This window comes from Nicotiana tabacum, chromosome 15 (assembly GCF_000715075.1).
Source record: "Nicotiana tabacum cultivar K326 chromosome 15, ASM71507v2, whole genome shotgun sequence".
NCBI classification, from domain to species: domain Eukaryota; kingdom Viridiplantae; phylum Streptophyta; class Magnoliopsida; order Solanales; family Solanaceae; genus Nicotiana; species Nicotiana tabacum.
Window position 1 is genome coordinate 33,391,351 of NC_134094.1, and position 70,273 is coordinate 33,461,623.

Genomic DNA, 70,273 nt, shown 5'->3' on the forward strand with positions numbered 1-70,273 from the left:
AAGTTCTCGAAGTGTGAGTTATGGTTGGACTGAGTTCCATTCTTGGACAATGTTGTATCTAGTGATGGTATCAAGGTTGACCCTAAGAATATTGAAATAATTCAAAATTGACCTAGACCTACTTCAACTTCAGAGATTCAGAGTTTCTTGGGGTTTCTAGGATACTATTGATGCTTTGTTGAGGGATTTGTATCTATTGAAACTCCATTGACCAAGTTCACTCAGAAACGTGCTCCTTTTAAGTGGTCTAATGAGTGCAGAGAGGGATATCGGAAGCTCAAGATTGCTTTGACCATGTCTCCAGTGTTATTGTTGCCCACAGGTTCGAGGCCTTATAGTGAGTATTATGATTCTTCGCGCATTGCGCTTGGTGCATTTTTGATACAGGATAGTAGGGTAATGGCCTACGTATGTCAGAAGTTGAAGACCCATGAGAAGAACTATTTTGTTCATTATTTGGACTTAGTAACTATTGTGCATGCTCTCCAGATTTGGAGGCACTACTCATATGGTGTGTTATGTGAGGTCTACACTGATCATTGAAGTCTCCAACATTTGTTCAAGTAGAAGGATTTGAATTTGAGGTAGCAAAGGTAGTTGGAGTTATTGAAAGAATATGATATCCCTATCTTGTATCATCTAGGTAAGGAAAATATGACAGTTGATGGCTTTAGTAGAAAAGCAGAGAGTATAGGTAGTTTGGCATTTATTCCAGCTGAGGAGAGACCATTGTCTATGGTTTGTTCAGACATTGGCTAACGATACTTGAGATTGGACATTTTTGAGCCGAGTAGAGTTCTTGCTTGTGTTGTGGTGCAGTCATCTTTGTTGAAGCACGTCAAGGCTCTCTAGTTTGATGATCATAATTTGTGGTGTTGAATGACATGGTGCGGTGAGGTGGCATGAAGAAGGTAGTGATTAGAGATAATGGTGTTATGTGGATTCAAGGTCGAATTTGTGTTTCGGATATTGATGGTTTGAGGGATTTGATTCTCCATGAGGCTCATAGTTTGCGGAATTCCATTCATTCAGGTGTCATGAAGATGTACCGTGACTTGAAGCAACATTACCGGTATCAAAGGATAAAGAAGGACATTATTGGGAATGTTTCATGGTGTTTGACTTGCCAACATGTGAAGTATGAATATCAAAAACTAGGTGGTCTGACTTAGAGGTTGGCTATACCGGAGTGGAAGTGGAGCACATTACTATGGACTCTGTGGTAGGACTACCACGAACTTTGAAGAAGTCTGATGTTGTATGGGTTATTGTGGATAGACTGACCAAGTATGCGCATTTTATTCTGGTGATGACTTCTTATGCTTAAGAGAAATTAGCTCAGATTTACATAAGATATATTGTTCATTTGCATGGTGTGCCCATTTCTACATCTATAACCATGACACTCAGTTCACATCGCACTTTTAGAGAGGTGTTTAGCGAGAGTTGGGCACACATATGGAGTTGAGCACTGTATTTCACCCACAGACGAATTGTCGGTCCGAGCAGAGCATTCAGATCTTTGTAGATATGTTGAGGGCATGTGTTATTGATTTCGGAGGCCATTGGAATCAGTTTCTACCATTGGTAGAGTTTGCCTATAACAACAACTATCAATCCGGCATTCAAATGGTGTTGTATGAGGCTTTATATGGTAGGTTGTGCCATTCTCTTATTGGCTAGTTTGAGCCTGTGAGGCTAGGATGTTAGGTACATGTATAGTTCGCGATTTCTTAGATAAGGTAATGTTGATTAGCATCTTCAGACAGTGCAGAGTAGGCAAAAGCGTTGTACGGACAAGAAGGTCAGTTATGTGGCTTTTATGAAGGGAAAAAAACTACTTTTGAAAGTTTTTCCTATGAAGGGTATGATGAGATTTGGGAAGAAGGATCAGTTGAGCCCTAGGTTCATTGGATCATTTGCGATCTTAGAGAAAGTTGGGGAGGTGGCATACATGCTTCCTTTGCTACCCAGTCTATCTAGAGTTCATTTGATAATTCACGCTTCGATGCTTAAAATATCATGAAGATAAGTCGCATGTTATGAACTTTAGCACGGTGCAACTTGATTAAGATTTGACTTATAAAGAAGCGCCAGTAGCAATTGTAGATGGGAAGGTTCGAAAGTTAAAATCTAAGGATATTTCTTCTGTGAAAGTGCTTTGGAAAGGGCATCCAACTAAGGAAGCAACTTGAGAGTCCAAGTTTGATATGAGGAGTACATATCCACATCTCATTACTAGTTTAGGTACATTTCTATGTCTTTTCGAGGATGAACGTTTCTTTTAGAGGTGACGAATGCAACGACCAGATAGGTTGTATTGAGTTATAGCTTTGCATTTCGTGATTTGAGGTATCAAGTAACTTCATTTGATGTATTATGATGTGTGCATGGTTTGTTTTGATTTTCAAAAATTTTGGTTGTGTTTTGGAAGAGAAGTTCAAATCCTATAGCCTTTAATATTTTTGGAGTTGACCACGATATATATTCTTGGTAAATGGCCTCAAATCGGTATTTTTGACAATCCTTGTAGTTTCGTATGATGATTTTTGACTTGTACGCATGTTTGATTTGGGCCCCCAGTGAACCGAGGCCATTTTAGCGCTTATAGCCAAAAGTTGAAATTGAATTCACAAAATTTGAATCCTTGAGTTTTGATGCTTGATTTTTGATGTTTTTGTGATGTTTTAAGCCCACGAGCGAGTTCGTGTAAGGTTTGTATACTTGATGGATATTTGGAATGGGGCCTGAAGGACTCGGGTGAGCTTCAAATATGTTTCAGATTGATTTGATGAGTTTGTCATTGCTGATGTTATAGTCATCACAATTATGATGACCAACTCTCAAATATGAGGTTCGTATTTACAAATGCTGAATCGTATTTGCGAGGTTCGGGGAGGGAATGCCAGTTTTATAATTGCGAAGATGATATTGCAATAGCAACTTTAGTGGATAGGGGACTCCTTCACATTTGCAACCACTGGTTTGCATTTGAAAGCTGTGCAATTGCGAACAATAGTTCTCAATTGTGATATCTGTAGCTGAGTAAAAAGGGGGGGGGATTTCGAGACTACTCCATTTTATTCCATATTTTAGACCTGACTTCGTTAGGAGGTGATTTTTTAGAGGATTTTCTTCCAAATTTAAAGGTTTAACTTTGTTTTGATTAATTTTCCTTATTTCCCATAGTTTTATACCCTTAACTAGGATTTTAAGGAGTAGAAATAATGGGAACTGGTTGTGGATATTGAGCAGCAGGTGACTATTAAAATGTACCATCAGGACATTGGCCAACACATTATGATCACCTTTGTGTATGCCAAATGTTGATCACTTGAGAGATAGGAATTGTGGGATAATTTGTACTATCTTGCAAGTTATATAGAGTTGCCTTGGCTGGTAGGTGGAGATTTCAATGTAGTAATTCATGAAGATGAGAAAATTGGTGGCCTAACAGTGCATCCTCCAGAGTATGAAGTCCTTGCCTTTTGTGTTAATTCAAGTAGACTATTTGATCTAGGGTACATGGGGAGTCCTTTCACTTGGTTGAATGGAAGACCTAATGTTGAGTGTAGTTTTACAAGATTGGACAGGATCGTTGTAAACTTACCATTTCAGAATCTATACCCTACAATTGAAGTGGAGCATCTAATAAGAACATGATTTGATCATGCACATTTGCTCATGAACTGTGGAAAGGAGGCTGCAAACTTTGTCAAGCCATTTAGTTTCCTAAACTTCTGGACCAAACATGGGACTTTCAGGAAGGTGGTGAGATAGAATTGGAATGTGGATTTCATTGGTGATCCTTTCCTCATGTTCAAACGCAGCTTGAAGAAGGTGAAGATTGCATTATTCAAGTAGAGTAAAGACATATATGGTGAAATATTCAAGTAGCTTGCAATCAGGTAAGATATAGTAAAGGTGAAAGAAATGATGTTGAGGAGGAGCTAACAATTGAAAATAGAATTGTTCTTCAAAAGGCCCAAGCAAAATTGAAAAACTACCTGAGCACTGAGGAACAATATTGGAAGAAAAAGGCGGGGATGACATTGTTTGCTAAGTGTGATAGAAACACTAGTTTTTTTCATAATCATGTGAATGGAAAGAGGAAGAAACTTCAAGTGAAAAGGATCTAGAATGGAGATGGGTACTGGATTGAAGATCATGATCAAATGGCTAATGTTATGGAGTTCTATAAGAAGCAGTTCACAAGAGAGGAAGATCCAACATATTTCACATTACTGGACAATTTCCTTACAATGGTTACCATGGAGCAGAATTTTGAGTTGTGTAGATACCCTACTCTAAAGGAGGTAAATTGAGTAAATTGAGCAGTTTTTGAACTTAGTAGGGAGAGTGCGAGTGGTCCTGATGGATTTACTGGCACGTTTTACCAAGAATGCTGGGAGATCATATACAATGACATACACAACATAGTCCTTCAATGATATGGTGGAGCATCACCGCCTAAGTCCATCACATATACCAATTTGGTATTGCAACCGAAGAAGTCAATGGTGCAAAAACTCTCAGACTTGAAACCTATAAGTTTGAGCAAATTCATCAACAAAGGTGATGTCTAGGGTTCTATATGAGAGATTGGAGAATTTTCCGCCTTCATTTATCTCTCCTAATCAATCTGGATTTGTAAAAGGCATGAGCATATTTTAAAACATCCTTCTCACACAGGAGATAATCACTGATATTAGGTTGAGAGGCAAACCTTCTAATGTAGTGATTAAGCTAAACATGGCCAAGATCTATGATAGGGTCTATTGGAAATATTTGTTACATGTACTAAGGAAGATGGAGTTTGCTGAGTATTTTAATAATATGGTGTGCAACCTACTATCAAACAATTGGTATTTAGTCTTGGTGAATGGCCAGTCTTCATTTTTGTTCCAGTCTATAAGGGGTGCGAAGCAAGGAGATCCACTCTCTTCTGCCTTGTTCATCCTATCAGTTGAGGTGCTATCTAGGTACTTGAACAAACTGTTTGAGGTCAAATCTTTTGTGGAGTTGAGATGCCTAAGTGAACTGATCCTTTGAACCATCTTGCATATGATGATTATACCATCATCTTTGCCTCAACTCATCCTGATTCATTGAAGTGATGACGGTACTGGGAAACTATGAGAAGATATTAGGATAGTTGATCAATAAGTCTAAGACTTCCTTCTATATGCATGTCAATGTATCTTCCGCTATGTTCCAATCAGTTGGTGATGCTACAGTTTTTGCTAGAAGGGAGTTTGATTTCACTTAATTAAGGTGTCCTATCTTCTACAGTAGAAGAAAGGAATATTATGTTGATCTTATCAAGAAGGTGAAAGATAAGCTACACTAATGGAAAAGGAAAATTGCTATCATATGGAGGAAAGACAACATTTATTACAAGTGTGTTGCAAGCATGACAGTGCACCTATTATCAATTCTTGATCCACCAGACAACATACTTGAATACTTGCATAAGCTTTTTGCAACATTCGTTTGGATCACAAAGGAGGAAGGCATGAGTAGGCGTTGGTCATCATGGCAGAATTTATGTCTTCCTAAGGAAGAAGGTGGATTAGGTTTCAAATCTTTACATGATGTGTCTAAGGCTTTATTTGCCAAGCTATGGTGGAGATTTTGGACCACAAAATTATTGTGGTCCAATTACATGTGGAATAAGTACTGCAAGAAAGAGCTACCAACAATTGTGCAATTTAGAGAGGGATCACATGTGTGGAGGCAAATATTAAGTGCAAGGCAAGATGTGGAACATGAAATATGGTAGGAATTGAAAAGAGGCTAAACAAATGTGTTGCATGAAAATTAAATAGGTTTAGGGGCTTTGTGTCACATAGTACCTCTAGAGTATCACATAGTACCTCTAAAGTTTCACATTGATGAAAGCTTTCAAGAAGTGGCAGAATTGAGGCAAGGTGATGAATGGAATGAGTAGCTGGCATATCAAAGCTTTACTAAGGATATTTTTGTTCATATTAAACAACATGTACACTTTGAAGGGAGTGAAGAGTAGTGGGATAGGCCTTGGTGGATGGAAACCCTAATCCGGAATTCAAAAATATGTGGATTAAAGGTTTTCCATTTAAAATATCCTTTTTCCTTTGGAGATTATGGAAGTTCAAATTTCCCACTAATGATCTGTGGAGAAGGAATGGCTATTTACATCTATTCAGGTATTGGTTTTTCAACAACCACAAGATGAGTCCATTGATCACTTGTGCTTGACTAGTTCTACTGCTTCTAGGGCTTGGAGGGCATTCTTTAGTGAAGCATGGATTAATGTATAGTTGGTTCAGGTGCACCAATTTATTAGGGCATGATGGAATGCTAAATGTTGTCCAAAATTGAAGCCATTATATCAGGCAGTTCCAGCCATTCTCACATGGAAATTGTGGAGGAGGAGAAATACTATTAGGAATGGAGGGACAATATCATTTAATAGGTTAGTTCATGAGGTCAAAAACACACTACACAATTTGGAAAAGGTGAGGTACTCTTGGATTTCTCATATACCATTCTTGTTGGCTGGACATGATCAAGTATTCTGAAGGCTATAAACCAGTTCTTGTCACTAGAAGAGTAACTTGGCAATTTCATTATGATGGATGTATAAGTGCAATACATATTGTGCTTCTAGAGGAAATCCAGGCCCTAGTTCATGTGGCTTTTGGGTGAGAAATAGTATAGGGGACTCGGTGTTTGCAGAGGCAATGGATATAGGGGAAACTACTAACATAGTAGCTGAGACAAAGGCAATAGTTGAAAGGTTGGCATACTGTGTGGATCGTGAACCACATCCTCTCATATTAGAGACAAATACATTGGTGATGAAGAAGATTATTGAAGGGGAATGGGATTCTCCTGGGTGGATTGTGGTAGAAGTGAAGATGATTAAGGAGATGAGGATCAATTCAACGTGATATTTCAACATGTGTTAAGGGAGGAAAATGTAGTGGCAAACGTTTTAGCTAACCTTGTGTTTTATTTTGTAGGTACACTCACTTTTAATTCATTCTATGAATTACCTAGTGCAGGAAGAAGATTGATAAACATGGACAAAGCTCAAACACCTAACCTTAGGGTTAGGGTAGTTAAGATTGATGTTGTCTGCTTGTGGTTCATATTATCTTTGTATATATGTTCATATATTGTCAATATATTTTCCAATGGTATTAATATGGTTTCATACTCAATTTGGAGATGGAATGGCAATATAATGGATCCTACAAGGCAAGCAGGCTTCTGAAGATATTACTGACAAATTGTAAAAGGGATCAAATTGCAGTAATTGTTAAATTGCTTGTTCTTGTTGTTTTGTGTTTGGTCATGTAATTTTCTAGAGTATTAGCATGATCACATGCTCATCTAGAGATGGCATCGTAGTTGGTATGTACAACAAGCATATGATCTTGTTGAAAGCTATTTCTAGCAATCTATGGTTCATGAAGAACCGTTGACTACTTGGAGATTTTGGAGTACTCTAAGGCCATATTCTTTCAATATCATGAAGAGGATTCACACATGGTACATGCTAAAATTTGCAAACATAATGTTGATGATCAATTGCTCTACAAATACGTTTACTTGAGAGCTGTTGAAGATTGTGTTAGTTGTTGGAGGTTCACATTTTGCTTGTCCATTGGAATGCAAAATTTAGCGCCTGGTGAGAGCTTTAGAGGTGCTATTGTGAGTTCTTGCTCTTGGCTTGTGGATTCACACATTATAGTTCTTTGGAAGCTTATTCATTTATGCTATGTAATAGTTAGCATATTTTAGCTAGTTGTAGTAGTACCTCTTTTAATTTTGGTTTGGGGAAAGTTATAAACATTGGATGCTATATGTATATTATAGCAACTAGGCAACCTGTCTAGTAGTATATTTGCTAACAAAAAAAGAGTAGAAATATAGTTTTAGTGTAACAACCCAGCCTGTCATTTTGTATATTTGATCCATATTTTCCCTTTTGAAGCTTTTAGTATGTGTATTTTTTGCTATTTGACTTGTGGAGATGGTTGTCTTTGTTTGGGGAAGGGTTTGGATTGAATTGTAATACCTTGTTCCTACACAAAAAGAGTAGAAATATAGTTTTAGTGTAACGACTTAGTCAGTTATTTTGTATATTTAAGCCATGTTTCCTTTTTTGAAGCTTTTAGTATGTGTATTTATTGCTATTTGACTTGTGAAGATGGTTGGTTTTGTTTGGGGAAGATTTTGGATTGAATTGGAATACCTAGTTCCTAAATTGGAAGCTTAAATTGTGAGAGTTGACCAAAATTTTGATTTTTGTGAATATGACCTCCAGAATGGTATTTTTATGGTTCCAATAGGCTCGTATGTTGATTTTAGACTTAGGCATATGCTCGGAATTGAATTCGGATGTTCCTAGAATGATTTGGCTCTTTTTGCCAAAACTTGACAATTTGAAGGTTTAGGAATTTCATATGTTTAGCCATAGGTTGACTCTATGGCTATCGAGTTCAGAATATTATTCTAGGACTTGAAATAGGTCTGTTTTATCATTTAGAACTTGTGCGAAAAGTTTGGTGATATTCTGAGTTTGTTTGATAGGAATCAGACACTTGGTTGTGAATGTTGAAGTTCTTGAGTTTCATAGCTTGCATCAAGCTATTGGGTGTTTGATTCATGATTTTATACATTATTTGGATAATCCGAGCATACGAGCAAATTCTTATGAGGTTTATGTGCTTGTGTGGATGGTTGGTGTGGGGCCCGAGGGGCTCGGGTGAGTTTCGAGATGATTCCAGAGTGTTTTGATCTTTCCTTTAGGTTTTCTGGTGCTGCAGACCTTCGCAAATAGAATTTGCGATGGACACATTTGTGGTGGTTTCATCGCATTTGCAATTGAGGGCTACCTGAGGGAGACCTTGCAATTGCGAAGAAACTGGTCGCGTTTGCGACAGTAAAGAGGCAATTGGGACTTCGCATTTGCGAAATGGTCATGGCATTTTGGATGGTGGATGGGGCAGTGGGTATTTGCAATTGTAAAGTTTTTGGTCACAATTGAGACATCCGTTGGGCTTGGCAGCCTTCATTTTTGCGATCCATTGTTCGCATTTGCGAACCTCTAGTCGCAAATACGTCATCTGCAACTTATTTTTCAGCTGGTTATTTCTGGACTAAGTCTTATTTTATCACATTTTGAGCCTTAAACTTGGGGGCAAGCGATTATTGAAGGAGATTTTCACATATAGCTATTGGGTATGTGATTTTTACTTAATTTTGATAATATAACTTGATTTCTTATGGATTATTACACCAAAATCATGAAATTTGAAAGGACGTTTTGGGAAAATTTGACTAGGTTTCGAAAAATAAAATTGGGGATTTGAGAGTTGATCTGGACTCGATTTTGAAAATAATCATATATTTGGCCTCATGGTGTTATGGGTAGTCGAGATCTACCCCTCGACTCGAGTTATGACTGGGCGCGCTTGGAGTTGACTTTTGTTGACTTTTCAGAAATTGGGTAAAGATTGGGCCTTTATTGTTTCGAATTGATTCTTTTAGCATTGTTTGATATTATTGAGTCGTTTGTAATAGACTTGAGCTGGACAAAGGTGAATTTTAAAGGGAATAAATTTGTGGAGTATTGAATTGGCTTGTTTGAGGTAAATATCTTGCCTAACCTTGTGTGGAGGAATACCTCTTAGGATTTGGCATTAATTGCCTATTTGTGTTATGTGAAAAGCGATGTGTACATGAGGTGACAATCATGTACAAAAATTCTATGTGTGACTTGTGACCGGTTTAGACATTAGGCTATTGATATGCTTCAATTTGGGGATGTATTCTATATGAAACATGCTTAAATGCTTTGTGGATACGTGATCGTCATCATTGCAATTGTATTAGTCGTAGCAATGCTTTATATATTATACACCCCTCCGTATTTTTACTATTTTCATGTCATTGTGCACTTTGTTGATAAACTATGAGCTTTAGCCTTTGATGAGGTTTGGTATTATTGTTTTTGTGATGATTGTGGCTCATGTGGACATTTTGAGAGGATTGATTGGGAGTGTTAGCATGAGGTCTTTGTCGTGTGATTTCATCTATTGTTGTGCATGTGGGGGGAAAAATAAGGGTGGCATTTTCTCGGGTTGCCCACGTGGCGAAATAAAGGTAGTGATATATGCATGTGGTGAAATAAGGGAGGTATTGCATTGTTATGTGCACATGTGGAAACATAAGGGTGGCATTGTTGATGATGTTATGTGATATTTTGGGGTGTATTTCTTAATGTTGTTTAGGTGTTGAAATAGGGTTGATATTTTGATCGCATACTTATTTCTTAAACGTTTATGTATTGTATTTTTATGAATTATTAGTTAAATTTGATATGCTATCACATGCCCTACTCTATTTGATGTTTGTTAACAAAGATGGGTTTTTTATATTGAGTTGTTATCACACGCTCTACGGGGTTTTTGATATTGTCTCCATTCTATTTTCTTTTGATATATAGCACATGTTATTTGACTAGTGTGTATCACATGACTTGAACCCAGTCACTACTTTACCGAGGTTAGTCTTGATACTTATTGGGTATCGACTGTGGTTTACTCATAATACATTTCTCTATATTGTTTTGTATTGATCCGGGTACTTCTGATCGGGCAGATCACTAGGGAGGCATGCTTGTGCTTATTGGAGACCTCAAGTTATCCCTATTGTTCTATTCGCATGTCTCGGAGTCACCCTCTTTATTTTATTTCTACTATTTATGTATTTTAAACAATATTGTACTCTTCGAGAGTTGATATGTATTTCATTTAGAGCATATGATTCAGTACTACTTGGTTTTGGGAAGTTGATTATTGTATCCGCGTTTGAAAGTATTATGATATTTCGCAGTTTTTGTTAATTTGAAGTTGTTATATCTTGATAGACAATAATATGTTATAGGCTTACCTAATCTTAGAGAATAGGTGCCATCACAACCCCTATGTGGGATTTGTGTCGTGACATTTAGGTAGTAACATAATATATGATTTTTTGGAGATTTAGACCTCAACTTGAGGTCAGATCTCGAAATAAATACCATATTTGAACTCGGGGATGAATAGATAATCAGAATTTGATCTTGATTTAGGATTTTGACCAAGTGGGGCCGGGTGGGCTTTTTATTGACTTTTTCAATTATGTTAAAAATAAAATGTTTTTCGTATTATGAGGGTTTCTTAAGCTTGTTTTGACTTTTTTGAGTATTATTTGACTAGATTCGAGTTGTTTGGAAGCCTGTTCTTAGGGGAAAGCAGTATTGGAAAGTTGATTTGTTCGGGAAAAATGTGTCATGTTTAACCTTGATTTGAGGAAAATATATTGTACTTGGTTTTATGTGCTACGTGCTAAATGTATTGGGGACGGCGTATATGCATAGTGATGAGTGCATACGTGTTTGTTATAGTTTAAACATGTTGGTAGAATTAGCCTTATTCGTGTCATATTTGCTTCATGTATTATTTCTCATATGCTTTAAATAGTTTGCCAAATTACCTTTTTATTTACATACACGCTAACAACTATATTTAAATTTTGTTGAGATACTTGGGTGTTATGGTTCCTGAGATGTTGACTCGCTTATTATTGCAAAGTTATGATTATTTTCTCACATGGTGTATTAATCTTAACCACTCTATTTAATACTATTTACGTTTATTACCTTGCTTGGTACTGATTTACACATGCTTGGTGAGGACGCGTTATTATGCACGACGAGTGTTTTTGTACTTCAAGGATGAGTGGTTATACATGGCAGCTATTTTCGTGCCGTGAGGATGAGAGATATGGCACATCGGATGTTTTCGTGCGGTGAGAATGTGATATATGCACGTCGGGTGTTTCCATTCTATTTGATATAATATCGTTTACACATTCCTTCATTTATGTGGTTGGACTCGGCTATTTAGTGTCGTGGTTATCATTTTATTCTTTTGGATTTGAGTTGTGGAGGTAGGTTTGGTTGTGATAGTTGAGAAAACATGATGGTTAATACCTTTAGGTGATCATTTTACTATTTTTTGTATTTACTATTATTATTTATCTTACTATTTATCTTGTTATTTCTTTGTCGTTCTCATGCTTATTACTGCACATGTTTAATAAAGTAGGCGTCTTGTCATAGCCTTGTCACCACCTTGTCGAGATAAGGCTCGACACCTACTAGTATATTTGATAGGTTATACTCATACTACACTTCTTCTCTTCTTGTGCAGATTTTGGTGTTGGTCATAGCAGTATTCTGAGGGGAGACTAGCTTGGACTACCTTGAATCCTTGCGAACACACTTTAATTTTGTCCGAGTCTGATAGCTCCAACACCTAGCTCTGCACAAAAATATGCAGAAGTATAGTATGAGTACACCAAGGTCGGTACCCAGTAAGTGTCAAGACTAACCTCAGTGGAGTAGAGACGAGGTACAGTCAAGACACTCACTAGTCTAATAACTTGTGCAATATAATATACAAAATAATAGGAAATAAATAACAATAAGAGAAACATAAAACAACCAGTGATATGCACAGCAAGACAACAAGAACACCATAAATATCGCTCAACAAATAATAAATACAAGTACACCCAATTAAATCAAGTTCTTCAAATAAATGTCTTTCACATATAATTCTTCCAAATAATTCTCTTTCAAATATAATTTTCTCAAATAATTATCTTTCAAATATAATTCTTTCAATGAATCTCTTCAAATATAATTTTCTCAAATAAATACCTTTCAAATACAATTATTTTATATAATACTTTATAAATAAAAATTCTTCCAAATAAATATTTTGTATATAATTCTTTCAAATTAAAAAGTCACCATGTGATACCTCATTTCATAATCATAAAATATACGGGTCTCAACCCAATTTCATATTTTTCGTAAACACAGGTCTCATCCCATTTTTTATATTTTTACGGCACTTCGTGCCCATAATTAAATCATCATATTTCCCTGGCACCTCGTGCCCTCATTTCATATCACAACTGCACCGACAATTCACGTGCCGAATATTATTATCATTTACTCACAGCACCTCGTGCCCACATTTTATATCACAACTGCACGGACAATTCACGTGCCAATATCCTTATTATTTACTCACGGCACCCTGTGCCCACATTTCATATCACAACTGCACGGCCAATTCACGTGCCAATATCCTCATTATTTACTCACGGCACCCCGTGTCCACATTTTATTTTATAATCTGCCTGAAAATAGCCAGAGGCACTCAATTTTAACATAAATCAAATTGTTATCAATTTACCAACAATAAGACAAATTGCACAAGGTATATAAATAAACACAAGAAAATCACAACATCACATGAAAATCATCAACACCACAACTCCACATCATCATATATCGTCCCTGACAATAGAAACCCGTATCTCTCCTATAGCCGCCCTTATCACTCCTATAATAGTCTCCCTTATGCCTCTGCCCTGACAATATCAATAGCCACCCTTATCACTCCTATTGCCACCCTTATCGCTCCTATAGCAATCCTTATCGCTCCGTCCAGACAATATTGCAACAAACACAACAACAGTGAAATGCCACCCTTATACCCACATAATATCAACGATGAAATGCCACCCTTATATCCTCAAAATAATAACTCACGCAACACAACAATTTACATGGAAAATTATCATGGCAATATAACAAAAATCAATTCATATCACAATTTGCCAATGGCCACAACCAAAACGCCAAAGATACAACCAAATCAATTTATTTCACAATAAATAGCCGAAGACTCCACACAATGTGTATAACACCTAAAACAATCAGCAGAGATAAAAATTACTCAGCATAAAATAAAGCCTTCATTTAATTAATTATTTGCAGAGGAAAAATCCATAATGAAATTAAATTTCAAGAATTATCAAACCAACAAATTCACGAAATTACATAAATAATCAAGTAACAATCACATCAAATTGTCATATAACAACAAATTCAACAACAAGAATTTAGGCATCGCAAATAGATGATTTAATAAATGCCAACAATTATCCAATTTACTACACAATAATGCCTAAGACTTTAATCCAATAAAATTTACACATATAAGCCCGAGTACGTATTCGTCACCTCGCGTACACGGCTTTTCACATTTCACAAATGGCACATAAGACTCGATGCCTAAGGGGTAATTCCCCCACTCGAAGTTAAGCAAGACACTTACTTTTTTGAAGTTATGCCGATATTCCAAAATCGTCTTCTTGCTTGAATTGACCTCCGGGCCGCTCAAATCTCTCCAAATTAATTGTATAACTTCATTAATATTCAACGTGGGGCCCGCCCCTCGGAACCCGATATAATTTTCATGAAATCTGAATACCCATTCTGATACGAGTTCAACCATACAAATTTTATCAAATTCCGATAAAAACTCGACCTCCAAATCTTAAATTTTTCGTTTTTGGAAGATTTTACAAAAATCTTGATTTCCTCAATTTAAATCCGAATTAAATGATGAATATAACCATATGTTCATGAAATATAATTACTTTAGGATATTCAACACTTTCTCAAGTCAAAGTCTTGAAGAACTCCTCTAAAATCGCCCAAAACCCGAGCTCCAAAATCTCAATTGAAAATGGCGAAATGACCATGTTTGGTCCTTAAAGGTTTCTGCCCAGTTTCGCACCTGCGGACAAGTTGCCGCATCTGCGGAGTTGCTTTTGCAAGTCAAAACGCGCTTCAGCGGAAGTGCACTGCCCAATCGACCATCGCATCTGTGGAAGCATTTCCGCTTCTGCGAGAATCGCTTCTGCGATGCCACATGCGCATCTGCGATGCCCTTCCGCTTCTGTGATGCCCTTCCGCTTCTGCGCCTTCTCTGCCTGCTTTTGCGGTCACGCAGGTGCGGGATAATTTTTGCACCTATGACCACTGCCCAGGCCTTTTCCTTTCTCTTCTGCGACCTTAGCCTTGCAACTGTGATGGTGCATCTACGATCGATTTCATCGCAAAAGCGATAACACCAGTGGCAGATTTCCAGCAGTTCCTTCAAGTCCAAAAATCAATCTGCTAACCTTCCGAAAGCCACCCGAGGTCGGGACTTTAACAAGATAGACGAACATGTCCCAAAATACAATACGAACTTAGTCGAGGCTTCAAACCACGTCAAACAACACTGAAATTATAAATCACGCATCGAATCGAATTATAAGTTTTCAAATCTTCCAACTTCTATATTTTGCGTCGAAACATATCAAATCAATCCGGAATGACTTCAAATTTTGCACACAAGTCATAAATGACATAATGAAGCTATTCAAATTTCCGTAATCAAAATCCGACCTCATTATCAAAAATTCCACCTTCACTCAGACTTTCCAAAATCTTCTATTTTCCAACTTTTGCCAAAATGCGTCGAATTGTCCAACGAACTTCCAAATCCAAATCCGGACATACGCCGATGTCTGAAATCACCATACGAAGATATTGACATCATCAAAATTCTATTCCGAGGTCGTTTGCTTAAAAGTCAACTCTCTGGTCAACTCTTTCCATTTAAGCTTCAAAATGAGAATTTCTCTTTCAATTAAATTCTAAATCTTCCAAAAATCCAACTCGACCACACCCGTGGGTCATAATACATAATACGAAGTTGCTCGAGACTTTAAGTCACTGAACGAGGCGTTAATTCTTAAAACGATAAGTCGGGTCGTTACAACAGACCTTACCTCTACCTTGTGAGGATAGAGAGGTTGTTTCCAATAGACCCTCGGCTCAGGAAAGCATAAGCACCACATTAATGAAAATATAGATAAGAAGGAACAATACTAAAAACCATATAAAAGCAGAATAAAAACAACAAGATAGTGAGGTGATCAACAATGAAAGAAAACAATGGTTAGTCATAAAAATCTACTACCAACAGCAAAGTGAGTATGCATGCTAATACTGGTGTTATGAACACTCTATACTACCTACTCTACTACCCTAATCCTCGACTTCCACACCTTCCTATCAAGGGTCATGTCCTCGTCCAGCTGAAGTTGCGCCATGTCTTGCCTAATCACCTCTCCCCATCTCTACCTCTCCGTAGGCCCTCCACTGTCAACCTCTAACACCTCATCAGATGACCAAACCACCTAAGTCGCACTTCCCGCATCTTGTCCTCAATAGGGGCCACACCCACCTTGTCGTGAATAACCTCATTTCTGATCTTATCTAACCTGGTGTGCCCGCACATCCATCTCAACATCCTCATCTCTACTACCTTCATCTTCTGGACATGAGTGATCTTAACTGGCCAACACTCAGCCCCATACAACATCTTTAGTCTGACCACCACTCTGTAGAACTTACCCTTAAGTTTCGGTGGAACCTTCTTGTCACACAAAATACCATAAATGAGTCTCCATTTCATCCATTCCTCCCCAATACGATGTGTGACATCTTCATCAATCTCCCCACCCCAGGAATAATAAACGCAAGGTACTTAAAATATCTTCTCCTAGGGATGACCTGCTAGTCCAGCCTCACCTCCCCTTCCCCTCCTTGAGTCTCGCCACTAAACTTACACTCAAAGTATTTTGTCTTGGTCCTGCTCAACTTGAAACCTTTAGATTTTAGGGTCTGCCTCCATTCATGTAAAAGCGTGTAAAATATGAAATAAATGGTGAGAGAGTACAAAAATACTACTAATGTACAACCAGTAGGAACTCCCAAAACCCGGTATCACAAGTGCATGAGCATCTACTAAGTAGTACAATAATAATATGACAACCGTCTAGAATACAAGTTAGACGAAGGAAATATATAACTTTGATGGAGACTTTGTATGCTGCGGATCGTAACAAGGAAATACAGCTCACCATAAAGTCCCCGCAAAAACCGCGCCTCTGCACCCAGATGACCACCAGAAACATATATATATACATGCACAAAAAGTGCAACATGTGTAGCATGAGTACATAAATCAACGAGTACCCAGTAAGTATCTAGCCTAACCCTAGAGAAGTAGTGGCGAGGGGTCGATATCAACACTTACTAGTGGTCCAATAAGATAGATACAGTAGAAGTAAATAGAGGTGAGGCTGAGTAAACAAACAAAATAAACAAGTATAAATACGTGGTACAATCCTCCTAGTATGTACAATCCTTAACAATAAACTCAAGCTCTCAATTGGCAGTTACCTCCATCAACCGGAGCATATGTATATAATGGACCTTACCAGATAAGTCATCATAGTTCAAATCAAGAAACCTCACAAATACACTGGCTTTTTGTCAAATATTACGCACGATTTTATAAGAGTGTTATTATAGAAATGCCAAGGCATACTGCCCGATCCCATCATACTGTGTGCACTATCGAGGGTCGAACGGCACGAATGATAGATACATCTATCATATTGCCGAGGCGAACTACCCGCTCCCATGAGAGTGTGATACATAATCCTACCAAGGCGAACAACTCGATCCCATTATAATGTGTACATTGTCGAGGGTCGAACGACATGAACCAAAGATATATCTATCATACTACTGAGGCGAATGACCCGATCCCATTATAATAAGAATCTTTAACAGGTCCTTGACCCCACTCACGAATAAACGTGTGAAGTATAAATTTTGAGGAAACCCTTTCGAGGAAAACTCATAGCATGGGACAAATTCGTAAGAGGCGTACAATTATTCCGAAACTAATCATGAAGCCCATCAAATCTCAACAATAGCAAGTCTATCACTCTACGCAAGTCTAGTCTCAAGTCGTAACATAAAATAAATAAATTTAATAGGCAAGGGGCAACTCACACATTACAGTTATAGCATGGCGGGAACCCAAGTCTACTCGGACATAGCATGAATCTAGCTACGTACGGACTCTCATCACCTCACGTGTACGTATCCCCTGCAACAAGTAGCATATATCAAATACATCACCTAGGGGTAGTTTCCCCCTCACAGAGTTAGACAGGAGACATACCTTGCTACAAAGTTCCATAGTCGGCTCCAACGCCACTCTAACACCTCAAACCGATGCCCGTCTCTCCAATACTAGTGAAACAATGTGCAAATCCATAAATATATACTTTATTACTCATAATTAATCAATTTATAATAATTACCAACTCCGCTCGAAAATCGATAAAGTAAACCCTCGGGCCCATGTGCCCGAATTCCGAATATTTTAGAAAATAAACATTACCCATAACATTACGAACTCAAATATATAATTTATTCCTCATTCCATGTCCAGTTTCGTGGTAAAAATCCAAAAATACCAATTTTCTAGGTTTCTCTTAAAATACAACAATTTCCATAATTTTTCATGTATTTACAAGCCCAAATTCATATATTTAACTCCCAACTTGTAGAAATTACTTACCTCATGTTTCTCGATGAAAAATCCGTCAAAGTCGCTCCTTAACTTCAGCCAACCCAAGAGAAAATAAGAGAAATGAGAGCTAGGTCTTGATTAAGAAGCACCACTGCCCAGCGATCATCGCACCTGCAGTCACTTGACCTCTTCTGCGGTTCCGCAAGTGTGGCCAGAAACTCTGCTTTTGCGGTTCCCTTCAGGCCCCTCCACCTCCGCATCTGCGGGAATGCTTTCACACCTGCGCCCGATACCCCGCTTCTGCGGAACTGCCTCCCCTTTCCCCATTTCACTTATGCGTCCAACAGCCCGCACTTGCGGGCCCGCAGGTGTGGTGGATTTTCTCGTGCATGCGAAGCCAGCCATCCTCACTCCCCCTCCGCTTCTGTGACCCTTTTGGTTGCTTCTACGAGCTCGCACCTGCGGCCTTTTCCACGCAGGTGCGATTGCACCAGATCTCAGTTGCCTCAGCAATTCTCCCAAGTCCAAACTCGATCCGTTTTCATTCTGATTTGCACCAAGGGCCCCCGGGATCCCGTCCAAATATACCAACACATCCCAAAACATGATACCTACTTAGTCAAAGCCTCGAATCATGTAAAACAACATCAAAATTATAAATCGATGGCCAAAACTGTTCTTTCAACTTCCCAACCTTTAAACTTTGCCGAACGCGTCTGAATTACATTTAAGCATCTGTGAATGACACCAAACTTTACTTACAAGTCACAAATCACGATACGAACCTATTCCAAGGCTCGAAACTCCAAACTGACATCGATAACATCAAAATCAACTTCAAACCAAACTTATGAAATTCTAGAACTTCCAAAATGCCAACTTCCCATAACAGGTGCGGACATGCGCCCGAACCACCCGATACTCAACCTGAATACATGCCCAAGTCCAAAATCATCATACGAATCTATTGGAACCTTCAAATCTTGATTCCGAGGTCGTTTACTCAAAGGTCAAACCTTAGTCAATTCTTCCAACTTAAAGCTTTCGAATTTAGAATTTTCCATCTGAATCAACTCTGAACTTCCCGAAATTTGATTCCGACTACGCGTACGAGTCATAATACCTAAAGTGAAACTACTCAAGGCCTCAAACCACTGAACGATGCGCTAGAGCTCAGAAATATCGGTCGGGTCATTATAGGTGTCATCAAAACTCCTTGGTAAGAATTTTTGGGTCATGACATCATCATATAATTCCAAGCCGTGCTCAACATATCCTTTAATATCATACGATTTGTAAATATATTTCAATAAAAAAGAGAATAAAAGGATAAACACGTCTAATGAAAGATTTAAAAATATATATATTAGGATGAATCTTGCAGTTATATTTCTAAATTGGTGTATATCTTAGTAGTGTTGGTAATTGATAAGCAGATTTGTAAAAATGTATTTACTTTCCTATAATTTAATAACAATTTAATAGAACACCAATGCTAGAAAACTAATTATTTTTTCATTGGAAAATAAATAATCTTCAAAAATCACATATAATTACCATTGCACCGACAAGAGAGTATCCATCTTCACAATGACAGAAACCAAATTAAAGAAGGCTTATTAGTTGTCTTTTGAGTAAAATGGAATGTTTTGTGAATTTCTGCTTTTGATATGTATTTCTGGGAAAACAATTCTACATGTTCTTTGTCACGCCCCACACCTGGGGAGGTGTGGTTGGCACCCGGTGCTATACTCGGCCTGAGCGTACCTAGCTGAAACTGTGAACTCTGGAGGGGTAACCCTCAACTTGCCAACAAGGCCTACCTGCAGATTAACAATACCAATCAAGGCCGGTGAGGCTATATTCGAAATCATCTGCAAATAACGTTCCTCTCATTTGAGGGGTAAATACACCTAAAATTTCATATACCTAATCGTGCGGGCTGACGCCGCCGCCATGAATGTCTCCAACCAGCAATACCAATCTGAACATATATACTGGGCCGGAAAGGCCACAATACTGATATACCAAATATACAAGACTCATCTAAAAGCATGTACAGGGCCTCGACCTACAAATGGACTCCAAGGTCTAGACCCGGTAACTTCGAGGAAGTAGAGATTACCAACCAAGCCGATGTTTGATTTTGTCTAATGGGAAGGTTTATCCAGCTGTCTATGAGGACCTGCAGGCATGAAATATGGCGTCCCCCACAAAAGAGACATCAGTACGAAATAATGTACCGAGTATGTAAGGCAACAAAATAACTGAAAGCTGAAACTGAACTGATAATATAATAACTGAAAGTAACTGGGAGTCAAATATAATCTGAGGATATGCTTACCTACTGATAGTGACTCAACTTTCTCAATATAGTAAGTAAACTAGTTTTCCGGCCCTATATGGCTTGGTACATGTAACTGCTCTGCCGTAGTAGGCTCGCTCAAAGGCGCTTGGCCATACTACGCTCTGTATCTCGGTCATTCTGGGCTCGCTCATAGGTGCTCGGTCATAGTAGGCTCAGTATGTAACTTACCATCTAATTAGAGGTTGCCCAATAGGGGCCTGCCTACCGATTATAGCTTGATGGTGGTGAAAATACTGTAATACTGCCTAATAGGGGCATGCCCACCGATTATAGATTCTTGGGTGTAAGAGTATTATATATATATATATATATATATATATATATATATATATATATATATATATATATATATATATACACCCTCTAGCTCTCTTGACTGGAAGAAGATAATACTTAACTAAATATAAAGTCTCGATTAGGAAGAATATTGTAGCTTATGAGACTAGGATAATGTACATAAGTTCAGGAATACGAACTTCTCTTTATGTCTCGTTATCAAATGCATGTAGTTACAGGATCATGCCAAAATAATGGAAAGCTTTAGTCTTAACATACCTTAACCCCATTGAGTCCTTAATACCTTCCAAGCTACTCTTCAAACAACTCAACTCAATCTACCATAGGATAAGGAGATTCAAAATACGTGCTGAGTAAAGGCTAAGTTCGTAACTTAAGCTAGAAGCTCATTTACATAAATTCTGGTACCATCTCCCCTGTAACTTATTATCGACTTCTAATAAAACTAAGATTATTGATTGTAAGAAACTAATGGAAATCTATTGACTAAGTAGCAACGATTGGATATCAAGGTAAGAAGTAAGAGTTGTGACAAGATATGTGATCAATTATTATTTCGAGTAACTATGTGTTAAGTTCACTCTTAACTTCTATTGACTCTTTCGATTTCAACAGATGATTAGGCCACCTTAGGGATTCAAATTTTTCTTCCGAATGAATGAGAGTTCCCTTAATCAACCTAAGAATGGGTCCTATGAACATATGCACAAATACAGTGAATGAATGATCTTTCGAAGAATGCCTCTCAACTATTCTTCTAAACTGGGTTAATTTATAACTCTCTAAGCCCTTTCGATTGCCTATGATAGGCGCAAAATCAACCCAAACAATATGGCACAATGCAAATTACAACAGGACTTCTCTTTCGATTAAAGTAAAACCACAATTAGCCCTGCAATTCGATAAATAATTCATTCAATGATTTCGGGCAATTAACAGAGAGTAAAACCCAAAACAATAATCAAATCACGACATCCGTCAATAACCCTAAGAAAGATTACTCCATAGTGGAGAAGTTATTCATCACCAGAGTATTAGAAGAACAAGAAGACATTACAATTCCTGAAATCAAACAAACTTCCGTATTGAATGAATTGGATCAAGTATTCCGCATTCCCGTTTCTTCCTTTCCTCTTCTCTCCCAAATAATTGCTCTTCAATATCCAAGATACCCTGGTTTTAGATGAGCTAGGCTTCATATAGGTCAAAAGAAGGAGCCTCCAAAATTACAAAAATAGGCTTGGGAAAAGTTTCTGGAACTGGATGTGCGCGGCCGCGCTCTTGGAGGTTTAATCGCGCAAATGGTCGCGCACCTTGGACAGTGTCCTGCTCTACATGCGCACGTAGTACGTGACCGCGCTCCTGGGTGGCCTCCTGCTAAATTCTTCATTTCTCTCGTTAAGTTCACTATTGTCTGTTGATCCTCGAACGCGATTCCAACTTAATCCTTCAGCTTTTATTCAGACTTCAACGTCCCAAAATGGCTCAAATTAGCTCCATAACCTCATCGTAACTCGAAATCGCTCCTACAAGGCATAAAACACACAATTAGTGTAAAACACTAGTGAATAAAGCTCAAACTCAATTAAAGCATAGTAGATTAGAGTGCGATAAGCAATTAAAACACATAATTATAGCCTACCATCAACACCCCCTACTTAAACCATTACGCGTCCTCAAGCAATCAAACTACACTTTATATAGACACGACCCTATTACACAACTCTCATAACTCATCACACCAAGAATATTTAAAATAGATTAAGCACAATAGTGTAACATCCTAGCCTCAACATTTGACTCAAAAGTACCACGCATTACTCACAACTCGCTCACTTACTCCAACATAGAGGTCAACGATATTACTTTTCCTTCATGAATCCAGTGCCCACGCACAAATATAGAGAGTAGTTCCACACACAATAGACATTAAGAACAATTAGGAACCCAATATATAAAGAATTCACTCACTCTCAAATACAACATTCATATGCCACAAAAGATGAACCATAAGCTTGCCCGTAGTGTACTACTCTACTAATTGAATTCATTCAGTCAAGGATCAAGTGGGACTTTATTTGGTGGTAATGTAGGCTGCGGGACGGGTAGGATACATATTGATATTAGAGTGACTACACCTCCCTAAGCACTTTAATAAATACAATTTATCTTTCAAAACCCCACACTTATGTCAAACCATTAGTCTACCTTCACATAAATATACATCAACTTCCTACTTCTTTAAGCACAATTACATAAAGAGATACCACTATCAAGGAATATTTGCACAATAATACAACATACTTTTTCTTTTTTTTTCGGTTCAAGTGGCTCTTACTTTTTCAAACTAGTGCATCTTTCTCCTTATTTCATTATCTCCACATAAAAGCCAAACCAACCACCCCGCATTTCAACATTTACAAAGTTCATAACAATTTCAAGTGCTCACGAGAGGTACATGGTTCAAATAGATGGTCAATTCAACAAATGGGTAAGGCTTGTAATGTGATTGCCAAAGAAACAGGATTACAGGCTCAAAGGGGTTAATTAAGATGCAGAACAATTAGGTGGGTAAAAGCATATAACTGGCTCAATAAAGCAATGCCTAAATCACTTCCAAGACTGAATAAAACTACTATTTCGCTTTGCAAACACACGGGGAAAGTTCTAGACATCAAATACAATGCACAGAATAACACAAAACCTCTCTCACACACACATGGCACATAACTCAATTCGGATTGGACTATCAAGACACTCTAGTCAAATCAGTGAAGCAGAGTTAAGATCATACAATTTAAGGTACTTATACAAGAGTCAAAAATTGAGCCTAAGCATCACGACTAAAGCACTCACTATTATCAAGGAATAATAGGGTCAAGATATATTTCCTTCCATTTAAACCATAGCTCAAGGTTCCTACTCCTAACAAAATTAAAAACTAACTGCACCCGATTCAATCAAAACCCTTGAAAAAGAACCGCGGCATAAAGAAAAACTATGGGGGCAATTAATACACTACCTAAAAAAAGAAAATATTTTTGTCTTTTTCTTTCAACTTTAATCCCTCATGAAACCCGTCGAATGTTATCCATCATCGGGAAAAATCGAGAATTTTAAAAAAAAAATATGTGTTTTTTTTTGTTTCTCTATCTCTAACTATTGCAACTAACCAAATCAATTACAACTAACAAAACAAAACTTATATACATACAACATACCAATATCCCCCACCCCACACTTTAAATGGTGGCATGTCCCCATGACACACAGAGAAGAATGCAAAAGTGAAGAAAACTCCCCCGATCAAATCAGTCTATGTCAGAGACGATGCCGGGGTCCAGATGACAAGCCCGGCCAAGTGCACGCAGCCATGCCATGATCTTCTTCTCTGATTTGGCATTCTGTGTAGTAAGGGCATCCACTCGAGTTCCCAAATCAGTGACAGAAGTACACATCCCCGCCATCTCTTGCTCTAAAGCACTCGTTCGTGTTTCCCATATGCTGCATGAAGGTTCCTTAATACTTTGCTCATGCATTGGAGAAGCAGCGACATCCTCACCGTGCACATTATTGCCCTAGTTAGGCTCATCAAATTCCTCATTATCCGCCTCAGCAGGCCCAGTCGGTTCCTTCCTGATTACCACTTTATCAACCCGGAATTTCTATTCTCTCTTGACTTTCTTATTCGCGACCCTGTTTTTCGGCACCCGTGCCTCACGGCATAATCGAGTGACAAATGATGGGAAAAAGAACCCATACCTCTCAGTGGTGGTTCTTGAAGGTAGCGGGCAGTTATTAATGATATAGAGCCAGCACTTCCCTTCAAAAGTAAGCGAGGCCGAGTGAAATTTGTGGCCCCCCTTTAGCCACACTACCTCCCTCCCAGGTACACAAATGGTTGCAAATAACAGGCGCTATATGTGTGGTTTTCCGTTGTGCGTGACATAGTAGTCACCTGTATCGGGGTCTTACACATATTCCGGCAAGTGATAGGCCCTTCGGATGGCCTCCTTGGAGAAGTTCACGCTCTTCTTCCGCACTGTACAGACATGGTTTTCATGTTCTGGGAAGTTCCCATAGAATTCCCGAACACCCATCAAATTTGCCTCGTCAGGTTCTTCGCAGAATACCCCCATGCCTTGCCTGACCAATTCCTTATATACTCTGGGACAGTCATTTTGGAGAGATCCTATGTCAATGCCCCTTTCCGGAATGGGTTTCTTGCTTGTTTTGCTACGAAATAATTCTTGGGCTTCCCAAGAGTCAAACTTGTTCGGATCATATCGATGAGCGGATGCAGAAGCTCGCGACTGGGATGTGCCCGCTTGACCACTTGTTGAGGCACTTGCAGTTTTTCGTTTCTTAGAGAGCTCCATAGTACCTATAGCAAACCGCCAACAATTAGCTAAAGAATCACTTGGCGAAGCAAGAGAGGCTACTTAGACTTCACCCTTACACTTGGTCACAAAATTACACCTTCAATCTCATTGTGGCATTTACACAAACACTTAACATGCACAATTGTTCCTAATCCCCACCAAGCAATATTTGCCCTAGATGGACTAAGGATACACCACTTCCACTCCTAGAAACTATATGGTCAGTCTCTATGGTGAAACTCAACCTCCCTCATATGAAAATTGAAAACGAAAAGAAAGAACAAAATAAAACAAAATAAAAATAATAAAAGAGAGAGAAAGCATCTCACATACTTGAGGGGTCTCTAGGGAATAGAGCTAGTGAGGACATGAAAGGGGGAGAGTAGGGGAGTGTTTTGGTGTTGATTTTACGGAGAGGAGATCAGAGTGGGGGGGAGGAAACGGGTTAGGGTTCGTTTTCAGTAAGGGGAGAGGAAAAGTAAAAAATTTAGAATTCGGAGTTATGGTGGGGGGGGGGGTCCAAAATTAAAAAGGAGAAGAAAAAGACTTACTTGTGTGCGGTAGGGTTATACCGTGCGCGGCCATGCATGTTTGGCAGTGTACTACTGAATATACGCGGTCAACCCCTTAAGTGCGCGACCATATGCGCAAAGTGCCCTCCCCCCAAGTGCGCGGTCGAGCACGGATACATTCAAAAGAGGCCTTTTAGACACCTCAGTTCCTACCTTCCACAACATGTACCTTCATGCACCTAACACATAGCAATATACACTCATTTCTATCTATTCTACGCTATAAACAAAAGTGAAAATTCTAACTAGTAGAAGAGTTAGAGGTAGTTCTGAGTTATTGTCGTCATCTTGACTCAACTGGGCATCCTCAACTTTGAAGTTCTCTATTTTGTCCATGTTCTGAATCTCAATTGCCCCATACGGTGATACATGTTTCACCACATACGGTCCCGTCCATCTAGACTTAAATTTTTCGGGAAACAATCGGAGTCTACTTTTGTACAGTAAGACTCTATCCCCTTCATGAAACTCCTTTGGCTTAATCAGACGATCATGTCACCTTTAATTTTTTTCCTTGAAAATTTGTGCATTTTCATACTCGTCGAGTCTAAACTCCTCCGATGCATTCATCTGCGCCAACCTGTATTCACCTGTAAGACTAAGATCAATATTAAGCATCTTAATTGCCCAATAAGCTTTATTTTCTATCTCAATAAGTATGTGACACAATATTCCATATACTAGTTTGAACGGTGAAGTCCCTATGGTTGTTTTGAACGTAGTTCTGTACGCCCATAGAGCTTCTTCCAATTTTACGGACCAATCCTTACGAGAAGCACTAACCATCTTTTCAATAATTCGTTTAGGTTCACTGTTAGACACTTCAACTTGCCCACTAGTTTGGTCATGGTACAGGGTTCTTGTTTTGTGTGCGACCCCATACTTAGACATCAGTGTAGCAAACTGCTTGTTCATAAAGTGTGACCCATTATCACTGATAATAACTCGAGGTGTCCCAAAGCGGGTAAAGATGTTCTTCCATAAGAACTAACACACCACCCGAGCATCATTGGGCCTAGTAGGGATTGCTTCTACCCACTTAGAGACGTAGTCAACGGCTACTAGTATATACTCATAAGAATGTGACAATGGGAATGGACCCATGAAGTCAATTCCCCAAACGTCAAAAATTTCACATACCAGAATGGAGTTGAGAGGCATTTCGTCCCATTTGGTAATATTACCTGCCCATAGACACTTGTCACATGCAGCTACATATGCTCTTGCGTCTTTGTACAAAGTAGGCCAAAAAACTGGCTTCCATGACCTTTGCTGTAGTGCGATTTCCACCATAGTTTCCTCCAACTACTCTATCATGGCAATGAGATAGAATGCTTGCCATTTCTCCTTCAGGAACACATCTTTGATCACGAGAGAGGTCAAGAGGTAAATATCCTCTAGGCAAAAAGTTGGCTACATCAACATACCAAGGCGGCCTTTCGGAAACCGCAACAATAGAGAAAATCTACTCATCAGGGAATTCTTCCCTTATTTCAACTGTTTCAACCAGAGGTCACTCAAGTCGAGATAAATGATCGGCGACTTTATTTTATGTGCCCTTCTTATTTTTGATCTCTAAGTCATACTCTTGGAGTAACAGTACCCACCACATCAGATGCGACTTGGACTACTTCTTACTCGGCAGAAATTTTAAGGTTGAGTGATCCGTGTGTACAATCACTTTGCTCCCCACCATATATGATCTAAACTTGTCAAAAGTAAAGACCACAACCAAGAACTCTTTTTCAGTGGTTGCATATTTGACTTGAGCATCATTCAACGTCCTTCTTGCATAGTAAATGGGCCTAAATATTTTATCTTTTCTTTGTCCTTGAACCGCCCCCACAGCAACATCACTGGCATCACACATTATCTCAAATGGTTGGCTCCATTCAGGTGTCACCATGATAGGAGCACTTATAAGATTTTCCTTGATCAATTCGAATGCTCTTAAACACTCCACATTGAAAACAAAGTTGACATATTTCACTAGAAAAGCAGTCAACCGTTTGGTAATGCTCGAAAAGTTTTTGATGAACCTCCTATAGAACCCACCATAACCCAAGAAACTCCTAATGCTCTTCACAGAAGTCGATGGAGGAAGCCTAGCAATCACATCAACCTTCGCTCCATCAACTTCAATTCCTTGTGTAGTCACTTTGTGGCCTAAGACAATTCCCTCCTTTACCATGAAGTGACACTTCTCCCTGTTTAGGACCAAGTGCGTGGCTTCACAACGTTCAAGAACGAGCTACAAATTCTTCAAGTAGTCCTTAAATTCATCACCAAAGAGAGTAAAATCATCCATGAATACTTCAAGACACTTTCTATTTAGATTAGAGAATATAGACATCATGCACCTCTGAAAAATGGCAGGTGCATTACACAACCCAAACGGCATCCTCCTATAAGCAAAAATATCTGACGGTCAAGTAAATGTGGTCTTCTTAACATCTTCTGAATCAATGGGTATCTGATTGTAGCCTGAGTACCCATCTAAGAAGCAGTAGCATCCATGTCTAGCCATTTTCTCGAGCATTTGATCAATAAAAGGGAGTGGGAAGTGGTCCTTCCTTGTTGCATCATTCAACCTTCTATAATCAATGCACATTCTCCACCCAGTGATTGTTCTGGTGGGGATCAATTCAATATCTTCGTTTTCACTACTGTCATTGCCTCTTTCTTAGGTACAACTTGTATTGGACTAATCTACTAGCTATCAAAGATGCGAAAAATCACTCCTGCATCTAGGAATTTGATGATCTCCTTGTGCAGTACTTCCTCCAATATTTTTTTCAGCTTGCGCTGGGGCTGCACCACTGGCTTGCAATTTTCTTCCAACAGAATTTTATGCATACAAATTGTCATGCCCCGAAATCAAGGAGCACGACCGGCTCTCAACCGAGTGAAACCGGCCGAGCAAGCCTATTAGATTTCCTTCCACTCAAACTCATCCATGAATAAAGTGGAGATGTACTCCATTAATCAAACACTAAAAAGATTTCATTACCAACTCGTATTTCACTCCCATTAACAACTTTATTCATAATTTTAAAAATATTACGAGTTTATAGAATTAACGAGAAACATGATTTCCAAATACTAAAACTTTTAGTTCAATTCCGAACATCAACCACAACCCACAACCTGTCTACGGAGCCTCTAATTACAATAGAAGAATAATATGTAAACACCGGTAACGAGGTCCCGGCTATACCTTAAATGATAGTACATGAGAAATAAAAGATACATGACTCCGAAATGAAGTGGGGCTCACCAAATCATCTGAAAAGAGTGTACTGCTATCACTGACTAATGTCGTCTGTTGTTGAACCACCTGCATCCAATAAAGATGCAGCACCCCCGGCAAAAGGGACGTTAGTACCGTTGAATAGAACTAGTATGTAGAGCTAAAAGTCCACTTTAAAAATAGAATGCCCATATAAGAAAAGGCAACACATAGAAACAGCAAGACACAATCAACAATATCCAAATATTTAGTTAAAACATAATAATTTTCAAAATACAAACTTCATATACAATTTTATTGGTTGGGCGATCATTAGCACTGATATACCACCGTCTTTGTTAGCACGGAGTCCGATCACGTCCGGTCGGCAAGGACATCTCCCCACGAACAATGTGGTTTGACATGTGATGCGAAAGAAAGTTGTTACCAAGAGTAGTACCACCATGTGCGCAACATGACGTCCGATCTCCACCCGATCATCTAGGCCGCCTTCCCATATATGACGTGTGGGTTGACTTTTCCAATCCATAATTATTACCAGTTTCATCCTAATTAAGGGGAATAATATCACAATTTCACCAATAATTCAATTTTATCCCAAATAAGGGGAAATAATCACAAACCAGCCCTACACCGGTATGTGTAGTTTCAGGTGTGGGCCTTATGACCCACCCTTCCTCGGTTTTGCTAATGATGTTGCCAAAATAATTTCGATTTGATTTGCACAAAAAGGTAACATAAATACAATTGTACTCACCTCAATATTTTTCACATTGTATAAATTCTCATTAGTATTTCTAGTCATTCACAACGACAATATTTCCTTGGCTTATTTGGCTATTCACAAGATTCTTTATTCCTGGCACGATGGCCGTATTTCATATCCCACACTTTCACCTCTTTCAAATTCAAAAATCACCATCAAATATCAACATATAGAATATTCCGAAAATCACAACTTTAAGATTATTAGAAATGAATAATTTAAGCACAATTGATTTCTTTCCGAGAAATGGAGTAAAATAATTGGCAATTGATGCGCAAGTTAAAATCATCAACAAGTAACACACCATTTATTCTTGAAATACTTTTTCTCAAAAAGGACACTACACAATTTCCATTCACGAATATGTAAGAACGCAAAACACATTGAAAATACTCACAAAACATAGCATTAGTTGAAATAACCACATACGGGCATGACTTGAGTACATAAGCTTTTAGGCAAATTCTATTTTCGAAGTCAATTTTGGAATAGTTGAATCAAAGCTCATTTCATAATATTTTTCACATCATCTTATTTCATTGGCACCATTAGCCACAAGTATAACCTTCATTCCTGGCGCGTTGGCCACACTCTATATCCCCAATTCACTTATTTCATTTTCAAGAATCATTATAGATTATCAACAACAAGACATTTCCAAATCAAGACTTTAGGTACACATGAGCAATTAAGAGTCTTAAGCATATTGAGTTTTTCTCACACAATTTGGCATACTAGCTTTCATTTGAAACACGACTCAAAGCCATAACATTTTAATAAACATATCATTCTTAAACACATTCCCAAAAGATGACATAATGTGATAGGAACATTGGAAACAATTATTTATTACACAATTCTTCACACTTTGCTTATTCTGGACAATCGAATTTATTGGGAACAACTCAAAACATCGAATAAGGAACTTAAGACAACCATACTTGGAACTTATGGGAATATTATGGAATTCAATTCTAAGAGAGAAAGTTTAGCCAACATACCTCATTTTGAGCTTTCCTTAAATTACTACAACGTTCCGAAAATTCTAGCAATCCCAACCTACTTTGAGACATAACAAAATTGAACAATAATTAGGAAGATATTCATGTTGTCAATTCATTTGAGCATTTTATCAAACACTAGGTGTGCAAATTTGGCTACAAGGTTCTTCTACAAGATTTCCTTCACTCCACAACCCAATCTTTACTTATTTGAGCTCAACAATCTTCTCACAAACCTTATTAGTATAAGAATGTATAAACAATACTCTTACACCCAAGAATCATACTCCCAATCACCCATTTTTTACCCCAAACTCGAAATTGAAGACTAGGGGCTTGAATCTTACCTCTTAGATGAAGATCTTGTGATTACCTTCCTTGATTCTTTAAGATTGGTGCAAGATTGGATGATTAGAATGTTCGGTTCCCTCCTTCTATCTATAAAATGCTCTTACCTATCTCTAAAACCCTCAGAAAAATATCCCAAAATAATCCCCAAAGCCTATTTTTCAAAATGGGGTCGGGCTATAAAAATAAAAAAATTAACCCTCCGAAATCAGGTGTGCGGTCGCATAATGGACCGCATAATGGGTATGCGGGTCGCACAATGCACCGCACAATCGATGTCCAGAACAGGGCTATGTTGGCTAGGTCTGTGACCAGTTTTGCGGTCGCATAACCTCTTTTGCAATCACATAATCAATTCTACGATGGCAGAATTGGCCGCAAAATCACCTTCTGCCAGCCTTTGATAATTTGGTTATATTGTCTTGTAGGAGTATCCAAATGACAAGCGGTTTGAAGAATTAGAAACTAGACACATATACCTTTCTTTTGATAGGTAATACACCATAATACTTTTCATATCATGAGAGTTATGCGCGTTTGATGTTAGGCATTGTGCGAACTCATTTGAAACTTTAGTCTATTATGCAATTTCCAACTTGACTTGGACTTAGGGCTCCCCTTAGACCCCACATCACTTGTAATATGACTCGTACACTTATTATCCTATCAAATTGATATCCATTATATTAATATTCCTCGTCCACCCACAAAATAATATAATTAGCGCACATCTACTTTCTTAATAGCGCTTAAGTAGTTCGAAATTTTTTGGGTTGTTACATTCTCCCTCACTTAAGAACATTCGTCCTCGAATGTTTTACGAGTCACTTCTAAGAATAGTGTTACCATCCTTTTACCTCCAACCATTACACATAGGCACTTATAACTACATCGGTCTCATACTTTATTTCCAAAATTTCAACTTACTTATGGCCCTTGAAATTCGGCTATCTTTACAAATTCTTGAAACTTTCGATAGAGTTTCCCCTGTAACTGGGCCTATCCACCTGCCAGAAATCACCAAAAGCATCCTATTAACACATCCACAACTCCACAAAGCATCACAATGTATATCAACAGCACTGATCTCAACATTACAGGCATTATATTATCAAGAGTGATATCTGGACATGAACTATACATTTTTAAATCATAACACCTAGAAAGTACCTTTCAACTCAAAACCAATTGCTATGCAATCAAGCGAAAATATTTTCTTTCCACAACACTTTCGGCCTTCAAGTGACCTTCTCGACTTACAAACTTCGCCATAACATATTAACGTAGGCAATCCCAACTTCCAGACTTATCTAACAAGGAGGACAATTAGGTACGTCTCATAAGCTAACTATCCATTAACTTCACCTTCAATAACCTCCACCGGAACGATATACAAACGATTTCCAATTACCTCCTTATACATAGACACATGAAATAATGGGTACACAGAGGACAATAATAGAGAAATATTATACTCATAGTTTGGCCTATTTCCTTCAATATTTCATAAGGCCTAATGTAACTACACATACTTTACCTTCCTTAGCAATTTACCCAATATATTCATATAGAAAACCTTTACAATAACCCATTCACTTTCTTCAACTCTATATCACTACGCCAAACACCCAAACTAAACCTTTGGCGATCTCAAACAATTACTCTAAGATGTGCTAGCTTTAATATTACCATAAAAATTCCTATCCAATATGTTTGTTCACTGGATGACGCTTCTTCTTTGACATGTTTTAACCTTTAACCCCCATAGGTTTACTACAAATAGGAACAACGAGGTTCGAGATTGGGCTGGAATTATTCAAGTGTCACACCCCAAACCTGGGGCGAGACCGGCACCCGGTGCCTCACCTATCCTCGCGTACGAACTTGCGACTAAGGGACTCTGAACATATAGTGTCACACTTTGTCCATGGGCCATATTGCAAGATAATTACGAATGCTGACTAAACATCAATATAAAGCTGGGCCGAGAAAGCTGTCATAACTAGTATAGCTGGCAAACCAACAAAATATACATAAAAGGCCTACAAGCCCAACATACTGCACTAACTGACAGGATACGTCTACAAGCCTATACTGATGGATATACTGTGATCGGAACAGGGCCCCGACCTACTCATGTCATATTTACATATATACACAAGATATACATAAAGCTCTAGACCCGACAACTCCAAAGGGCATGGAGCTTACAGATCAAGCTGAACTCGGGCAACACCTAATAAGGAGGTCTACCCGCCTGTCTGTTTGAACCTGCATGCATGAAATGAAGAGCCTCAGAAAAGGGACGTCAGTACGAAATAATTTACCGAGTATGTAAGGCAATATACTGAAAGTTGAAACTGAACTGATAATATAACAACTAAAAGTAACTGGGAGTCAAAGATAATCTGAAGATATACTCACCTGCTGATACTGACTCAACTCTCTCAATATAGTAAGTAAAATAGTTGTCCGACCTTATAAGACTCGGTATATATAACTGCTCTGCCGTAATAGGCTCACTCATAGGCGCTCGGCCATACTAGGCTCTGTATCTTGGCCATGCTGGGCTGGCTCATAGGCGCTCGGCAATAGTAGGCTCGGTATATAACTTACCATCTGATAAGAGGTTGCCCAATAGGGGCCTGCCCATCGATTATAGCTCGATGGTAATAAAAATACTGTGATATTGTATATATAGTCTCTCATCTCTCTTGACTGGAAGAAGACAATACTCAATTGAATATGAAGTCCCGATAAGGAGAATACTGTAATTTATGAGACTAGGATAATGTTTATAAATTCGGGAGTATGAACTTCTCTTTATGCTTCGTTATCAAACACATGTAGTTACGAGATCATGCCAAAATGAAGGAAGGGCTTAGCCTTAACATACTCGAGTCGGTTCTCTTGACAATCACTCTAACACAAGTCAATTGTGACAAATCACATAACGACAGATCGAAGTACGGAAAAATCCATATGATATTCTTTGAGAAAGATTGCACGGTACTCCCTTAGAATTGCACAATCCCGTTGCTATAACATTACGTAGTTTTTGTATGAAAGATTGAAGTCAATTCACGTTGCTAAGATGATAAGGTATGTTGCTTGAATTCTTGAATTCTTCAATTCTTGTCCGTTGCCTACTTTGATATAAGACCCTTCTTTTGAATTAGAGAGGTGTTAGCCTTGAAATGGTATGACTAAGACACTTATTACTCAAATATGCCACCTTTTCACTCATAATGTAAGAGTCATAATTTGGACAAGGTATTGCTGCCACGTTTGATTCCTTGGACATTATCCAAAGACCTTAATTAACCATCCATTTACTCCTTAATCAACTTATTAATTCCCCACTAATCCAATATTTAACCAATTACCTACATAATTAAGAATTATCCAAAATTACTTAAAATACTACTCAGTTGACACACTTTTTGTACCCTACTATCATGGTCATGTGGTACCTTGTATGGCACTGGTCCATAAATACCGGGTATTATAGTTCGGACCGTATTTTTTCTCAAAATGTCAAACATCGACGAAAACTCATTTCCTTCGATTCGCTTACCCTCTCACCTTCACGAATTTACTCATCACTTGTTTGAAATAGCATAATGCTTATAATCTCACAATAACCCCATTCCCGAACTTACGTGGATTTACAAGGAAACTTTAACATACGAAAATGCGGGATGTAACAACTGATTTCCGAGCTTCCATCAATTTACTTATGGCGTACTTTCACGTATGAAAACATGAGGTGTAACATCATTCCCCCCTTTGGAACATTCGTCCTCGAATGTTGACTGATGCACTTATCATTATCATAACCTATAGCTCTTACTAATATTTTAATACTCTCCTTGCCATCTAGGCAATTGTTCTGTGAATAAATCCAAAGTCCAGGGTATTCCCACCTATAGGCCTCTTTCTCACACCAAGGTCTGTGGTCGGAATTCTTCCAATTTTGTAACTCTTGCTACTTCAATCATGCAGCCTGTACGACATTTTCCTTATATGTGCGCTTATGAGACTCTTCTCTCCTTTTTCTTCCAGCTTTTACCCAATCCCTAGGCCTCTTTTTGTGAACATATACAGAGCTTAATAAGATGTCCCTCTAGGCATCTATAGGTATACTGATGTTTTTTGCTCGGTACTTTGTTGGACTTACAGATATTGCTATATCTTATTTCATAGTCCCGATTATCTATCCGCATGACTTTACTACATCTAAGTAGTTCATAATATACCATAACTCTTACCTCAATTTATCGTTGTTCGTCCCATGTGTATAAATATATGTCCTTTAACGCTTCCTCATGACTGTTCATCTTAAGACTAATGGCCCAATCTCATCTCATACTTTGTAACTTTTGTCCATACATTGTTGATTCACCTTAATGTTGATATATCATCTACCATTGCTAACTTGATATCTTATGTAACACTGCCACTAGGGCTCACGTGATTGATCCACCTAGGGGCGATACTATACTTTCATAACCGTATTTTATAGCATCCTAAGATGACTCACCTTACATGGGTATTTTAATCCCGTACAATTCATGATATCCTCTTCAAGTCATTACTCAATCGAAGACCCAATGTCATCCTTTATCTATCACAATCACACCCCCACTTTACTACCAGGCATCATTCCATTTCTTCTAGATGCTATTAGTCTTAGATTCTTTTTGAGTTCATTCAGGCTATACTGAACTATCTATAACTTAGAGAAACCATTAGCTCTTTTGTTTTCATGGGCTTAATCCTGAGGACGTATCCATTCTCGTCCCCTTCTCACTCGCCCTTTCTCATCCTTACTCTTGTCATAAAACCTTGTTGCTTTACTATACTTTAGCTTGCGACCTATACGTATCTATTTATACTATTTGCAACCTTCCTTCAACTTGCTTGCACCATAGATTTCCTTATGTTATTCTTGAACATCAAGCGAGACATCACATCGTCTATAATTCTTCTTTACCTTCTTGGCTAGATCTCTCGGTACCTAAACACCATAGGTTGGAAGATATGCTATTGACGATGCCACTATTATTCCTGGATACTAAATCCCCGTGCTTCTAACCTATTATCTGAAGTATGGACTATTCACAACCTTCTGCATCTGAGTATTTTGTATGTTGTTCACCTTTGCCTTACTACCTTAAATCTTGCATCGTATCTTCTATTTCTTTCATGACCTCGCTTCCACATGGGTTTAATTCACGTCCATAACTTGAAACTCTATTATAATACTTGCACCTCTGGTGCATACACAATCCGGTGGAATCTTCGTACTGACTTCTTATGAGGCTGGTACTTTTCTAACTGGCTTCATCGTAGGGTCGTTATGGAATATGGTTGTTGTACTTTCTCTCTTGTACCTCTGATATTAAGAGTGATCCTGCAATGTTCTCAATCACAATTTCCAAAATTTTTTGGTTCCAATAATTAGACTCCTGATTTACTGGGTTGATGTAATTCTTTAGTTTCCTCTTCCTTCTAATCAGCCTTTATGTAGGCTTAAGCTTATTCCGATCTGAGGCTCCTGGTATTAGTTATTACTTTAGCCTTTCATGGGCGTTATGGAATATTCATGATACAATCTTCTAACAACTCAATCCTTTGTCTATGCCCTTGGCTCAATTATTCTTTAAACTTATACTGGAGTCTTTTATGTCTGTATAATTGTCAACATATATGTTGCATGTATAAAATTCTGAACTCTAAAGTGCGTTCATAACATGCTTTGGGTCATTAATCGAATAATTCTTTTTGTTTCTTCTTGGCTTTATGCCCCCTTGTTGCGTGCATACTTAGCTTACCTTAGTGCCCACACACATTGGAATTCCATACAACTCATATGATCTTGAATATCACTTCTGATTTTACTTCTTGTTCATTAGCCACGGTAGGTGCCATTTTCTTATGGAGTGCATTCAATGTTGTTGTGAGACTGTTGTTATAAGACCATTTCCTGTTTAGGTTACTGTACTTAGGTTGAAGCCTTTTTCCTTATTTCCTCAGCTACACTTACGTTGTAGTACATAGGTTACCTTTTGGCTCTTGTAAAGTTACAAGCTTGTTATATCGTTTACCCGATAGAATTCTTTTGATGTTCTACTCACCTATAATCATCCTTAGTTACTTACCTCCATATTCATGTGCTCGTATGGTTGCTTCTGAACTGAAGTTTTGACTGTCTTCCAAGTGGGACTTTCTTTTATTCCCATAACACTCATATGGTATCTTTAACTACCCCAACTCTTATCCAAATATTTCTCAAAGATCACGATGTCATATCTGCGAGACCGAAAACATGGGGTGTAACATCATTCCCCTCTTTGAAAAATTCGTCCTCGAATGTTAACTGATGCACTTATCATTATCATAACATATAGCTCTTACCAATATTTTAATACTCTCCTTGCCATCTAGGCAATTGTTCTGTGAATAAATCCAAAGTCCAGGGTATTCCCACCTGTAGGCCTCTTTCTCATACCACGGCATGTGGTCAAAATACTTCCAATTTCGTAACTCTTGCTACTTCAGTCATGCATCCTGTACGACTTTTTCCTTATATGTGCGCTTATGAGATTCTTCTCTACTTTTTATTCCACCCAATCCCTAGGCCTCATTTTATGAACATATATAGAGCTTAATAAGATGTCCCTCTGGGTATCTATAGGTATACTGAAGTTCTTCGCTCGGTACTTTGTTGGACTTACAGATATTGCTATGTCTTATTTCATAGGCCCGGTTATCTATCCGCATGACTTTACTGCATCTAAGTAGATCATAATATACCATAACTCTTACCTCGATTTATCGTTGTTCGTCCCATGTGTATAAATCTATGTCCTTTAATGCTTCCTCAAGACTGTTCATCTTAAGACTGATGGCCCAATCTCATCTCATACATTGTAACTTTTGTCCATCCATTGTTGATTCACCTTAATGTTGATCTATCATCTACCATTGCTAACTTGATCTCTAATGTAACACTGCTGCTAGGGCTCACGTGATTGATCCACCTAGGGGCGATACTATACTTTCATAACCGTATTTTATAGCATTCCAATATGACTCACCTTACAGGGGTATTTTAATCCCGTACAATTCATGAAAACCTCTTCCAGTCATTACTCAATCGAAGGCCCAATGTTATCCTTTATCTGTAACAATCACACCCCCACTTTACTACCAGGGCATCATTCCATTTCTTCTAGATGCTATTAGTCTTAGATTCTCTTTGAGTTCATTCAAGCTATACTGAACTTTCTATAACTTAGAGAAACCATTAGCTCTCTTGTTTTCATGGGCTTAATTCTGAGGACTTATCCATTCTCGTCCCCTTATCACTCGCCATTTCTCATCCTTACTCCTGTCATAAAACCTTGTCGCTTTACTATACTTTAGCTTGCGACCAATACATATCAATTTATACTACTCGCAAGCTTCCTTCAACTTGCTTGCACCATAGATTTCCTTATGTTATTCTGGAACATCAAGCGAGACATCACATCGTCTCTAATTCCTCTTTACTTTCGTGGCTAGATCTCTCGGTACCTAGACACCATAGGCTGGAATATATGCTACTGGCGATGCCGCTATTATTCCTGGATACTAAATCCCCGTGCTTCTAGCCTTTTATCCGAAGTATGGACTATTCACAACCTTCTGCATCTGAGTATTATGTACGTTGTTTACCTTTACCTTACTACCTTAAACCTTGCATCGTATCTTCTATTTCTTTTTTGACCTCCCTTCCACATGGGTATATTTCACGTCCATAACTTGAAGCTATATTATAATACTTGCACCTCCAGTGCATACACAATCCGGTGGAAGCTTTGTACTGACTTCTTGTGAGGCTGGTACTTTTCTAACTGGCTTCATCGTAGGGTAGTTATGGAATATGGTTGTTGTACTTTCTCTCTTGTACCTATGATCTTAAGAGTGATCCTGCAATGTTCTCAATCACAATTTCCATAATTTTCTAGGTCCAATAATCAGACTCCTGATTTACTGGGTTGATGTAATTCTTTAGTTTCCTCTTCCTTCTAATCAGCCTTTATGTAGGCTTAAGCTTATTCCGATCTGTGGCTCCGGGTATTAGTTATTACTTTAGACTTTCATGGGCGTTATGGAATATTCATGATACAATCTTCTAACAACTCAATCCTTTGTCTATGCCCTGGGCTCAATTATTTCTTTTAACTTATACCGGAGTCTTCTATATCTGTACAATTGTCAACATATATGTTGCATGTATAAAATTCCGAACTCTAAAGTGCGTTCGTAACATACTCTGGGTCATTAATCGAATAATTCTTTTTGTTCCTTCTCAGCTTTCTGCCCCCTTGTTGCGTGCATACTTACCCTACCTTAGTGCCCACGCACATTGGAATTCCATACAACTCATATGATCTTGAATTTCACTTCTGATTTTATTTCTCATTCATTAGCCACGGTAGGTGCCATTTTCTTATGGAGTGCATACAATGTTGTTGTGAGACTGTTGTTATAAGACCATTTCCTCTTTAGGTTACTGTGCTTAGGTTGAAGCCTTCTTCCTTATTTCCTCAGCTAGTCTTTCGTTGTAGTACTTAGGGAGACCTTCTGGCTCTTGTAAAGTTACAAGCTTGTTATATCGTTTACCCGACAAAATGTTTTTGATGTTCGTACTCACCTATAATCATCCTTAGTTACTTACCTCCACATTCATATGCTCGTATGGTTGCTTCTGAACTGAAGTTTTGACTGTCTTCCCAGTGGGACTCTCTTTTATTCGCATAACACTCATACGGTACTTTAACTACCCCAACTTCTATCCGAATATTTCTCAAGGATCACGATGTCATATCCGCGAGACCGAATTCCTCATGTTGGGGTTCACTATGTTTATTTTGTACTATCTGTTGATTTGTCTGTATCCTCTTATCTAGCCATAACTAGACTCTTCCTGGATCAACTACTAACTACTCGTTAGCCCATTCTCATATCAATATTCCGCGAAATCCTTCTTGAGTCATTTCCTTTGTCTTTACTTACGTCTGGAACTGGCTCCTTATCTATCAATAACATCTCGGGCAGGAACCCTTACTTCCTCTCCTTGATATCAAGTTTGCATAATGTTCTGGAGTCGTAGCATATCCGTAGGAGTTAAATAAGTGCAATATCATTCCTTTCTCATTTTTTATCGCATTCTTCCTTTACCATTCCATTGTCACTAGAATCACTTAATGATGACTTAATGCCACATTACTCCATATTCCCCCCTTTAGGGGAGTACTAAGATTTAGAGCCACGACGATCTACCTATTGATGTTTTACATGTTCCTCTTTGGAATCTTTTCACATCATCAATGACCTTTTCCTGCTTTGTGGTAATCCTTCTATACTAAGGATAACAAAATTCTTTATCCACGAGGGTGACACTTAGTGTAACCGGCACACATAGTTCCTTAAGCTTAACTTTGCTCGCATTGCTTGCTTTAGGGAAGCGTCTTCCTGAATGACCTTTAAAGGTTATTCTTCGATCTTCCATTCTATTATCGTCGGAACGCAAAATCTAAAATTTTCACGATGTTGACTATTATCAAATCACTCAGTCCCTAATTCATGCTTAGTGTATCTTGTTCACCAGTCTATACTGATTTCTATTACTCTGGGGTCTAACTTTTTCTCCTGGTAATCACGTTAGAGTCATGAACTTATTTCTCAAAATGAGGATATGACTTTATGGCCTATACTCTTTTGTTGTCTCAAGGCCTGGCTCCTCTCGTCTTTTCCTTCACTTGACTATATATTCTATAATACTATCATTGTTTTCTACCATTGTCATCCATGCATCACATCTTACTCATAATGCTTCATTGACTCTCTTCTCGTTTCCTGCTAACATTTCTGTCTATCACTTTATTTTGAAAATTTCAACAAGACATTCTTTTGCTTTTAGCTCCCCTTGCTCCATCTACTGGCTCTTCGGGTTGCCTAACATTCTTTCTTTACTAGGGACGGGAGTCACACTAAGACAATATTTATCCCTTCCAGGCTTCCAGTGCCTATCTTTGTAATATCCTTCAGAAATGTCAACTAACACAAACAATCCATCCACCAATTTGGGTTAATCTAAACCAGCCGGATCCTGATATCCCGGTCCTTTTCTTAAACTACGCCTGTTAGCCCCCATAGGGCATAACTGGGATGGGTGTGGCCAATTATACACACCTCTGTTACTGTTGAAGGTAACTCACAATGCTTATATATTTCTGCCTGAGTTGTAAATACCGATAATCTTCTTACCTCGTTTCTTTTTACCATATGGGTGGATAGATATTCATGCCTTAGGGCTCCTTTTCCAGAAGCTCACACGTCTTTGTACACACATGATGTGCTGGAGGCCCTACATTTACTCATCATAAGCATGATGCAAATTCGAGTTCCTCCAACTCAACTCTTCCACAGCCGCATTCAATCCCTTACCAACTATCCTTCTGGATGTAGGTATCATTGTATTACGAATCAAATAGAATTTAGGAATGTGAATTCTTATAAGTGAGCTCTACCACACGATCTAGAGCAAGAAGAAAAAGTGACAGTCCTAAATGCCCTGTAGCCTCCTGCTTATAAGTGTGGTGCACAACACATCCATAATTAAGACTCTACTAGACACAACTTGTAGACTCCCTAGGACAGAACTACACGGATACCACTTTTGTCACGCCCCAAACCTGGGGCGAGACCGGCACCCGGTGCCTCACCTATCCTCGCGTACCAACTTGCGACTAAGAGACTCTGAACATATAGTGTCATACTTTGGCTATGGGCCACATTGCAAGATAATTGCGAATGCTGACTAAACATCAATATAAAGCTGGGCCGACAAAGCCGTAATAACTACTACAGCTGGCAAACCAACAAAATATACAAAAAAGGCCTACAAGTCCAACATACTTCACTAACTGACAGGATACGTCTACAAGCCTCTACTAATGGATATACTGTGATCGGAACAGGGCCTCGACCTACTCATATCATATTAACATATATACACAAGATGTACATAAAGCTCTATACACGGCAACTCCTAAGGGAATGGAGCTTACCGATCAAGCTGAACTCGGGCAACACCTAATGAGGAGGTCTACCCGTCTGTCTGTCTGAACCTGCACGCATGAAATGCAGCGCCCCCAGAAAAGGATGTCAGTACCGAATAATGTACCGAATATGTAAGTCAATATACTGAAAGCTGAAACTGAACTGATAATATAATAACTGAAAGTAACTGGGAGTCAAAGATAATTTGAAGATATACTCACCTGCTGATACTGACTCAACTCTCTCAATATAGTAAGTAAAATAGTTTTCTGGCCTTATAAGGCTCGGTAAATATAATAGCTCTCCCGTAGTAGGCTCGCTCATAGGCGCTCGGCCATACTAGACTCTGTATCTCGGCCATGCTGGGCTCGCTCATAGGCACTCGACAACAATAGGCTGGGTATATAACTTACCATCTGATCAGAGGTTGTCCAATAGGGGCCTGCCCATCGATTATAGCTCGATGGTAATGAAAACACTGTAATACTGTATATATAGGCTCTCTGCTCTCTTGACGGGAAGAAGACAATACTCAATTGAATATGAAGTCTCGATAAGGAGAATACTGTAATTTATGAGACTAGGATAATGTATATAAATTTGGGAGTATGAACTTCTCTTTATGACTCGTTATCGAACACATGTAGTTATGAGATCATGCCAAAATGAAGAAAGGGCTTAGTCTTAACATACCTGAGTCGGTTCTCTTGATAATCCCTCTAACACAAGTCAATTGTGACAAATCACATAACGACGGATCGAAGTATAGGAAAATCCGTATGATATTCTTTGAGAAAGATTGCACCGTACTCCCTTAGAATTGCACAATCCCGTTGCTATAACATTACGTAGTTTTTGTATGAAAGATTGAAGTCACTTCACGTTGCTAAGATGATAAGGTATGTTGCTTGAATTCTTAAATTCTTCAATTCTTGTCTGTTGCCTACTTTGATATAAGACCCTTCTTTTGAATTAGAGAGGTGTTAGGCTTGAAATGGTATGACTAAGCCACTTATTACTCAAATATGCCACATTTTTACTCATAATGTAAGAGTCATAATTTGGACAAGGTATTGCTGCCACGTTTGATTCCTTGGTCTTTATCCAAAGACCTTAATTAACCATCCATTTACTCCTTAATCAACTTATTAATTTTCCATTAATCCAATATTTAACCAATTACCTATATAATTAAGAATTATCTCAAATTACTTAAAATACTGCTCATTTGACAGACTTTGTGAACCCTACTATCATGGTCATGTGGTACCTTGTATGGCACTGGTCCATAAATATCGGGTATTATAGTTCAGACCGTATTTTTTCTCAAAATGTCAAACTTCGATGAAAACTTATTTCCTTCGATTCGCTTACCCTCTCACCTTCACTAATTTACTCATCACTTGTTTGAAATAGCATAATGCTTATAATCTCACAATAATCCCATTCCCGAACTTACGTCGATTTACGACGAAACTTTAACATACAAAAATGCGGGATGTAATGTTACACCGCATATTTTCATAAGTGAAAGTACGCCATAAATAAATTGATGAAAGCTCGGAAATGAGATGTTGCATCCCGCATTTGTGTACGTTAAAATTTGGTCATAAGTTAATCGACGTAAGTTCGGGAATGAGATTATTTTGAGATTTTAAGCATTATGCTATTTCTAACAAGTGGTAGTAAATTCGTGAAAGTGAGAGGGTAAACGAATCAAAGAAAATGAGTTTAGTTGAAGGTTGTTGGTGTGGGATAAAATACGGCACGAGCTAAAATACCCGGTATTTATGTACTAGTACCATACAAAGTACCACATGGCCATGATAGTAAGGTGTACAAGGTATGTTAAAATTGAGTAGTATTTTAAGTAAGTTGAGATAATTCTTAATTATTGGGTAATGGAATATTATCTAATTAGTTAGGAAATTATGTGAATAATTGGGTAATTAATAATTTTTAGTGAGAGATTAACTTCTAATTGAATTTTGTGGACAATTATTTAAGTAAATATTTGGATAATTGTTGGGGGGACAATAATCCACGTGGGATTGTGAAAGGGTGGCAGCAAATTCCCAACTATCCTTATTCTTAAGGAGGTGGTGGCATCTATGTATACTTTAACTCATTTTTGGTTGAAATGTGATTAAGAATGCCTCTTTAAAGTCACAAAAGAAAAGGCTTATGACTATTATGTGACGGGTGAAGCTTCAGCAAGAAACTCACATTGTTAGAGCATATAACAAGGTTAACATTCTCTTTAACCTTCTAAATATGATTTGCATAAATATATTCACTTTAGCACATGCAAGCTAATGTTTGCTTACCCCCTTGAGATTAGAAGATACAAGCATAATGTTTCAGAAAGATTGCATACATGATTTACAATGGTCGGAGCTGTAGCGTGAGATTTTGCGATTCTAAGGAAGTACAGTGCAATCTTTCTTAAGAATATCATACGGATTTTTCCCTACTTTGATCTGCCGTTACATATTATCGCAATCAACGTGTGTTAGAGGGATTGTCAAGAGAATCGACTTAGGTATATTAAGGCTATCCCTTCTTTCGTTTTGCATGATCTATACGACACTAACAAAACGAGCAAATGCACAATTTTTATAGATGACTCTATTCATAGAAATGCTAGAGATGCTTATGTTCTTGATTCCCCATATGTCTTATTATTATATCTTTTGTACATGGGTCTCAGAAAAATACGTATTTGATAAAGTTTATCTGAAAGACATATTGATTTTATGACATTTCGAGAAATCTTATTAACGTATTTCTTATGCATTTCATGCATTTATACATGTACATTGACCCGTGACCAGATGGCGTTATATACGCGTATATATGTATATTATATGGATATGAGATATGGGAAAAGGTTACGGCGTTATATACGCACCACCACCTGATCAGCTAGTATACGTTGATGATTTGCCCACAGTGGCCAAAATGATATGATGGGATGCCCTCAGAGACTTGATGATGTTATGAACCCATATATCTATGCATGGTATGACATTTATACGCATATGCATGATAATATAAAAAAATAAAATAATTCAAAGAGCTATGCAGACGTACATGTCGAGTCTTTTACTACATATTTCTCTCATGTCTATTATTTACTGATTTTCTTTCCTTACATACTCGGTACATTATTTGTACTAACGTCCCTTTTGCCTGGGGACGCTGCGTTTCATGCTCGTAGGTCCTAATAGATAGGTCGAGAGTCCTCCAAGTAGGCGATCAGCTCAGTGGAAGATGTTGGTGCACTCTATTTGCTCTGCAGTTGCTTGTTTGGTCAGTATGATTTAGATGTGTATTGTTTGGTATGGCGGGGATCTGTCCCGACCTTTATGAAAATTATGTATTCTTAGAAGCTTGTAGACAGATGTCATGTATATGAAATATTGTATGGCCTTGTCGGCGTATGTTCAGTGTACGGGTGATCGCTTTGGTCTTATAAGCCAGTATGTCATATGTATAAGTTTATTCCCTCATGATTTACTCCGGTTCATTTACCTACGATGGAATGATACAAAATATATGTTATGTTGGTACTCGATTGAGTAAGGTACCGGGTTCCCGTCACGGCCCATCGGTTTGGGTCGTGACAAAAGTGATATCAGAGCAGTTTTGTCCTAGGAACTCTCCAAGCCGTGTCTAGTAGAGTCTTGTTTATGGGTGTATTGTACACCACACTTATAAGTAGGAGGCTATAGGGCATTTAGGACTGTCACTCTTTCTTCTTACTCTAGATCGTGTGGTAGAGCTCAGTTGTAAGAACTCAATTTCCTAAACTCTATCTTATTCAGAATACGACGATGCCGACATCTAGAAAGATGGTTGGTAAGAGATTGAATGTGGCTATGGAATAGTTGAGTTAGAGGAACTCAATTTTTGCATCATGCTTATGATGGATAAATATGAGGTGTTCAGCAGATCATATGTGTAATAAGATGTGTAAACTTCTTGATAAGGATCCCTAAGGCAAGAATGTCTATCCACTCTTACGGTAAAAAGGAATAAGAGAATCAGAAGGTAGATACAAGTTTCAGCAAGTAAAAGAAGCAAGATGAAAAAGGGTACGAGCTACCCAGCTAATGAAGATTATCGTAGAGGAATATAAGACTTTTGAGTAGTATAAGAGAAGGTAGGATATCAGGATCTAGCTGGGGTTAGGGTAACCCAAAATGGTGGATGGATTGTTAGCGTTAGCTGACATTTCTGATGGATATTGCAAATGTGCTAATAGATCTCCTTGTGAGATGCCCAGATGGTGCACTCTAAAATAGTACAACTAGATATGAGTACTACAAAGATAGGCACTAGAAGCTTAGAAGGGATAAATATTATCTTAGTGTGACTCCCGTCCCTAGTAGAGCAAGAACGTTAAGCATCCCGAAGAGCCACTGGATGGAGTAAAGGAGAGCTAAAAGAAAAAGAATGTCTTGTTCGAGTTTTATGAATAAAGTGATTGACATTTATGTTAGCGGGAAATAAGAAGAGAGTTAATGAAGCATTATGAGTAAGATGTGATACATGGATGACAACGGTAGATCAAAAAGATTACAGTATTACAAAGTCTATAGTCAAGTCAAGGAAAGGCTGAGAGGTGACAGGCCTTGAGACAACAAAAGAGTATAGGCCATAAAGTCATATCCTCATTTCGAGAAATAAGTTTGTGACTCCAACGTGATTACCAAAAGGAAAAATTGGACCCCAGAGTAATAACAAATCAGCATGGACTGATGAACAAGATAAACTAAACATGAACTAGGGACTGAGTAATAGTCGGCATCATGAGAATTTCAGAGATTGCGTCCCGGCGATAATAGAATGGACGACAGAAGAATACCCTTTAAAGGTGATTCAGGAAGACGCTTCCCTAAAGCAAGCAAGGTGAGTAATGTTAAGCTTAAGGGACTGTATGTTCCAGTTACACTAAGTGTCACCCTCGCGAGTGAGGAATTTCGTTATCCTTGGTACAGAAGGATTGCCGCGAGGCGAGTAAGGATCATCGATGATATGAAAAGATGACAAAGATAAAAAGGTAAAACATCTATATGTAGATCTTCGTAACACTAAATCTTAGTACTCCCCTAAAGGAGGAATATAGAGTGATGTGGCATTAAGTCAGAATTAAGTGGTTCTAGTAATTATGGAATGGTAAAGGAAGAATGCGATAAAAATGAGAAAGGGAGGCTATTGCACTTATTGAAATCCTATAGATATGCTACGATTCTAGAATATTATGCAAACACGACGTCAAGGAAAGGAAGTAAGGGTCCCTGCCCGAGATATTATTTATAGATAAGGAGCAAGTGCGAGACATAAGTTAAGACAACGGAAAATTGCCCTAGAAAGATTACGCGGAATATTGATATGCGAATGGGCCAACGAATAGTTAGCAATTGGTTTAGGAAGAGCCTAGTTATGGCTAGACAAGATGTTACAGATGAATCATCAGATCATGCAAGATAAACAGAGTGAATCCCAATATGGGGAATTCAGTCTCGCAGATATGACATCGTGACCCTTGAGAAATATTACGATAGGATTTGGGGTAGTTAAAGGTACCGTATGAGTATTACGGAAATAAAAGAGAATGCCACTGGGAAGACAGTCAAAATATCAGTTCAGAAGCAACCCTACAAGTACAATGGCATGGAGGTAAGTAACTAAGGATAATTATAGGTGAGTACGAATATCAAAAATTTTATTGAGTATACGATGTAATAAGCTCGCACCTTTACAAGAGTCAGAGGGGCTTCCCTAAGTACTACAATGAAAGACTAGCTGAAGAAATAAGGAAGAAGGCTTCAACCTAAACTCAATGACCTAAAGAGGAAATGGTCTTGTAACAACAGTCTTACAATAATATTGTACGCACTCCATAAGAAAGTGGCACCTATCATGGCTAATGAACGGGAAGAAGAAAAAAAATAAAAATCAAAAGTAATATTCTAGATCATAACTATGATAAGCTAAGTATGCACGCAACAAGGGGCAGGAAGACCATGAAAAGTAATAGCTTACGTTTAAAGAAAGCTGAGAAGGAACAAAAGGAATTATTCAATCAATGATCCAGAGTTTGTTACGTTATAAACACACTTAAGATTTCGGAGCATTATCCTTGTAGCATATATGTTGGCAATCATACAGCCGTAGAAGACTCCGGTATAAGTTAAAAGAAAGAATTGAGCCCAGGTCATAGACAAAGGATTGAATTGTTAGATGAAGGTATCATAGATATTCCATAGCACCCATGAAAGGATAAAGTAATAACTAATACCATGAGCCGCAGATTGGGAGATAGCTTAAGCCTACATAAAGTCTGATCAGAAGAAGGACAAAACTAAAGAGTTACATCGATGAAGTAAATCAGGAATCTGATTATTAGACCCAGAAAATTATAGACCTCGTGATTGAGAACATTGTAGGATTACTCTTAGATATCAAAGGTACAAGAGAGATAGTACAAGCCATATTCTATAATGGCTCTATGATAAAGCCAGTTAGAAGAAGTACCAGCCTCATAAGAAGTCAGTATGAAGTGCCCACCGGATTGTGTATGCACCAGAGGTGCAAACAAGTATTATAATAGAACTTCCAGTTGTGGACGTGGATTATACCTATGTAGAAGGGAGGTCATGAAAGGGATAGAAGATACGGTGCAAGATTTTAAGGTAAGTAAGGTAAATGTGAACAACATACGAGATACTCAAATGCAGAAGGTTGTGAATAGTCCATACTTCGCATAAAAGGCTAGAAGCGCGAGGATTTAGTATCCATGAATAATAGCGGCATCGTCAGTGGCATATCTTCTAGTCGATGATTTCTAGGTATCGAGAGGTCCAGTTAAGAGAGTAAAGAAGAATTAGAGACGATGTGATGTCTCGCTTGATAATCTAAAATAACACAAGGAAATCTGTGGCATAAGCAAGTTGAAGGAAGATAGTGAGTAGTATAAATAGATGTGTATAGGTTGCAAGCTAAAGTATGGTAAAACAACAAGGTTTTAGGAAGACAAGAGTAAGGATAAGAAAAGGCAAGTGAGAAGGTGACGAGAATGGATAAGTCCTCAGGATTAAGCCCATAAAGACAAGAGAGTTGATAGCTTCTCTAAGTTATAGAAAGCTCAATATAACCTGAATAAACTCAAATGAGTCTAAGACTAGTAGCATTTAAAAGAGATGGAATGCTGCCCTGATAATAAAGTAAGGGTGTAATTGTGGTAAATAAAGGATGATGTTTGGGATTTCAATTGATTAATGATTTGAAGAAAAAAAGGGAATTTCATGAATGGTACGTGATTAAAATACCCATATAAGGTGAATCACATCGGGATGCTATGAAATACGGTTATGAAAGCATGGTATCGCCCCAGGTGGATTAGTCTAATCACTTCAAATGTTCCATGATGAAACATGAGCCCTAGTGATTATGTAAGAGGTTTCAAGTTATCAGTGGTAGATTGTAGATCAATATTGAGGTGAATCAACAATGGATGGAAAAAAGTCACATTGTATGATATGAGATTAGGCCATCATTCTTAAGATGAACAGTAATGAGGAAGTATTAAAGGACTTAGATTTATGCATATGGGATAAGCAACAAAAGTAACTTGGAGTTTGGTAGCAGACTTCAGTAACGATAAATTGAAGTAAGAGTTATGGTACCGTGTGACCTACCTAGATGCAGTAAAAGCATGCGGATGGATAGCCAGGTCTATGAAATAAGATAAAGCAATATGCATAAGTTCGACAAAGTACCGAGCAAAGAACTTCAGTAAACCTATAGATGCCCAGAGAGGCATCTTGTCAAGTTCTGTATATGTTCCCAAAAGTGAGGCCTAGAGATTGGCTAAAAGCTGAAGAAAAGAGTCGCATAGGCGCACATACAAGGAAAAAGTCATACATGATGCATGACAGAAGGTAGCAACAGATTCCGACCACAAGTCGTGGCGTGAGAAAGAGGCCTAAAGGGTGGAATGCCCTGGCCTTTGGATTTATTCACAGAAACGTTGCCTAGATGGCAATGAAAATACTAAAGTATTCGAAAGAGCTATAGGTTATGATAATGATAAGTGCATAAGTCAACATGCGAAGACAAATATTCCAAAGGGGAGAATGATGTTACACCCCATAATTTCATATGTGAAAGTACGCCATAAATAAATTGATGAAAGCTCGGAAATGAGATGTTACATCCCGCATTTTTGTACGTTAATATTTCATCGTAAGTTAATCGACGTAAGTTCGAGAATAAAATTATTTTGAGATTTTAAGCATTATGCTATTTCTAACAAGTGGTAGTAAATTCATGAAAGTGAGAGGGTAAATGAATCAAAGAAAATGAGTTTCGTTGAAGGTTGTTGGTGTGAGATAAAATACGGCCCAAGCTAAAATACTCGGTATTTATGTACTAGTACCATACAAGGTACCACATGGCCATAATAGTAAGGTGTATAAAGTATGTTAAAAGTGAGTAGTAATTTAAGTAAATTGAGATAATTCTTAATTATTGGGTAATGCGATATTACCTAATTAATTAGAGAATTATGTAGATAATTGGGTACTTATGGATTTTTAAGTGGGAGATTAACTTGTAATTGAATTTTGTGGACAATTATTTAAGTAAATATTTGGATAATTGTTGGGGGGACAATAATCCACGTGGGATTGTGAAAGGGTGGTAGCAAATTCCCAACTATCCTTATTCTAGGGTGGTAGCAAATTCCCAACTATCCTTATTCTTAAGGAGGTGGTGGCATCTATGTATACTTTAACTCATTTTTGGTTGAATGTGATTAAGAATGCCTCTTTAAAGTCACAAAAGAAAAGGCTTATGACTATTATGTGACGGGTGAAGCTTCAGCAAGAAACTCACATTGTTAGAGCATATAACAAGGTTAACATTCTCTTTAACCTTCTAAACATGATTTGCATAAATATATTCACTTTAGCACATGCAAGCTAATGTTTTCTTACCCCCTTGAAATTAGAAGATACAAGCCTAATGTTTAAGAAAGATTGCATACGTGATTTACAATGGTCGGAGCTGTAGCGTGAGATTTTGCGATTCTAAGTAAGTACGGTGCAATCTTTCTCAAGAATATCATACAGATTGTTTCCTACTTCGATCCGCCGTTACGTGTTGTTGCAATCAACGTGTATTAGAGGGATTGTCAAGAGAATCGACTCAGGTATGTTAAGGCTATCCCTTCTTTCTTTTGGCATGATCTATACGACACTAACGAAACGAGCAAATGCACAATTTCCATAAATGACTCTATTCATAGAAATTCTAGAGATGCTTATGTTCTTGATTCCCCATATGTCTTATTATTATATCTTTTGTACATGGGTCTCAGAAAAATACGTATTTGATAAAGTTTATCTGAAAGGCATATTGATTTTATGACATTCCGAGAAATCTTATTAACGTATTTCTTATGCATTTCATGCATTTATACATGTACATTAACCCATGACCAGATGGCGTTATATACGCGTATATATGTAAATATATGTATATGGGATATGGGAAAAGGTTACGGCGTTATATACGCACCACTACCTGATCAGCTGGTATACGTTTATGATTTTCCCATAGTGGTCGAAATGATATGATGGGATGCCCTCAGAGGCTTGATGATGTTATGAACGCATATACCTTTGCATGGTATGATATTTATACGCATATGCATGACAATATAAAAAAATGAAATGATTTACAGAGCTATGCAGACGTACATGTCGAGTCTTTTACTCCATGTTTCTCTCATGTCTATTGTTTACTGATTTTTATTCCTTACTTACTCGGTACATTATTTGTATGGACGTCCCTTTTGCCTGGGGACGCTGCGTTTCATGCCCGTAGGTCTCGATAGACAGGTCGAGAGTCCTCCAAGTAGGCGATCAACCCAGAGGAAGACGTTGGTGCACTCTATTTGCTTCGGAGTTGCTTGTTTGGTCAGTATGATTTATATGTGTATTGTTTGGTATGGCAGGGCTCTTGTTCGAGTTTTTAGAATAAAGTGATAGACATAAATGTTAGCGGGAAATAAGAAGAGATTTAATGAAGAATTATGAGTAAGATGTGATAAATGGATGACAACAGTAGATCAGAAAGATGACAGTATTACAGAGTCTATAGTCAAGTGAAGGAAAGAACGAGAGGTGACAGGCCTTGAGACAACAAAATATATAGGCCATAAAGTCATATCCTCGTTTCGAGAAATAGGTTCATGACTCCAACGTGATTACCAAAAGGAAAAATTAGACCCCAGAGTAATAGCAAATCAGCATGGACTGATGAACAAGATAAACTAAACATGAACTAGGGCCTGAGTAATAGTCGGCATCATGAGAATTTCAGAGATTGCGTCCCGGCGATAATAGAATGGACGACAGAAGAATACCCTTTAAAGGTCATTTAGGAAGATGTTTCCCTAAAGCAAGCAAGGTGAGTAAAGTTATTCTTAAGGGACTGTATGTGCCAGTTACACTAAGTGTCACCCTCGCGAGTGAGGAATTTCGTTATCCTTGGTACAGAAGGATTACCGCGAGGCGAGTAAGGATCATCGATTATGTAAAAAGATGCCAAAGATGAAAATGTAAAACATCTATACGTAGATCTTCGTAACACTAAATCTTAGTACTCCCCTAAAGGGGGGAATATGGAGTGATGTGGCATTAAGTCAGAATTAAGTGGTTCTAGTTATTATGGAATGGTAAAGGAAGAATGCGATACAATTGAGAAAGGGAGGCTATTGCACTTATTGAAATCCTACATATATGCTATGATTCCAGAACATTATGCAAACACGACATCAAGGAAAGGAAGTAAGGGTCCCTGCACGAGATATTATCTGTAAATAAGGAGCCAGTGCGAGACGTAAGTTAAGACCAAGGGAAATTACCCAGGAAAGATTATGCAGAATATTGATATGCGAATGGGCCAACGAATAGTTAGGAGTTGGTTCAGGAAGAGCCTAGTTATGGCTAGACAAGAGGTTACAGACGAATCAACAGATTGTGCAAGATAAACAGAGTGAATCACAGCATGGGGAATTCAGTATCGCAGATATGACATTGTGATCCTTGAGAAATATTCCGATAGGATTTGGGGTAGTTAAAGGTACCGTATGAGTATTACGGAAATAAAAGAGAATGCCACTGGGAAGACAGTCAAAATATCAGTTCAGAAGCAACCCTACAAGCACAATGGCATAGAGTTTCCTAGTATGAATTGATAATGTAGGGACCATGTACATGATCTTAAGATATAGAAAATAGCTCATAAGGTTGTTCCGGCTCTATGCCAAATTCCATAGCAACATAAGGATTTGACATATGACAAAGTGGAACCGGGATCAATAAGAGCATACACATTATGAGATTGGACAGTCAATATACATGTAACCATATCTGGAAAAGTATCAAACTTTTGATGCCTCCTCATAGCATAAAACCTATTGGGCCCTCCTGAGCTTTGAATACCACCCCTTGCTACTCCACGCCCTACTGGCGGTATAGTGACTCTAGCTGGGGGAGGCATTGTGGATGTAGTAGCTATAGAACTGGATGGTTGTGTCGCACCCCCGCCCATGCTCTGGCGAGATGAATGCCAATCTATCTGAATGTGACCCTCATACCACACTTGTAACATACATAGGTACCATAATGACATACTCCCGGATGACATCTACCACACTTCACACAACGGGGATGAGGTCCTCTAAACTGACTCGTCCACTGACTTGATGTTTACCCTTTTTGCATACATCATAAGCATACCCCTTATCCTTCATCCAAGCTTCTAATGCGGGAGTAACAATTTCAGCACCGGATTGTAGTGTGGGCCTTTGGAATTGTCCAAAGCTACCACTCCTAACATGCTACTGAGCATACTCACAAAATGACGCCAAATGTTCCTTCCCGCATGTCGGATAAAACGGGACGGGTGTACCCAACCTAAGCCATTAGTTCTTCTTATGACCCCTCTTTCTATAGCCATAACATATTTCAAGGGTCATCCAACATGTTCCCAAGTGTCGCTGGCCGCAACCCTCTTTCGTTTCTTAGATTCTCTCACCACATGATCCGTTGGTGCGGTGACATTGGTAGGAACAAGGACACTTCCCTTAGGAACAAGTTCTTCCAATCCCTCGACGGCTTGACGCATTCTCCCAACGAACTCTTACGTAATCTCCCCCAGATTCAATGGCGCGGTCCTTCCCTCCTCACTGTTTCGAACTCGTGGATTACTCATTTGAAAAAAATGAGACATAACGAGGAAATTAGCTCCCTACCTTAGGCTCTATCGCATGATCTTGGAATACCAAAGAAGTGTGAAATTCCTAAATGTCCATATAGCCTCCTCATTATAGATTTCCTTCTACCCAAACTCATCCACGAATAAAGAGGAGATGTACTCCATTAATCAAACACTGAAAAGATTTCATTACCAACTCATATTTCATTCACATTAACAGTTTCATTCATAATTTCTAAAATATTACGAGTTTATAGAATTAATGAAAAATATGATTTCCAAATACCAACATTTCTAGTTCAATTACCAACATTAACCACCACCCACAACCTATCTACGGAGTCTCTAAGTACAATAGAAGAATAATTTGTAAATGCTGGCAACAAGGCCCCAGCTATATCTCAAGACACAATACATGAGAAACAAATGATACATGACCCCGAAATAAAGTGGGGCTCACCAAATCAGCTGAAAAGAGTGTACTGCTATCACTGATCAATGTCGTCTGCTGTTGAAGCACATGCATCCACTAAAGATACAGCGACCCCAGCAAAAGGGACATAGTACCGTCGAATAGCACTAGTATGTATAGCTAAAAGTCCTCTTTTAAAATAGAATATCCACATAAGAAAAGGCAACACATAGAAATAGCAAGTCCCAATCAACAATATCCAAATATCTAGTTAAAACATAATAATTTTTCAAAATACGAACTTCATATACAACTGTTTTGGTTGGGAGATCACTAGAACCGATATACCACCGTCTTTGTTAGCACGGAGTTCGATCACGCTTGATCGGCTAGGCCATCTCCCCACGAACAATGTGGTTTGATATGTGATGCGAAATAAATTTGTTACCAAGAGTAGTACCACCATGTACGCAACATGGAGTCCGATCAGCTAGGCTGCCTTCTCATATATGACGTGTGGGTTGACTTTTTCAATCCATAATTATTACCAGTTTCATCCCAATTAAGGGGAATAATATCACAATTTCACCAATAATTCAATTTCATACCAAATGAGGGGAAATAATCACAATCCACCCCTACACAGGCACGTGAAGTTTCAGGTGTTGGCCTTATGTCCCACCCTTCCTCGGTTTTGCTAATGATGTTGCCAAAACATTTTTGATTTGATTTGCACACAAAGGTAACATAAATACAATTGTACTCACTTCAACAATTTTCACATTGTATAAATTCTCATTAGTATTTCTAGTCATTCACAACGACAATATTTCATTGGCTTATTTGACATTCACAAGATTCTTTATTCCTGGCATGATGACCGTATTTCATATCCCATACTTTCACCTCTTTCATATTCAAAAATCACCATCAAATATCAACATATAGAATATTCCGGAAATCACAACTTTAAGTTCATTAGAAATGAACAATTTAAGCACAATAGATTTCTTTCCGAGGAATGGAGTAAAATAATTGGCAATTGATGCGCAAGTTAAAATCATCAACAAGTAACGCACCATTTATTCTTGAAATACTTTTCCACAAAAAGGACACTACACAATTTCCATTCATGAATATGTAAGAATACAAAACACATTGAAAATACTCACAAAACATAGCATTAGTTGAAACAACTACATATGGGCATAATTTGAGTACATAAGCTTTTAGGCAAATTCTATTTTCGAAGTCAATTTTGGAATAGTTGAACAAAAGATCATTTCATAATCTTTCTCACATCATCTTATTTCATTGGCACCATTAGCCACAAGTGTAACCTTCATTCTTGGCATGTTGGCCACACTCTATATCCCCAATTCGCTTATTTCATTTTCAATCATCATTATAGATTATCAACAACAAGACATTTCCAAATCAAGACTTTAGGTACACATATGAGCAATTAAGAGTCTTAAGCATATTGAGTTTTTTTTACACAACTTGGCATACTATCTTTCATTTGAAACACGACTCAAAGCCATAACATTTTAATACACATATCATTCTTAAACACATTCCCGAAGGATGACATAATGTGATAGGAACATTCAGAACAATTTTTTTATTACACAATTCTTGACACTTTGCTTATTCGGGACAATCGAATTTATTGGGAATAACTCGGAACATTGAATAAGGAACTTGAGACAACCTTACTTGGAACTTACGGGAACGTTAGAGAATTCAATTCTAAGAGAGAAAGTTTAGCCAATATACCTCGTTTTGAGCTTTTCTTAAATTACTACAATATTTCAAAAATTCTAGCAATCCCAATCTATTTTGAGACATAACAAAACGGAACCATAATTAGGAAGATATTCATGTTCTCAACTCATTTGAGCCTTTTATCAAACACTAGGTGTCTAAATTTGGCTACAAGGTTCTTCTACAAAATTTCCTTCACTCCACAATCCAATCTTTACTTATTTGAGCTCAACAATCTTTCCAAAAACCTTATTAGTAAAAGCATGTATAAATAATACTCTTACACCCAAGAATCATACTCTCAATCACCCATCTTTTACCCCAAACTCGAAATTGAAGACTAGGGGTTTGAATCTTACCTCTTAGATAAAGATCTTGTCATTGGCTTCCTTGATTTTTGAAGATTGGTGCAAGATTGGATGATTAGAATGTTAGGTTCCCTCCTTCTCTATCTAAAATGTTCTTACCTCTCTCTAAAACCCTCAAAAAAATACCCCAAAATAAGCCTCAAAGCCTATTTATCAAAATGGGGTCGGGTTATGAAAATAGAAAAATTAACACTCCGAAATCAGGACTGCGATCGCATAATGGACTGCAAAATGGGTATGCGGGTTGAACAATGCACCGTAGAATCGATGCCCAGAACTGGGCTCCGCTGGCAAGATTTGCGACCAGTTTTGTTGTCGCATAACCTCTTTTGTGATAGCATAATCAATTCTGCGATCGCAGAATTGGCCGCAGAATCACCTTCTGCCAGTATTTGGTAATTTGGTCATAATGTCTTCTAGGAGTGTCCAAATGATGAACGATTTGAAGCATTAGATACTAGACACATAGACCTTTATTTGGATAGGAAATACACCATATACCTCATCATATCAGGATATTTAAGAACCTTTGAAGTTAGGTCTTGTGCGAACTCACTTGAAACTTTAGTCTATTATGAAATTTTCATCTTGACTTGGACTTAGGGCTCTCCTTAGACTCCACATCACTTATAATATGCCTCGTACACTTATTATCATATCAAATTAATATCCATTATATTAATAGTTCTCGTCCGCATACAAAATAATATAACTAGCGCACATCAACTTTCTTAATAGCGCTTAAGTAGTTAGAAATTTTCAAGGGTGTTACACAAATGGCTGGACTGGTTACTTGAATATCAGCTATACTCCAGCATATGGCCTTCCTGTGCTTTTTCAGCAGCTCCACCAATTTTCGCTCTTGTGTACCTGTCAAGTCAGCAGAAATAATCACTAGAAAATGTTTAGTTTCAAGAAAAGCATATTTACAGTGAGTGGGAAGAACTTTTAATTCCACATTAGGCTTAGCAGCCTCCTCTTTTAGTTCCTCCTCATCAACCACTTGATCCTCAGTCTCAAGAGCTTCTGCCTCTTTCTTTATTTTAGGATCTTCATTCTCCACTGTGCTAGAATGAGTAATACACCTCTCTTGAGTATCCCCCACAAGCTTGTCAAAATTGTATTTTTCAGGCACTTCTCCAACAATGTTCAGCTTGAAACACGAGTAGGAGGACGCCTCATCGCTGGGGTATTTCATCATCCTCTTCATTTGGAACACCACTTTTTCGTTTCCCACTTTGAGTATAATCTGCCCTTCATAGATATCAAGGATAGCTCTACCTGTACATAAGAATGGCCTCCTTAGAATTAGAGGCACCTCCTCCTTGTTCACCTCCATATCCACCACAATAAAATCTACGGGGAACACAAACTTGTCCACCCGCACTAAAATATCCTCAATGATTCCCTCAGGTAGAATGGTGGTTTGGTCGGCCAGTTGTAGGGACACTGGTATTGATTTGATCACTCCAAGCTCACCTTCCAGTTTTGTCATGCCCCAAAAGTCAGGGAGCGCGACCGGCGCTCAACTGAATGAACCCGGCCGAGCAAGCCTGATAAAATATCTTTTACCCAAACTCATCCATGAATGGAGATAATGCATATTTTCATAAATTAGACAATAAGGTGATCATTTCTACAATACCAATTCATTACCCATAGTTTCATCATTTTAAAGTCTCAAATGGAACAAGTAATACAACCACAACATAACAAAATTTGACTTTCCCACCACCAATATGCAACCTAAACTATGTCTACGGAGCCTCTATAGATAAAGAAAAGTACTATGACAATGCCGGCAACAAGGCTTTAGCTATACCTCAAACACAATACACAAGGAATAAAAGATACATGACCCCGAAATGAAGTGGGGCTCACCAAGTAAGTTGGGAAGAGGGTGTACCGCTGTCATTGATCGATGCCTCCTGTTGTGGAACCACCTGCATCTATTAAAGACGCAGCGCCTCACAGCAAAAGGGATGTTAGTACCGTTGAATAGTACTAGTATGTATAACTAAATACCCTTTCAATAGAATGAATAATATTACAAGGAGGAACAATCATAAAATCAATGGAAGTCTCGAACAATACCAAAACATCAAGTTAAGAACCACATAAGATTTCACTTAAATTTCTATATTTTCAGGTTGAAAATTCTTGGTACCAATATACCATCGTTCACAATACCATTATTCACAATGTCAATACCGCTGTATTCTAAGCACGGAGTCCGATCACGACTCAATCGGCTAGGTTATCTTATTAGAGACATCAACCACAATCACTTTCAATACCAACACCATCATACTTTTAGCACGGAGTGCGATCACGACCCGATCGGCTAGGCCATCTCACTAGATACATCAACCACTATCACAGCTCTATTACAAGTTCCAGCACAATCACCACCATGTGTGCGACATGAATTCCGATCACGACCCTATCGGCTAGGTTGTCTTATTCGAGACATCAACCTTTTTATATCAATCATCGCATTTCATACTTCTTTCACATCTTTTCATCTCATTGGCACTAGTGGCCACAATTATAAAATCATTCTTGGTACATGGGCCGTATTTAGTATTTCATGCTCACCTTTTCAATTTCAAACATCATCATCATCATCATCAACAATTACAATTCAATTCAAGGTTTGTAGTATACATGTGAGCAATTAACAATCTTAGGCACGTAGAGGTATTTCACAAAATTTGGCATAATAGCCTTCGTTTGAACTTGACTTGAAGTTGAAATATTATTAATGCACAAGCCCATAGTTGAACCCATTCTCAAATGATACATGACATGATAATAGCATTTGGTATACATATTGAACATATAGCTTTCAACACAAACTTATTTGAAATAGCCAATTTCATAATGAACCACTCGGGACTTACATAAATTACATGAATATCATGGGATTCAATTCTAAGAGAAGAGTTTATCCAACATACCTCATGTATTAACATATGAATGTTTAGTTCAACAATCCTTCTACACCCCTTGATAACACATGAATGTAAAATAAACAACTCTCATGCCCAAAATTATCTTGCTAATTATCCATGTTTTAGTTAAATTTTGAAATTAAGGGCTAGGGTGTAGAATCTTACCTCTAGGATGAAGACCTAGTGAGTTTTTCTTGTTAATCTTCCAAGATTCGAGCAACAATTGAAGAACAAATTGTTGAAGAACACTTTCTCACTCTAGGGAACTCTCTCACTCTAAAAATATCATATTTTTGGTCAACAATGGTACAAATCGTATATTTAACGAAGTAGGGTCGGGCTATAAAAATCCAAAAATGAAGCACCGGAACAGGATCTGCGATCGCATAATTGATATGCAGTCCGCAGAATAGGCTGCATAATTTGGCCTCCAAACCTGGGCATGACTGACTTAGTCTGCGGTCATTATGTGGCCCACGAACATGTTCTGCGATCGCATAATGCACCACAGAACTGGTATGCGGTTGCATAATGCACCGCAAACCTGACCTCCAAAATGGCCCATCCTTGCCTCACTCTACGACCATTATGCGGTCCACAGAGTGATTCTGTGACCGCATAGTGGGCCATAGAAATGCATTTTTCTGCCGAAAGTTCTCTTTACCTTCCAGCACACTGCTCAACCCAAAATTTACGGCGAAATACTACGGCAGAAATACTAAGCCTACTTTGGCATCACGAAATCTTAAATTTCTTTGCGAAATACTACGGGGCCTTACATTCTCCCCCACTTAGGATCATTCATCCTCGAATGAGGGTCAAAATCTGTCATTAGTATCGTATGTGGCCCAATTGTTAATTCATACACACCAGCAATTTCAAAGTTTGGCTAACTCCCTGAATTTCCAAAACTTTCGCGAGAGCCTCCCCTGTAACTAAGCCTATCCACCTGTCAGAGAATCCTAAAAACCAATCCTAAAAACATATGTATAATCCGATGACATAATATAACATAAAAACAACATCAAGCGTGGCCTCATAAGCGATATATTATCAGGAAAGGAACACCCTTAACATCAACGGTACAAATGATACTGTAACACCCCGAAAACGTTTGAAGAACTTAAGTGTAAAGCCCGGTAAAATTTACAAAGAAAATAATGTTTTATGATGCCGGACTAGGATTACGTGTAAAGCTCGGACCTTTTGGGTTGAACAATGCACGGGAAAGTAAAGAAAAATTTTTGGCGAAAAAGTGCATTTTTGCGGTCCATTATGCGACTGCAGAATCACTCTGCGGACCGCATAGCTATTATGCGGTGTACTATGAGACCGCAGAACAGTTATGCGGACCGCATAGTGACCGCAGACTCAGGCAGATATTTGGTCATTTTGGACACCAATTATGCGATCGATATGCGGTCCGCATAACCATTATGCGGTCACATATGCGACCGCAGAACCTGTTCCGGAGCTTTATTTTTGGGTTTTTAAAACCCGACCCTATTTCGTTAAATACACTCTTTGGGTCATTTTTGAGGTATAATCTAATATTTTAGAGTGTGAGAGAGTACCCCTAGAGTGAGAAGGTGTTTCTCTATAATTGATTCTTCAATTCTTACTCATGTTTTGGAAGATTAAGGAGGGAAACTCGCTAGGTCTTCATCCTAGAGGTAAGATTTTACACCCTAACCCTCAATTTCAAATTTTGTCTAGAAATAGGTAATAAGCAAGATAATTTATGGTCAAGAGGGTTGTTTATTTTATATGCATGTGTTATCAAACGGTGTAGAAAGATTGTTGAGCTAAAAATGGTAAAGATTGGGTTGTGGGATGATGGAATCCTCCATAATAGGACCTTGAACCTTAATCCACACTTAGTGTTTGATAAAATGCTCAAATGAGCTAAGACCATGAATATCTTCCTAATTATGGTTCAATTTTGTTATGTCTCAAATAGATTGGGATTGCTAGAATTTTCAGAACATTGTAGTAATTTAAGGAAAGCTCAATTGAGGTACGTTGGCTAAACTTTCTCTCTTGGAATTGAATTCCATAATGTTCCCGTGAGTTTCAAAGTATGGGTTGCATATTAAAATGTGGTGGCTTGAATTGTATTTCAAATGAAAGCTAGTATGCCAAATTGTGTGAGAAAATCTCAATATTCTTAAGACTCTTAGTTGCCAATATGTGTATCTAAAGTCTTGATTGGGAATGTCTTATTGTTGATAACCTATAAAGATAGTTGGAAGTGAAATCAGTAAATTGGGAATATAAAGTGTGGCCAACGTGCCAATAGTAAAAGTTATACTTGTGACCAATGGTGCCAATGAAATGAAATAATGTGAGAAAGATTATGAAATGAGATTTGACTCAATTATTCCAAAATTGACTGCGACAATATAATCGGCTAAAAGTTTATGAACTCAAGTGATGCCCATATGTGGTTGTTTTAGCTAATGCTATGCTTTGAAAGTAATTTTTAATGTGTTTTGCGTTCTTACATATTCGTGAGTGGAAATTGTGTATGATTTTAACTTGCACTTTGATTGCCAATCATTTACTCCACTTATTGGAAAGAAATTGATTGTATTTAAAGCCTTCATTACTAATGAATTTAAAGTTGTGATTTTCAGAATATTCTACTTGTTGATAATTATGATGATGATCTATGAAAGGGAAGAAATGAAAGTGTGGAATATGAAATACGGCCATTGCGCCATGAATAAAGAATCATCTGTATGGCCAAGAGGGCCAATGAAATAATAATGTTGTAAGTGGTTGAAAGTACGGATTAGGTGATATGTGGTGTGAAAGGTTATGAGATGTACGTATTTGTACTTTTGTTTCCAATGTGTTATGAAACCCTATGGACGGTCTATGAAACACATAGGTATATTGTGTTATGAAACCCTATGAACGGTCTATGAAACGCATAAGTATATTGTGTTATGAAACCCTATGGACGGTCTATGAAACGCATAGGTATATTGTGTTATGAAACCCTATGGATGGTCTATGAAACGCATAGGTATATTGTGTTATGAAATCCTATGGACGGTCTATGAAATGCATAGGTACATTGTGTTATGAAATCCTGTGGATGGTTTATGAAACGCATAGGTACATTGTGTTATGAAATCCTGTGGACGGTCTATGAACGCATAGGTACATTGCGATATGAAATCCTGTGGACGGTCTATGAATACATAGGTACATTGTGTTATGAAATCCATTCTGATATGAAATCCTGTGGACGGTCTATGAAACGCATAGGTGCATTATGTATAAGAGGTATAGATGTACGGTATGAATAAACACTATGAGACACATTATTAATGCAGACAATAGGATATGTAAACACTAAGGACGGTCTAACGAGACACATTATTAATGCAGACAATAGGTGCCCCTCTTGTTGTCCTTGTTTGTACAGGTTGTTTCAATTACACTATATTATGTGTTCTACGTATAGATCATATGGGCATTTTATTTTGAAAGAGGATATTTAGCTATATATACTAGTGCTATTCGACAGTACTAACGTCCCTTTTGTCGGGGACACTGCATCCTTAATGGATGCAGGTGGTTCTACAGTAGGTGGCATTGATCAGTGATAGCAGTACACTCCTTTCAGCTGATTTGGTGAGCCCCACTTCATTTCGGGGTCATGTATCTTTTGTTTCTCATGTACTTTGTGGTTGAGGTATAGCCGGGGCCTTGTTGCCGGCATTTCCATATTACTCTTCAGTTGTACTTAGAGGCTCCGTAGACAGGTTGTGGGTGGTATTTGATGTTGGGAATTGGATTAGAACTGTTGGTATTTGGCAACATATTTTTCATTAAATCTATAAACTCATACTATTTTGGAAATATTGAATGATGTTGTTAATGGGAATGAAATGGAAGCGGTTAATGAAATCTCTTCAGTATTTGATTAACGGAGTACATCTCCTCTTTATTCACGGATGAGTTTGGATAGAATGAAATCTAACAGGCTTGCTCGGTCGGGTTCACTCGGTTGAGCACCGGTCGCACTCCTCGATTTTGGGGCGTGAAAGATACATAATTCATAGAAAGTAACTCTTAGCATTTTCATAAAGTACAGCTCATAAATACATGGTTATTCAAACAAATAAGGATACTTTTTCTTCATTTCTTCCTCGGCTTCCCCAGTAGCCTCTTCAACCTGCTAGTTTTGCCATAACACTTTAACGGAGCTGATTTCTTTATTTCTCAACTTTCGGACTTGCCGATCAATAATAGAAACTAGAATCTCTTCGTAAGTCAATTTCTCATTAACCTCAATAGTATCAACCGGAACAATGACTATCGGGTCTCCAACTACTTTCTTCAACATGGACACATGAAACACCGGGTGCACTAATGACATTTTAGGTGGTAGCTCAAGCTTGTATGCCACATCACCGATCCTCTGAATGACTCTGTACTTTCCTATATACCTCGGACTCAATTTCCCTTTCTTACCAAAACACGTTACACCCTTTATGGGGGGAAACCTTCAAGAATACCCAATCATCTTCTTTGAACTCCAAATCCCTACGACGAACATCCGAATAGGACTTATGATGACTCTGAGCAGTCTTCAAACGTTCCACAATAATTTTAACTTTTTTCATAGCCTGATGCACGAGGCCTGGCCCTATCAAATCTGCTTCCCCAATTTCGAACCACCCAATGGGAAATCTACATCTCCTACCATACAAAGCATCGAATAGTGCCATCTGAATGCTAGCATGATAGCTATTATTGTAGGAAAATTCTATGAGTGGTAAATGATCATCCCAGCTACCTTTGAAGTCTAGAACGCAAGCATGCAACATATCCCCAAGCGTCTGAATAGCCCGTTCTGCGTGCTCGCCAGTCTGCGGGTGAAAGGTTGTACTAAGATTCACCTAAGTACCCAAACCTTGCTGAAATATCTTCCAAAATTAGTCGTGAACTGTGCTCCCCGATCAGAAATGATGGAAACTAGAGTGCCATGCAACAAGACTACTTCTTTGATATACAACTGAGAGTATTGTTCCGCTGTATCGGTAGCCTTAACCGGCAAGAAGTGTGCTGATTTCGTGAGTCGATCCACAATCACCCAAATCGAGTCAAACTTACAAGGAGTACGAGGTAATCCTACCACAAAGTCCATATTAATCATTTACCACTTCCACATTGGAATTTCTATGTTCTGTGCCAACCCACCGGGCCTTTGGTATTTGGCCTTCACTTGCTAACAATTTGGACACTTTGCCACAAAGTCCACTACATTCCTCTTCATATCATTCCACCAATAAACTTCCTTAAGATCATGATACATTTTTGTAGAACCCGGTTGCATGGAATACCTAGAAATGTAAGCTTCAGCCATAATTCTTTCCCGGAGATCATCCACATTTGGAACACATAGTCGTCCTTGGTACCTTAGTGTACCATCATCCATGCCAAGAGAAACGGACATGGTCTTATGTTTATGAATCCTCTCTTTTAGTTGTGTCAACAATGGATGGTTGTACTGTTTCTCCTTAACTTCCACAACAAATGATGATTCAGCCATATTTTGTACAATCACCCCTCCTTCACTAGAGTCCACAATATGAACTCCCAAACTAGCCAATCGATGAACTTCTTTGGCCAATGGCCTTTGATATGCCTCCAAGTGTGCTAAACTACCCATAGATTTTCGGCTAAGAGCATCCGCTACAACATTAGCCTTCCCCGGATGGTATAAAATATCAATGTCGTAATCCTTGAGTAATCCAAGCCATCTTCTCTGCCTCAAGTTCAATTCCATCTGTTTGAAAATATATTGAAGGCTCTTATGGTCCGTGAACATATCCACAAGGACCCCATAAAGATAATGGCGCCAAATATTCAATGCAAATACCATCGCTGTGAGTTCTAAGCCATGTGTTGGATAGTTCTTTTTCATAATTCTTGAGTTGCCTAGAGGCATAAGCTATAACCTTGCCATGTTGCATTAATACACACCCAAGCCCGATCTTTGAAGCATCACAATTCAGTACAAACTCATTTGTACCCTCCGGTAGGGTAGTCAATCTTGATTTCAGCTTCTGGAAGCTCTTTTCACAAGCATCTGACCATTGGAACTTAATTTCCTTCTGCATCAATTTAGTCAATGGAGAGGCAAGAGTAGAAAACCCCTCCACAAACTTTCTGTAATATCCAGCTAAGCCTAAGAAACTGCGGATCTCTGTTGGAGTTGTAGGCCTCGGCCAATTCTTCAAAGCTCAAATTTTCTGAGGATCAACCTTAATCCCTTCACTAGAGACGACATGACCTAAGAATGTAACCGATTCAAGCAAAATTTCACACTTTGAAAACTTTGCATATAACTTGTGCTGATGTAGGGCTTGCAGAACTACCCTGAGATGATCAGCATGGTCCTCTTGACTTCGTGAATATACAAGAATATCTTCAATAAACACTATCAGAAAGGAGTCAAGAAAAGGCTTGGAGACTTGAATCATAAGATCTATGAAAGTTGTTGGGGAATTTGGTAGCCCAAAAGACATTACCAAAAATTTAAAGTACCCATATTGGGTTCTAAAAGTTGTTTTCAGAATATTCTGCTACCTGATCTTCAGTTGGTGATACCCGGAATCGTAAATCAATCTTGGAGAAGTACTTAGTGCCTTGAAATTGGTCGAACAAGTCATCTATCCTTGGCAGTGGGTACTTATTCTTGATTGTGACCTTGTTAAGTTGCCGATAGTCAATACACATTCTCAGTGACCCATCTTTCTTCCTCACAAAAAGGACCGGTGCGCCCCCAAGGCGACACACTCGGTCGGATGAAACCATTTTCTAACAAGTCCTTCCGTTGCTCCTTTAGTTCCTTCAATTATGTCGGTGTCATTCTATAGGGCAGGATAGATATAAGATGCGCGTATGGCATCACATCAATCCCTAAATCAATCTCCCTGTCTGGTGGAATCCCAGGGAGTCCATCCGGAAAGACCTTCGAAAATTCATTTACAACTAGCACAGACTCAAGAGTAGGTGCCTCAGCAGTGGTGTCTGTAACTCGGACCAAATGGTAAATACACCCTCTTGTTGATCATTTTTTTGGCCTTATAGTAAGAAATAAACCAACCCTTAGGCACCACATTATCCCTCTTCCCCTCAATAACTGGCTCATTTGGAAATTCGAATCTAATAGTCCGGGTTCGACAATCCAGATTGGCAAAACAAGAATAAAGCAAGCCCATCCCCATTATTACATCAAAATCGACCATCCCTAATTCAATGAGATCGGCCTTGGTGTCCCGACAATGCAACGTGACAACACAATCCCTATAAACCCGCGCGGCCAAAATAGACTCACCAACCCAAGTAGATACAGATAATGGCTCAAGAAGTTGTTCTGATTCTATCCTAAATTCCATAGCAACATAAGGAGTGACATATGAAAAAGTGGAACCGGGATCAATAAGAGCATACACATCATGGGATTGGACAATTAATATACATGCGACAATATCTGGAGAAGCCTCTGAATCCCGATGCCTATGCATAGCATAAAATCTGTTGGGCCTTCCCGAGTTTTGGGTACCACCCTAGCCGCACCATGCCCTACGGGTGTAGGAGTGCCTCGAGCTGGAGGAGGTGTTGTGGATGTAGTAGTTGCAGAACTAGCTGGTTGTGTTGGGCCTTTGCCCGCACCCTAGCGGGACGAACAATAATCCCTCTGAATGTGACCCCTTAATCCGCATCTGTAGCATATAGGTAAGTCTATGTAGCATATTCCTAGATGCATCTTTCCACACCTAGGGAATAGGGTTGTTGCTGGAATCTACCACCATGACGACCCTGCTGATAGGAGCCTTTGTTTCCCTGACTGTGCCTGAAACGGCTTCACTGTTGATGCTGACTTGGCCCTGATGGTGGTGCACTAGCCGAAGACTAAGAAAATGACTGAGATGGCCCTAACAACCTTCCCATGAATGTTGATTTTCCATCACCAGAAGAACCACCAAAGTTGCCCGCAGACCAGGCCTTATTGACACCCTCTCGCTTCATTATGTTCCTCAAGTTATGAGTATCTATAGCTTGAGCGAATGCAACCATCTTACTATAGTTCATATTAGAATTCAAGGCAGCTGTAGCAGCGTCATTAATTACCAAGGGACTAAGGCCCTGTACAAATCGGCGAACTCTAGCCTCCATAGTGGGCAGCATGTAAATAGCATATTTAGACAGGTACGCAAATCTCATATGGTAATCCCACACACTCAGGCTACCTTGCCTCAGGTTCTCAAACTCAGTAGCACGGGTTTCCTTAGTCTTGATAGGTAAGAAATGATCAATCAAGGCATCGATAAACTCACCCACCTCGCCGGAGGGCTCCCTTCTTCACGGGACTCCTCCCATAGTTCAAACCAAGAATATGACACCTCTTTCAGGCGGTAGGAGGCCTATTCCGCTGCCTCCGTCTCAGTAGTATGCATATCTCAGAGAATCTTGTGCATCTAATCAATGAAGTCTTGGGGGTCCTCCTCTGGGTTAGTACCCGTGAACACTAGAGGATCTAACTGGAGAAACATGTTAACCCTAGAACTCTTAGAATCCCCTGACTGACTGGAAGAAGTGGGTGTAACATTTGATCTTTGGCCCTGCGAAGCCACTATCTGAGCCAACATATGTATGGCTCCCCTAAGAACAACATCATAAACACCAGAATCGGAAGCTGGAACAGGAGGAGGGAACTGGTATATCAGTTGGAGGGACCGTTGCACCCTTAGTAGGTGTAGGGACAGGTGCGGTCTGATCAGTTGTAGTAGAGTCATGCAGTGTAGTAACTGGAGGAATATTCTCACTCCTCGGGTGCTCACCCACATCATCAATTATAGGGTCAACTGCCACTCCTGGGGTGACATTGGCTCTTTGGCCAGTTCTTGCCTTCTTCTTAGGTGCCATGTACTGAAAGTTAAAGTAAAGCATGAGTTAAAGGAGGAACAATCGTACAACCAGCTTTATCACACGATTAAGAACATGAAAGAAGGGTATTATTCCTAAATTCCCATGTAGCATCCTAATTATAGATGTGGTCGACAACACACCGATAATAAGGACTCTACTAGACACGATTCTGAGACATCCTAGGACACTTTAAAACCTTAGTCTCTAATACCAAGTTTGTCACGCCCCAAAAGTCGGGGAGCGCGACCGACGCTTAACCGAGTGAACCCGGCTGAGCAAGCCTGTTAAATTTTCTTTCACCCAAACTCATCTATATATAGAGATAATGCATATTTTCATTAATTAGACAATAAGGTGATCATGTCTACAATACCAATTCATTACCCATAGTTTCATCATTTTAAGGTCTCAAATGGAACAAATAATGCAACCACAACATAACACAGTTTGACTTTCCCATCACCAATACACAACCCACATTATATCTACGGAGCCTCTATAGATAAAGAAGAGTACTATGATAATGTCGGCAACAAGGCCCCGGCTATACCTCAAACACAATACACAAGTAATAAAAGATACATCACCCCGGAATGAAGTGGGGCTCACCAAGGTAGCTGGGAAGAAGGTGCACTGTTGTCACTGATCAATGTCTCATACTGTGTAACCACCTGAATCCATTAAAGATGAAGCACCCCCGGCAAAAGGGACGTTAGTACCATCGAATAGCACTAGCATGTAAAACTAAACACCTTCTCAATAGAATGAATAATATTACAAGGAGGAACAATCATAAAATCAATGGAAGTCTCGAACAATAACAAAACATCAAGTTAAGAACCACATAAGATTTCACGTAAATTTCCATATTTTCAGGTTGGAGATTCTTAGTACCAATATACCATCGTTCACAATACCATTATTCACAATACCAATACCACCGTATTCTTAGCACATAGTACGATCACGACCCGATCAGCTAGGCTATCTCATTAGAGATATCAACAACAATCACTCTCAATACCAATACCACTGTACTTTTAGCACAGAGTCTGATCACGACCCGATCGGATAGGC

The 70,273-nt window shown here is 38.5% G+C and overlaps 1 protein-coding gene across 1 annotated transcript; it reads right to left on the minus strand.

Annotated features, from left to right (window-relative positions):
• Nucleotides 1–24,983: 24,983 nt before the first annotated feature.
• On the minus strand, nt 24,984–58,782 carry LOC142169576 (uncharacterized). Its single transcript, XM_075231456.1, has 6 exons — nt 58,218–58,782; nt 58,081–58,157; nt 27,642–28,217; nt 27,234–27,431; nt 26,557–26,869; nt 24,984–25,396 (listed from the first exon to the last, which is right to left on the minus strand). Exons 1-6 carry the CDS (start codon nt 58,780–58,782, stop codon nt 24,984–24,986), a joined length of 2,142 nt encoding a protein of 713 aa, XP_075087557.1.
• Between the last annotated feature and the right edge of the window lie 11,491 nt (nt 58,783–70,273).

What these genes read in the sequence shown, in the direction of transcription:
- LOC142169576 (XM_075231456.1), bottom strand. Translation starts at nt 58,782, where the DNA reads ATGACAAAACTGGAAGGTGAGCTTGGAGTGATCAAATCAATACCAGTG. An exon ending in GGAGTATAGCTGATATTCAA is followed by an intron (nt 28,218 to 58,080) that starts GTAACCAGTCCA and finishes AAGAATTTGTAG; the next exon opens with CTCGTTCTTGAACGTTGTGA. An exon ending in TGGTGGGGAGCAAAGTGATT is followed by an intron (nt 27,432 to 27,641) that starts GTACACACGGAT and finishes CCTGATGAGTAG; the next exon opens with ATTTTCTCTATTGTTGCGGT.